The 63,008-nt window shown below is 38.1% G+C and overlaps 3 protein-coding genes and 2 pseudogenes across 3 annotated transcripts; 2 read left to right on the top strand and 3 right to left on the bottom strand.

Annotated features, from left to right (window-relative positions):
• Positions 1–2,858: 2,858 nt before the first annotated feature.
• LOC110259035 (olfactory receptor 7A17-like) lies at positions 2,859–3,791 on the bottom strand. Its single transcript, XM_021082330.1, has one exon. The coding sequence runs from the start codon at positions 3,789–3,791 to the stop codon at positions 2,859–2,861; it is 933 nt and encodes a 310-aa protein (XP_020937989.1).
• Positions 3,792–13,643: 9,852 nt separating this feature from the next.
• LOC110259036 (olfactory receptor 7C2-like) lies at positions 13,644–24,842 on the bottom strand (annotated as a pseudogene).
• A 9,436-nt stretch (positions 24,843–34,278) lies between these two features.
• On the bottom strand, positions 34,279–50,257 carry LOC110259034 (olfactory receptor 7C1-like). The gene is made up of 3 exons (XM_021082329.2): positions 50,201–50,257; positions 38,793–38,953; positions 34,279–35,254 (listed from the first exon to the last, which is right to left on the bottom strand). Exons 1-3 carry the CDS (start codon positions 50,255–50,257, stop codon positions 34,279–34,281), a joined length of 1,194 nt encoding a protein of 397 aa, XP_020937988.2.
• A 660-nt stretch (positions 50,258–50,917) lies between these two features.
• Positions 50,918–51,850, top strand: LOC110259037 (olfactory receptor 7A5-like). The gene has a single exon (XM_021082331.2). It carries the CDS (start codon positions 50,918–50,920, stop codon positions 51,848–51,850), a length of 933 nt encoding a protein of 310 aa, XP_020937990.2.
• An 8,272-nt stretch (positions 51,851–60,122) lies between these two features.
• LOC110259038 (olfactory receptor 7A17-like) lies at positions 60,123–61,091 on the top strand (annotated as a pseudogene).
• The last annotated feature ends 1,917 nt before the right edge of the window (positions 61,092–63,008 follow it).

Here is a 63,008-nt window from a genome sequence, read left to right as displayed (position 1 = left end):
GTAACAAGTGACTCCCTGGAGGTTCCCTTCTAGGTGGGAGAGGTGGATGGACACGCATGTTTGTGCAAAAGAACTGGTGACCCTGCATCACATGCCTGGCAGGATGTCAGGCTCTGTTGGTCAATCATCCTCTGATCACCAAGAATGAAGTGATTCCTGAACATGTAGGAGATGCAACACTGACAAATTGACATTGTTCATTCACCACCACTTTGAATTTATTATATATATTAGGAAAGGGGAGATTTTTTGGAGAGCAGTAGAAAGAGTCATATTAGTAGGGAGCATTAGAAGTTTTCAAGCAGAAACAGGAAGATAACTCAGTAAAATACAAAATAGAGTAAATAGTCTTCACCTCAATGAATAAAACCCCCACTTGTGGGCACTGATCTCCCATACTTTAATAAATATGTGTATAGCATGAAAACTAAATATCTTGCATAGTAACAAAATATGAGATTCTACATTTTGCTTCTTCATATTTGTGGTCTTTTCTGACACTAAGATCATATTAGGTCAACTTATTCCAAATTTGCCTTTCCATGTAGACTTCACTGAGAGACACATGTGTGATAATTAGGTTGTTCCAGTGACTATGGAAGGCATTCTGGACACATAGAGGAATAGTCACATAAAACCAATAAAACGAGAAGAACGGTTCAAAAACACAGTAACATGTTTGCAGTGTAAGTATCTGGCATTAAGCATTTTGATTATAATATTAAGTGCCTGAAATTTGCTTTTGGTTTCTGAAGCATCCATTTTAAACATAACCTTGTCAAATAACCAAATTATCAGTTGTATCACACAGATACTATATAAACACCAAGGTTACTCCCACCCATGAAGTTCTTCTTTCAGAAAGCCTTGAGTACATAGATACATGGCCACATGTATGAACCTACTCTCCCCTTACCATAACCTAGTTCCATGCTAATGTTTTGTTTTTTAATTGTTTGTATTAAAGTATACTTGATATAAAATGTTACTTCAATTTCTGCTGTACAGCAAAGTGACCCATTCATGCATATATATACTTTTTTTCCCTTTTTTTTTCATACTTTCTCCCACAATGTTCTAAGCCAAGAGATGAGATATAGTGTTTTAAATTCATGAATAAAGAGTGAACTAGGTGTTCCTATTGTTGTTCAGTGGTGATGAACCCAAGTAATATCCATGAGGATGTGTGTTCAATCCAAGAATTGCTCAGTGGGTTAAGGATCTGGCGTTGCCATGAGCTGCAGTGTAGGTCACAGACTTGGCTTGGATCTGGCATTGCTGTGGCTATGGCATAGGCTGGAAGCTATAGCTCTGATTCAACCCCTAGCCTTGGAAATTCCATATGCCATGGATGCAGCCCTAAAAAGATAAAAAAGGGGGGGGGAGTAAACTGGAAGTATCCTAGCCACCTCACCTGCCCAACACAATAAAGGCAGGGCCCCTAGCTGGTCCTCTATTTTTCTCTATCCATCTCTCTCTAGGAGAGACATACCTGTATGGCCCTTGGGCATGTGGTGTATCCTCTAGGACTTGTGAATTTATGTTTTTGACATTTACCAATAATTACTGATGAGATGCATCATGCATTCCTAAGAAGAAGCACAGGACCAATTCAGCCAAGCATAGACTTGGTCAAGAAAATATCTGTGAGATCTTGTCAAAAGTAACATTGGCCCAGGTGAGTGTGTCAGACTTTCCTAGCCAACAGCATTAGTATCAACAGGCTGAGAATTAAATGGAGCAATGATACTGTCTTCACTGTGAAGAACAGAGGTAAATGTAATAATGAAAGAAGTGATGGATGAAAGTAACATCTGAATTTTGTATTTCCTCAGCAATGAAACTCCATAGATGGCCTTAGTTTTCAAGTATAGTCCCCTCTCCCCATAGGAGTAAAATAGGTAATGATCATTCAGAAAAATTAGGGTAAAACTCCTTGTGATGATGTTTCTTATTTAGAGTGAACCAGCAGAATCCTAGCCACCAACCTGCACAGCAAAATATAGCCAGAGCTCCTAGTTGCTGCTCTCTTTTTCTCTCCATCTCTTTCTATCAGAGACCTACCTGCATGGCCCTACATTTGGTGTATCCTCTAGGACTTGTGAATTTATTCATTTAATGTTTACCAATAAATATTGCTGAGATGCATAATGCATTCCTAATAAGAACCACAGGGCCAATCCAGCCACAGCAGAGACTTGGTCAAGAAAATGCCTATGAGATCTTGTCACAAATAACACAGGACAGGTGAGTGTGTCAGACATTCCTAAACAACAGCATTAATATCAACAGGCTGAGAATTAAATGGAATAATGTTATGGTCTTCACTGTGAAGAAAAGAAGTTAAGGTAATAATGAAAGAAATGATGGACAAAAGTAAAATCTGAACTTCATATTTCCTCTGCAATGAAATTACATAAGTGTCCTTAGTTGTCAAGTATAGTTTTCCCCTCCATATGAATAAAACACTTAATGATCATCCCTGCAGAAAAATTAGGGTAAAACTCCTTGTCATGGGGTTTGTCATTTGGTAACATATTATTTTTAAGAAATTTCAGTTGTCCAATGTAAATTAGGGACATTTTCAAATATTTCTGAACCAAGTCTGGAAAAACATTGGGAATATATGAATATGGACAAAGGGAAAAACTGTCTCTATATCAGGCAGAGCAAAAGCTTAATAAAGTGAGTTCCTTAAATTGTGTGGAGGAGTTTAATCCAAGAAAATCTGAATTCCAGGAAATAAAGAGAATGAACAAGTTCTATGTCAACAATCTGGTTAAAGTACAGCAAGTTCTAGCCCTAAGGCTTTGAGCCCTAATGTGATGAGTATATTTTTAGCCCAGGACAATGGGCCCTTACATAGCTGCCATCCCAGTGATTCTTCTCAGAGCCCTCTTTATGTCTTTGTTCCTCAGACTGTAGATGAAGGGGTTCAGCATGGGTGTGACCACAGTGCACATCACCGAGGCAGCTGCACTTGAGTGTGAGCTGTGGGTAGCAGAAACACTAAGGTATACACCTAAGACTGTGCAATAAAATAAGGAGACAACTGAGAGGTGAGATGCACAGGTGGAAAATGCTTTATACTTTCCCTGCACTGACGAGATTCTTCTTATGGAGGAAACTATCTTAGAATATGAGTAAAGAATTCCAGTGAGGGAAGCACCAGCATACACCCCAGCTGCAAAATACATCACTATGTCATTAAGAGAGGTGTCAGAACAGGCAAGTTGTACCACCTGATTAATTTCACAGAAAAAGTGGGGGATTTCCAATTCTGTACAAAAGGAGAGCCACGACACCATTATGCTTTGTAATAAGGAATTCAGGGCAGTCATGATCCAGGATGCCAGAACCAGCAGTCCACAGAGCAAGGGTTTCATGATGACTGTGTAGTGTAGGGGGTGGCAGATGGCCACAAAGCGGTCATAGGCCATCACAGTCAGGAGGAGCATGTCCAATGTTGCAAAGAGTATGAAAAAATACATTTGGATGATGCAACCTTCATATGTGATAACTTTGTTCTGTGTCCAGATATTTTGTAGCATCTTTGGGATAGTGGTGGAGGTGAAACAGATGTCCACAAAGGACAAGTTGGAGAGGAAGAAGTACATGGGTGTGTGGAGTTGGGAGTCTTGGCTGACGGCCAGCATGATGAGCAGGTTTCCAAACACAGTGATCAGGTACATGGAGAGGAAAAGCCCAAATATGAGAGGCTGTAATTCTGGTGCCTTTGATAATCCCAGAAGATAAAATTCTGAAATTCGTGTATCATTCTCTGGCTTCATGTGGTAGAGGTAACTACCAGGAAACAGAAAAAATAACATGACCAGTTTCTTAAAAATTGGCATTGCATGGAGTTCCCCTATGGTTCAGTAGCTTAAGGATATGGCATTTTCACTGCAGCAGCCCAGGTCTCTGCTGTGGTGCAGGTTTGGTCCCTTGTCCAGGAACTACAACATGCTGTGGGGTTGGCCAAACAAATAGCATTGCAAAATGGCTGAAAATCTACAATTTTTATTTTGCATTCCAATACTTCAAAAATTTTTTATGGAAATTTCCCTTTCAAGTGATCCCCTGAAACATCTCTGAATAGGAATGTCTATCCCACATTCAGATTTTCCCCTGCATTGTCATGCATTCTACACTTTTAATAAGGAATTTTGTCATGCATTTGGGAATCAAATTGAGGAATGAGCAACTTCTTGACAAAGAGTAGAGAGTGCTAATAGACAATAGTCTATATATTTCAATGATGCAGAAAGAATATCAGCAAGTAAAATAACACACAAATCATTAGATGGCAATGATGCTATGAGAAAAACATGGAATGAAGCACAGAGTTAGCAGATCTAATTTTTTTTTTTCTTTTTAGGGCCACACCCATGGCACATGGAGGTTTGGAGTTTCCCAGGCTAGGGATAGAATCAGAGCTACAGCTGCCAGCCTATGCTACAGCCATAGCAGCACCAGATCTGAGCCATGTCTGTAACCTACACCACAGCCCATGACAATCCCTGATTCTTAACCCACTGAGCAAGGCCAGGGATTGAACCTGCAACCTCATTGTTCCTAGTAGAATTTGTTTCCACTGTGCCATGATGGGAACTCCAGGTCTAGTCTTTTTAAATGCATGATTTGGTAGACTGAAAAACATTTGAATACAGACTGCATGGAAGAGAGAACAGAAGACATGAGTCTATCTGGGGGAAGCACATGCTGGGTAGAAAGAACACCAGGAAAAATATTCTGAAAAGGCACTCATTTCAGAAAATTGAGGCTGGAAAGTAAGCCACTGTGTCCAGGGGAAAGTACAAGAGGGAGAATGATGATAGCTGGTGTCAGAGAATTTGGAGAAATGAGGTGGCCTCTTTGCCAAAGCTGAAACTTCAAGTCACAGAAGTCCCTAGTTCCCATGTCTGATAAAGTTTATCAATTTTGTCTCCAAGAAATGCTGCAACAATGAGATCCTACAGTCTATCCCAGGGAACTATATCCAGGGTCTTAGGATAGACCATGATGGAAGATACTATAAGAAAGGGAGTGTGTGTGTGTGTGTGTGTGTGTGTATAAATGACTGGGTCACTATGCTATACAGAAGAAATTAACACGAGGTGTTCCTGCTGTGGCTCAGTGGTTAATGAATCCGACTAGGAACCATGAGGTTGCAGGTTCTATCCCTGGCCTTGCTCAGTGGGTTAAGGATCTGGCATTGCCATGAGCTGTGGTGTAGGTTGCATATGCAGCTCAGATCCCATGTTGCTGTGTCTCTGGTGTAGGCTGGCGGTTACAGCTCCAATTCCACCCCTAGCCTGGGAACCTCCATATGCCATGGGAGTGGCCCAAGAAATGGAAAACAAAAAGACAAAAAAAAAAAAAAAAAAAAAAGAAGAAGAAATTAACACAAACTGTTAATCAACTATGCTCTAAGAAACAATATTTTTAAAATAAATTTTAAAAAATAAGTCCTGTGAATAGAAATGGGTCCCTTCATTATTTGTTGATTAATATTCTGGCACATGTATTTTAAGGGTCTCATATTGGAGAATATGGGCTCAGTTTCCTCTTCCTTGCCTTGAGAACTTCTCATTTCTCACAATACACAGACACACACACACAGACAGACAGACAAACAGACACAGACACACACAGACACACACAGACACACAGACACAGACACACACACGTTATGGCCTCCTGGAGCAATGCTACTACCAGACTCTTCTCACTCATTCACAATAATTATGAAAACACAGATACAAGACAGCTTTACCATTAGATTATCATTCCCATAAAAAAATGTAGAAACAGTACCTAAACTCCAGCTGTTAAGTCTCCTATGGACATGTAAATGTGTGGCTCTATCTTAATATGACCATTCTGTGTCCAGTATTAAAAGAAAAATTAATATCAATTAAAATCTGAGAGTGAAACCGAGCAGGGCCCTGTGGCACCCCTGTGCACACAAGCCTTTCTGTGTCCCCCATTTCTTGGTTTTAGGCAATAAAACTCAGCCTCCTTGACCTTCCCTAAATTCCAAAGGGCAGGTTCAAACAGTTGCTAATCAGAAAAGGGAGTGGATGCAGAGACAAGGAAGGAGCAGGCAAGAGACAATAGTGCAGCCTAGGGGCAGGGTTCCTGGTCCTTCCCCAAGGAATATAGGAAATAGTATCTTTGGGTTCTTCTGCGGAACTAAAACCCCCAATAATTGGAAGATGTTAAGGAAGCCTTCTTCATTCTGGAGAGATGACCTTCAGATCACTGAATGCCAGCTTTGAAAACAATGGAAGATTGCCTCTAACCTGATCCTTATCTGAGGCCCTATTTTTCACTCCCCAAACTATAAAACCACCTACCAATCCTCCTGAGGGGGGCACAGTCTTTAAGTCATTAGCTTGCTGTGTCCCCCCTTGGCTTGGCAAAGCAATAAAGCTGTTTTCTCCTTCACCCAAAACTGTCTCTGCATTTCAATTCTTCCCCAGTGAGCAGAGGCCGAGTTCTGGCAACAAGAGGAAAAAAGACTATTTGGGAATAAAAAATGAACTCATAAGCTCAGCTGATCCCTAGAATTTGTGATGAGGCTAAATCTTCCTACATTCTGGCAATTTTTCAAACCTAGTTATATCCCCATGTTGCCCAGAGTAGTAAAGCAACAAAAAGCACTATATCCAAAAAGAGACAGGAAGGATACTTACATTATCATATTTACATAATATCAAGCTAACTGAACTTCCCACTAGGAACATGGGCAAGGAAAATAAATCAAAAATCCACAAAAGGGAAATACACAAAATACAATAAAATGGGAGATATACCATTGATTTGATAAAAGATACATTGTTTAGATATCAGATACAAAACTTTGGTAGTCTGAAAGTCTGGTTTTGAATTTGGGACCAGCACATACTTGCTGTTTGAATTGGGAGAACAAATGGGACATTTCAAAATGTTAATATCCTCACCCAAATAGGTGGGGTAGCTCTATTCATCCTCCTAAAGTGGGCAATGTAGTCATTAAATGTAAAAAGCTTAGCATAGTTCCTTCCTGTTAGTAAATAAATAGTTACCACTTGCAATGAGCTTTGACTGATGTTTTTCCTCCTTCCTCTCAAATGTCTCCATTGCTCTCCCATCTCTTGGTCCCCAGTTCCACATCTTTACTTTAGTTTCTTGTCTTCTTTCACATCTATGTTACCTGGCACCACTCTTGCCAATATTCATATCGACCCAGAGAAATATTTATATAGTATAAAGCAGGTCATCCAACTCCCTGACTTAGTGATCTCCCCACTGGTGAATGAGCTCCAAATTCCATAGCTTCAAACCCCAGGCTTGATTTTTAACTGATTGAACCACAAACCTTACCCTTATGCTACCCTTGTCCACAGCAATCACAAAATATTGACCTTGAGTTTTAGCTTCATTTGATACCTCAGCCACAAGACTCAGAGTGTATATACACCTGCTTCACTCTGCTTGCAGAGTCAACCACTGGTCTATTTGGAATTTTTACCCTTCTCTACCTTCAAAACCCCATCTTATTTTTCATACTGCTTATATTATCTCCTTCATGAACCTTCCTCTTGACATTCCCACAGAAAAAGAATATTTTCTTTTACAATAATTCAGATATAGTGCTATCACTGTGTAATTTTAATTTAATTCAATTTCTTTTATTCTCTGCTAGACTGTGAGTGCTTTGAAACATGTATCAATATTATACACACTCTCCAACCCCCTCAGATTTAGTTTAGTTGAAACAGTATCAAAATAAATACATATTGCATGAAGGGATGAAAGAATGTGTTCTCATAGAAATTACTCATGATGAGAGAAAAAAATGAAGCAGGGAAATACTAACATAGGTATGGAAAACAGGCTGGAGGAATTTTTTCCATATTCTGTAATCAAGACCTATTAGAGGATCAGGGGACTTGGTTTGTAAAAATAAAATAGAATAGAATAAATAAAGCACAAATGAAAGTATCAGAGTGCATCATGCATAGTAAGTGCTTTTTGGTTCTATTTGTTTATCTTTGTGTGTGTTTGTGTATGTGCACATGCATATGTGTGTATTTTTTGCTTGCCAGTGCACCCATGTTCTATCACATGTAAAAGACATGTATTGCCTGGGACACAGGCAAAAAAAATTCTTATTCATTGTGGTAAGCTCAAGAATAGTTTTTTAAAATGGGTATTTCCTGCTGATGGAGAAGCAATCTAAACAAAAGAGTCAGGTTAAAGTGACCTTAGCCTCAAGGGACCACAGGCCAACTGCACTTTCATTCCTGCCCTTGCCTCATTACACTCTCCACATCGGACCCCTGACTAAATTTTTATTCCATATTTATTCCTATATATTTGACCATATTTGATTTTAGGTGGTCCACTGGTGGGTGTGGTTGAGGCAGAATAATAATTCAGGTAGTTAGTGTAGGAACATGGGCTTCATTATATTCCCTAATTAATGTCCTTGGTTTCAGATTTGTAAAAACTAATCAAGTCAAATAGGTCTTGCTTGAAGATAAACTACTGAAAATACATTTATTTTACATGAAGGTGGGAATTACCACTGACCTATACATTTGATGGTTAGCAAAAGAATGTAAAGAGTGGTGACTCTAAGTCTAGGGGAAAGAAGATCAAAAGGACCATATAACTTATGGAGCATACCCCAACTATGAAGTTCCTATTGGACAAGGACTGATGTTGGTGCTGGGCAAGACCAAGAGGGAGAAGAATTGATAGCAGGACCCCATGTTTGTACCCCAAACCTTAAGAAATAAAAACCTCTGTTGAACGATAGAGAGGGAGACTCTTCCTCCCTCTCCCAGTGTCTGTGCTGGGAGCTATTTACTTTCCTGTAATAAAGACTTATTGCGTGCTTGATGCCTGTGTGTGTTCACAAAGCTCATTCTTTGGCTCTGTGAACAAGAATCCAGATTCCTGTAACAAGATCGGCCCTTTTATCACTTTTCTTCTGTGGCATTTTTCCTTGTTATTTTTTTGTCTATGGGGTTTTTGTTTTTGTTTGGTTTGGTTGGGTTGGGTTAAATGCATTGGCCACACTATACTTCTGTTTTTGATTCTTGTCCCATAAGCAATGGCCTCCCAGTAGACTCTAAAATCCTACACATGCCACAAAACTTGTATCTTCCTTCATTGAATTTATAACTGTGGATATTTTGTCATATATGCATTTATCTTAATCTTCTTTCTCCATTAAAATGTTAGATTCAAATGGGCAGGGATCTCACCTGTTTGTTTCAGTCTCATGGTTTCATAAAGCTGTGTATTTACATAGAAAAAAATTGAAAATGGGATTTATAAAATAAAAAGAATAGCAGGGGAAGTACAAGCCAGATTAAATGTAGTGAGTTCAAAACAACTTTATTTACATTTTGTGAATAAAAGAGTAAATGAACTTTTAAAAGAAAAAAAATGTAAAATAACAATAATCACATTAGAACCAGTTTTAAATATAAATAAAATGGACAAAAACCTAAAAAAAAATAGGACATGTGATTTTAAAAAATTAGTTCAGGAAGCAATATCTAAAATTATAACTTCTGCCTATGCAAACAAAAACAGATTCAAACATACTTATGAAAAACACATGAGCAATACCAAGTTGAATGAAAAACTATGTGTTCCACAAGATGGCAGCAAATGATTGCCATTTAAAAAACACATGTACTCAGAAAAGGCAAAATGTAACAGGAAGTAAAAATGTGAAATAAGATGACAAATCAGGCAAAAGGCATTTTATTACTACTAAAGATGCAGAATAATTTTCTATGTTTGTGAAGCAATTAGAAGAGGACAAAATATGACCAACTGATGGATTTGACCCCTCAAAATGTGTAAATTCTCATGCAATCCTGTAAATACATACATACTTACACATGCACATTCATACAAGAATTAAATGGTAAATTGCAAACTCATCTTTAAAAATCATAATACTTTGATTGGAAGAATGTAATAAAATAAAATAAGTATAAAGAGAGACTTGACTAGAGAGTCTGGAAGAAGGGAAGTACTTGCAGGTAAGGGCAGTTTGGGGTGAAATTGTCCCACAAAAATGGTGCCTGAAACACACATGTAGATCTCTCTGCACTAGGCCAGCTGTTTGGGTTTTCAGGTGACCTCAGTAAATGTTCTAGGGTTTCATTTTCACTGACTGCTTTCCTGCAGTATCTGTTGGGCTCCTGTACTCACCTAGATGGGAACTCTGAGAGGAAGGTCTCTGTGTGGAAGTCCAAATTCCTCCCTGGGTTCTTGATGATGGAGACGGAAACACTGTCTCCAGATATGAAAACAGTAAATACTGAAGCATGGATCTCTGAACTAGAAGTAATTATTCAAATGTCCCCTCTAGCTGAAGTTTGAGTAAGCTCAGACATCACAGCAGTGGGGATATTTACATCTCCATCTATTTGCTGTAACTGCACAACACATTTTCCATGGTTACTCCCACCCTTGAACACATTACTTCCCCAGGGGATCTTGTCTGGACAGAATGGATTTTTTTTCTGCTGATTTGCTATTCCCAGGAGACCAGGTTAGAAGTTAGGTGTATCCAATTCTTATTGCTACTCCCTAACCTCTCTTGGCTTCCAGGGGTCTAATGCTGAAATTTTTAGAACACACAGTTGACGTTTTCTCCAAATCCAAGCCTGAGGAACCTGACTTGAGTGGTTTCCTTGGGTCTCGAAGGCACGGGCTGGGGATGGGAACACAGCTCCTGATATCACCAGAAAATTGCTGTTTCTTCTGCTATAAGAGAGAGAACTGTCTTCCTCTGCTAGAAAACTCTGGGTAAAATTATCCTTGGCTTCATAATGCCTTTGACATATCAATTAGGAATTTCATGTTTTTAATACAAGTGAAAAGTTGGTGTTTGGTCCTTTATAAAATATTTGGCTATTAAAAAATATATATTTGGATCTTTAATATACCATGAGATGAGATTATAATCTAATAATTATTGACACATTTTTATAATAGTCCATCTTATGTCAACTGTATGATTGTGAGCCACATTCTAAAATTGCAGTATTAGGTGATTGGCCCAAAGTTATAGATTGAGTAAGGCATATGCTTTGATTAGAACACAAAATATTTCTACTCATTGAGCTCCAGCGGTTCTCAAATCAGAATTTTTTTTCCTCCAGAGGACACTTGGTAGTATCTGGTGAAATTTTTGATTGTCATATTTCAGGTAAGCTACTGGCTTGTAGGGAGTTAAGGTTAGGGATGCAGTTCAACAACCTACAAAGCAAAGGTCAGCCTCATTACAGGGAATTATCCAGCACACTGTGAATTGTGGTGAGGTTGAGAAACACTATTCTAAACAAGTACTTCTCCCAACATCAATGTACATGAAGCATTTGGGAATATTGTTTAAATGCAGATTCTGATTTGGCAGGACTAGGGTTACGCAGAGATTCTTCCTTTGTAACAAACTCTCAGATGTTGCTGCTGTTGCAGGTTCTGTTCTATGGACCACACCATGAGTACAAGGACTGTGGTCCAGTGTTAGAGTTTGGTGTATGTATTTTAGGTCTTTCCCATTAAGAACTTTCTTTTCCACCTCAGGTCTAATGTAAGGTGGTTTAATGTTGGACTAAGCCATTCAGTGTCTGCATGCAGACATTTACATGTGCTTCTTGATTATTTACCTCCTGACAGGAAGAAAATTTTGACCTTTGTTTTCTTACCTGTAACTAGGGAAATTCTACCTAAGTAGTTGGTGTGAGAAATAATGTTTTAAATCTCAAAGGAAATTACCTGGCACAGATAGATGCATAGCAATTATTATGACCATATCCGAGTTCTAAACTTACTAAGCTTGTTAGGACTCTAGAGAATCTCTCAAAATAGGAAGCAAGTTCAGGATTATTCTGACCCCAGGAGATTGTGAGTTGTGATTTTAATTTCCTCCCAGGGCCCCCTGAAGGAATCAGATTGCTTGAGAGGCCACCATTCTGTGCCTTATACTATGCAGGGATATAAACTCTGTCCCCTTTTTCTAGCTGCCCATAGCCTCGGAAGAATTTTCAGACTCTTTCAAGTGTTTTACTATGTCTCTATGATCTGCTCAGAATATGTGTAAAGCTGCTTTTTCTTGGTGGGTCATAGTTTCCTCCAGCTCTTTTTATATTCCTTATTGCAAATCTATAGCATAAAATTCAGGAAGATTTGATGTCATTAGAAATATTAAATGCTTGCATGTTTGTTCCTACCTCAGGTAGAATTTCTTTATTTTTCACAATTATTGTTCTTATTTTCATTATCTTAGGAGTGTACATCCTCACACATTGCTTTGAGTCTTGAATGTGCCTCAAGGGGAAGACGTGAAGGTAGGTATCCACCATCCAGTTTTGTACTTGGACCTGTGACAGTCTTGCATTTACAAAATGAGGGAAGACTTGATATGCTCAATACTTAAGGAAAAGCTGTAAGAGGGCATGTGACATTCCACCTTTTCTATAACTGCCCCCTCTATTGTGAGAATGGACACCTCTCACATAGGAGCTGGTCCATGGGCATGGCTTCCAGAAAGGAGATATGCATGTAGCCTGATGCAGTTGGGAAAGAGCCTAGACACCTTGAGACATGTCTACTGTGATAAAAATAAACTTTTGTTATTTTAAGACACTGGGATTTCAGGAGATTATTTTTACCATGAATGTAAATGTAATTCAGACAATTATTCATTTTTTTGATGCACTGAATTTTTCTTTTCTTATATGTTTTGTCAGTTTTATTTAATGTATTACATGTATTATTATTTCTGATATCAAAATGTAAACATAGTAATACAATTTTTAAAAACATTTAAAAAACAATGAAACAAAATAATTTATTCTGACACTACAAAATAGTTATTTCAACATATTTTTTGTTTAAACTGTTTTAAAAATTTAAGCATATTTGATTTACATTATTATGTTAGTTTTATGTATATAACATAGTGACAATATTTTATAGATTACACTCCATTGAAAATTATAATAAGATATTGGTTATGGAATTCCCATGCCCACCTCACTGTGCACTCATCCCCAAGCCCAGTGTATTCTCTGGCCCCACCCACTACATGCCCAACTTACCACTAGTCTGGCATGGCCATGTCAGTGAAAAAGCTGCGTGTGGGCAGCCTCCATGAAGAGTCAAAGGTAGTGGAGAAATTATTCTTTTAATTAACATGACGGGCATCCTTATAAAATGGTTTTGCACACAGACACACACAGCGGTGACACCTAATGCAGATAAATTCAGAGATCAGGATGATGCTTCAATTTGCTAAGGAATGTCAGAGGTGACCAGCAAACTAAAAGAAGCTAGATATGGAACCGATTTTTCTCACAGCCCTTAGAACCAATCCTGATGACCCCTTGATTTCCAAATTCTAGTCTCTAGAACTGTGAGAGAAGAGTTGTCTATTGTTTAAGCCGCACAGTTTGTGGTACTTTGTCATAGCAGCCCTGGAGAAATAATACAGTGTCTTTAAATATGATAAAAATCAAGACACGATAACATATAATTATTCCAGTAGGAAGAGGAAATAAACTGATTTTGGAGCAATCCAGGATCCATGGGAAATGCCTACAAAATGTTTTGAGCATTGGTACTTACAAGAGCTCTGCAAAAACCCTGTCAATGAGAGATGCTACTTTGCCAAAGAGTCTCCCCAGAGTCTTCTTCATGTCCCTGTTCCTCAGACTGTAGACGAAGGGGTTCAGCTTGGGGGTGATCATGGTGTACATCGCCAAGGCCATCAGACAAGTCCTAGAGGATGAAACTGAGGTAGATTCCAAGGCTTGTGCTATACAACAAGGAAAGCACTGAGAGGTGAGACCCACAGATGGAAATGGCTTTGTAATTTACCCTGGATGATGAAATTCTCAGGATGGAGGAGAAAATCTGAGAATAAGAAAAGAGGATCCCAGGGAGAGGGAAAAAAAAAAAAAACCTAGGACAACTACAAAATAAACCATTATGGTAATGATGAGGGTATTCAATCAGGTGAGTTTTAGAACTTCAGGAAGATCACAAAATAAGTGTGGGATATTCATGTTCATGCAGAAGGACAGCCTCAAAACAGTCCAGGTGTCAAGAAGGGAGCCCATGACACTGAGAAACCAGGATCCCAGAGCCAGCATCCCACATATCTTGGGATTCATGATGACTGTGTAGTACAGGGGATGGGAGATGGCTACAAAGTGGTCATAGGCCATCATGATCAGGATTAAATTGTCCAGGCAGCCAAACACAAAGAAAAAAAACTATCTGGCTGAGGCAGCCTGCAGAGTTGATAACTTGGCTCTGTGTCTGTATATTTATCAGCATTTTTGGGATAGTAGTGGAGGTGAAACAGATGTCAGCAAAGGACAGGTTGGAGAGGAACAAGTACATTGGCATGTGGAGGTGAGAGTCTGAGATAATGGCCAACATAATGAGCAAGTTTCTAGTGAATGTGATCAGGTACATGAAGAGAAACAACCCAAAAAGGAGAAGCTGCATATCTGGCTCCTCTGTGAATCTCAGGAGGAGAAAGTATCTTGTTTGGTTTCTTATTTCCACATAGCAGCTGCATTTGTCTAGAATGAGGTAGGAAAAAAAAAAAAAAAACACTCCAGCATTTACTCCAAATAAGAATTCCACAGAATGACAGAAACATCCTTTATCCAAACCCAGGGAATCCATGAAGTCCTTCATTTGGGCTAATGATTTTTATCTCTTGGATAACAAATTTTGGTTAGCATTGATACCTTTAAAATCTTTGTAGGTTCAGTGGTTCTCTCTGAATAAAAAATATTTGGTATAAATAAGGGAAGCAAAGATTATTGATTGGACCATATTTGGAAAATTATAAAAGACAAAAAATTCCATGTAGAAAATGTGGCTATAAAAATCATCTATTTCACTGATAAAATTAATATATTTAATCTATAAAGACCTAATTGTAATTCATAGAAAGATTAATGCATTAACTTAGAAAAAGGTGTAAGATATTAAAACTTTATAAAAGAAAATGTGAAAAGGGTAATAACAGAAAATTTTCTATTACTTATCTTTCCATTACTTATACCCCTTTTACTGCTGCATTTAAGTCACCTTTAAAAAAAAAAAAGAGCTATGCAAAATTCCATCATGTGGAAAGAAAAATAAAACCTCAAAATCTGCTATGAGAAGGTAACTGAACTGCTTTTTGGACTGGAGAAATTAAATCAGCATACCTGTCTTTTATAATTAGACACATACTTGCAAAAGTCCAAGGGAAATATTCTATAACAACATATGCCAAAATGTGGATGGGATCGTCTTTGAGTGTTAACATGAATTCGGATTTTTGGATTCATTTTTTTCTACTATATTTTAGGAAAAGTGTAAATGGGCACACATTCATTCCACCCTCAAGAAACAAACACTTTAAAATATGAAGATGTTGTTAATAAAAACTTCTACAGAACAAAACTAGTTAAAACAGGAAATTGACCTGAATCTGAGTTAATGAATGAAAAGGAAGGACAGAGTTTGGGGTTGGTAGATGCAAAGTATTACGTTTAGAATGGTATAGCAATGAGACCCTACTGTATAGCACTGGGAACTATATGGAATCTCTTGAGATACGTCATGATAGAAAATAGTATAAGAAAAATGTATGTATATGTATGACTGGGTCACTATGCTATACAGCAAAAAGTGACACAACACTATAAATGAACTATACCATAATAAAAATAAATAATAAAAGCATAAAAATATTTATAACTGAGAAATAAATTTCAGAGCCAATTATTTGGCAAAAAAAGTCAAATAGAGAAAATCATATGTTTAATAGAATCAATAAAAAGAAAGAAAAAGATGGAGTTTCTGTTGCGGCTCAGTGGTTAACGAATCTGACTAGGAACCATGAGGTTGTGGGTTCGATGCCTGGCCTTGATTAGTGGGTTAAGGATCCAGCGTTGCTGTGAGCTGTGGTGTAGGTTGCAGACGCGGCTCAGATCCCGCGTTGCTGTGGCTCTGGTGTAGGCCGGTGGCTACAGCTCCGATTAGACCCCTAGCCTGGGAACCTCCATATGCCACAGGAGCTGCCCTAGAAAAGGAAAAAGACAAAAAAAAAAAAAAAAAAAAAAAGACAAAAAAAACAAAAGAGAGAGAGAAAGAAAGAAAAAGAACAGATGCCTAAAATTAGGAAAGAGAAAAATGAATATGTATTATATATATGAAAATACTTTGCAAGAAAATATTTCCAACTCCATTTTAAAAACCTGAAAATCTCTAAGAAATGATTATATTGATTTATTGGTTGATTCAGCATAGAGGGCTACAGAGCAATAATTAAGGAAGAAATTAAGTAAACACAAAAACTTACTTCCAAAAGTGCCATGGTGAAAATATTAGAAATGGCAGGAACACTAGAAGACGTTTTTAAGCATTACAGAAGGAAGGAAAGACTGCCATCACTTAATATTTAGTTATAAGCAGACTGGCAGTTCTAATCAATGTAATAGTAGGAGAGAAAGAAATACATATTCCAAATTCCATTGTTTGAAGATGATAGATTGGTTGCAGATAATGAATTTTCAGCTGAAAATTTCTTGTCACTGAATATGACTTTACAAAAGTAGTTTATATAAAATGAATGTATAAAAAACAGTAGTCTTAAAGTGACATTCAGTGGCATAAATTATGTTCATCATGTTTATTTCTTTTTTCCATTTTTCTTTATTTTATTAGTATTATTAAAGTATAGTTGATTTACAATGTTTTTAAGTTCTATTTTACAAGAAAGTGACCCAATCACACACATTTCCCTGTGCTGTACAGTTTTTACAGCCATTACTTCTACCTAGTTTCAAAACATTTTTATCACTATGGGAATTCCCTGTACTATCTTCATAACTTTTCTGTAAAACTCAAATTATTCAAAAATGAAAATTACTCAAAAAAGTGTGTGCAAAAGAGAAGAATAGTAGCATTCATAAATACAGTTAAATCTCTTAGAAAACAGATCACAATCAATTCAAATACTAGCAAAAACAGAAATCTCCTGGAACAGGGACTGGAAACATGTCAATACACAGTAAATTCTGATAAATTTACTAAATAGCTAAAACATTGTGATTCTCACTTTCAAGCACTGGTGCTATGTTTAATATGTAGGTTATCACTATTTTAAAATTAGGTACAATTGATATATAACATTATATTAGTTTCAGGTGTGTGCCATGATTTGCTCTTTGTATATATTGCAAAGTTATGAAAATAAGTGTAGTCAACATCCACTTGTGTACATAATTACATCAGTTATTCTTCTAAAGAGGACTTTTAAATCTAGTCTTCTAGCAACTTCCATATACATTCTTAGGTATTATTAAATATAGTCAACATGCTGCACATTATATCCCCACAACTCATTCATTTTTATGGATGGAAATTTGTACCTTTTGGCTCCCATGACTCACTTCACCCATCACCACTGGCAGTGACCAAAAATCTTTTTTTTTAATGATTTTTATTTTTTCCATTTTAGTTGGTTACAGTGTTCTGTCAATCTTCTATTGTCTTGCAAAATGACCTAGTCACAAACACACACACACACACACACACACACAAACACATATATGCATTCTTTTTCTCACCTTGTCCTCCATGATGCTTCATGATAAGTGACTAGATACAGTTCTCAGTATTATACAGGAGGATCTCATTGTTTATCCATTCCAAAGGCAATTGATTGAATCTATTAACTCCAAATTCCCAGTGCACCTTATCTCCATCTGTGCCATTAAAATTAATACTCTGAGAGTTCTGCCTGCCTTCATACCTGTTTCCTGAAGCAGTACTGTAATGTTATCACTGAGCCTAATTTAGTTCCCTGGGGGATAGATGTTCAACTCAACTCCAAGGAAGGGCAGGTAGGTGGCACCAGGCATTGGTTTCCTGAAATGACAGAGTTGAAACTCCTTTCTTCCTGGAATAGTGCAGCTGTCGACTAGAGGAGTAAGGGCCATATTCACCATTTCTGCAGTTTCAAAGGTTGAAGTTCTGTAGATGTTCATTAAATTAATTGATCCATTGTTACACTAGTCTCTGTGTTTTCAAAGGTTGAAGTCTAACAAATGCTCATTAAATTAATTATTCCACTGTTTCTCTAGTCTCAGCAATTTGATCCCCATGAGTGAGGGAGCCAAAATAGAAACAAAATCATTTTCTGCTAGTTTTGTACCCACAGGAACATCTTGGATGTAAGATATGTGCATCTCCTGCCCAAGCCTCTTAATCATGATGTTCTTTTCTCCATGGATATCATCTCCACTGTCCTCTTCCATGAGTATTTCATCAACATTGCAGATGGAATTTCTTTAACTATCAAAGATATGATGACCTTGTGAGTGCCAAACACCTGGACTTGGAGTTGTCATCAGAGGGATCTGGGACACATCCAACTCCCAACAAAACCATTTCCAGTGACACCTATTCATACTTATGAAAGTGCAATCTACAGAAATTTCTAGGCATGAAGTGATTAAAAAATGGTGAGAGGTGGATGGCTGGTTGTACAGGCAGGACTCTGCAGGTATCTACAGCTTTGCAGGGTCAAAATAAGTCCATTGGGCAGTCCCCAGCATTCTAGTTCAGAGGAACTTCTCATACTTATTAATGCAGAAGAGAATGATTTTAAAGTATTGATCAACCTTATTAAAGCATTGTTGGTGAACAAGAACAGGCAAGCACTTAGGGTGACTTTTTTTTAGTAGCTACACCTACGGCACATGGAAATTCCCATGGCAGGGACTGAATCTGAGCCCTGATACTGCACCAGGGAACAAACCCACACCTCTGCAGTGGATTCTTAAACTTCTGTCAGGTTCTTAACCCACTGCACCATAGCAGGAACTCCACAGTGACCAATTTGAGTGACTATTTTCAGCCTGAACAGTAAAAGCTACAGGATGAGACCTTTTCCACTAAAAGAGAGGATCTCTGTGGTGTCCAAAATGTTCATATAATTACCTCAAGTGATGCACCACCCATCTAATTAATGCTTTATTCCTGGATTACCTTAGTTCTCCCCTCCATACTGCCTTCCCTGCACATGCTCCATAAGAGGATATCATTATCTACTAAAACATGCTCCAAAAAAACAGCCCCATGAAATTCACATTGAATCCAAAATAAAAATGAAAATTATTGAGGATGATACTAAATACAACATATTGTGACATCTTTTTTATAATTGAAATATGGTTGACATAAAATACTATGTTACTCTCACATGTACTGCACAGTGATTTATTTGAATACATTGCAAAGGGAATAATAATAGTCCCCAAGAAATTATTAAAATGTTATTGACCATATTCCTTATGCAGCATATTAAATCCCCATGGCTTATGTATAGCTAGAGATTATTACCTCTTAAACCTCTCCTTGTATTTTGCTCCTGCACAACTTCCCTCTAGCAACCTCCCATTTTTTTCTGCATCTATGATTCTGTTTTCATTTTCTTTAATTTGCTTGTATGTTTTGATTCTTAGATTCTACATGTGAGAGACAGCATATGGTATTTGCCCTTCTCTGTCTTAGAATGATGCCCCTAGAGTCATCCAAGTTTTGCAAGTGGAAAGATTTCATATTTTATATGGCTTAGTAATATTCCATATACAAATATACCACAACTTCTTTATCCATTTTATTTTATATATATATTTTTTTAATTTTCCCACTGTACAGCAAGGGGATCAAGTTATCCTTACATGTATATGTTACAATCACATTTTTTCCCAACCCTTTGTTCTGTTGCAACATGAGTATCTAGACATAGTTCTCAATGCTATTCAGCAGGATCTCCTTGTAAATCTATTCTAAGTTGTGTCTGATAAGCCTAAGCTCCCGATCCCTCCCACTCCCTCCCTCTCCCATCAGGCAGCCACAAGTCTTTTCTCCAAGCCCATGATTTTCTTTTCTGAGGAGATGTTCATTTGTGCTGGATATTAGATTCCACTTATAAGTGATATTATATGGTATTTGTCTTTGTCTTTCTGGCTCTTTTCACTCAGTATGAGATTCTCTAGTTCCATCCATGTTGCTGCAAATGGCATGATGTCATCCTTTTTTATGGCTGAGTAGTATTCCATCGTGTATATATACACCACATCTTCCGAATCCAATCATCTGTTGATGGACATTTGGGTTGTTTCCATGTCTTGGCTATTGTGAATAGGGCTGCAATGAACATGCGGGTGCACGTGTCTCTTTTAAGTAGAGTTTTGTCCGGATAGAAGCCCAAGAGTGGGATTGAGGGGTCATATGGAAGTTCTATGTATAGATTTCTAAGGTATCTCCAAACTGTTCTCCATAGTGGCTGTACCAGTTTACATTCCCACCAACAGTGCAGGAGGGTTCCCTTTTCTCCACAGCCCCTCCAGCACTTTTTATTTGTGGACTTATTAATGATGGCCATTCTGACTGGTGTGAGGTGGTATCTCATGGTAGTTTTGATTTGCATTTCTCTTATAATCAACGAATATTGAGCATTTTTTCATGTGTTTGTTGGCCATCTGTATATCTTCCTTGGAGAAATGTCTGTTCAGGTCTTTTGCCCATTTTTCCATTGATTGATTGGCTTTTTTGCTGTTGGGTTGTATAAGTTGTTTATATATTCTTGAGATTTAAGCCCTTGTCGGTTGCATCATTTGAAACTATTTTCTCCCATTCTGTAAGTTGTCTTTTTGTTTTCTTTTTGGTTTCCTTTGCTGTGCAAAAGCTTTTCAGTTTGATTAGGTCCCATGAGGTTATTTTTGCTCTAGTTTCTATTGCTTTGGGAGACTGACCTGAGAAAATATTCATGATGTTGATGTCAGAGAGTGTTTTGCCTATGTTCTCTTCTAGGAGTTTGATGGTGACCTGTTGTATATTTAAGTCTTTCAGCCATTTTGAGTTTATTTTTGTGCATGGTGTGAGGGTGTGTTCTAGTTTCATTGCTTTGCATGCAGCTGTCCAGGTTTCCCAGCAATGCTTGCTGAATAGACTTCTTTTTCCCATTTTCTGTTCTTGCCTCCCTTGTCAAAGTTTAATTGACCCTAGGTGTCAGGCTTTATTTCCGGGTTCTCTATTCTGTTCCATTGGTCTGTCTGTTCTTTGTCCATTTTTATAGATAAGGAACATTTATGTTTATGCCATAGCTTAGCTACTTAAATAATGCTCAGTGGACACTGAAGTGCATATATCCTTTCAAAGTAATGTTTTGTTTTCTTCAAGTAAATACCCAGAAGTGAAATTTCTGGATCTTATGGTAATTCTATTTTTAGGTTTTGAGGCATCTCCATAATGTTTTCCATAGTGGAAGTGTTGCAGAAACCGTGGCAGTGGAAATAGATAGATCGCACTCGAAGGTGCAGAATAGCAAGGTTTATTCAGCACCAGTTCAGGCTCAGAGGAGTTGCCTACAGAGCCTGAGCACCATTTCCATATAACTTTTATACAATACAGACATCTGGGTCTCAAGGTTTTCCCATATAAGTAGCCCGAGAACTCCCCCTTCCTGGAGCAGATAGTGTTCCTGCCTAAGAAACTGAGCAAGCAATCTTACAAAAGTGAAACTGATAAACAACAAGGACACAAGGCATGTGGTTGCTACAAGTTTACAAGAAGGGTGGTATGCAGTGAGCAAAGCTGCTGACAGGCATGTAGCTGCCTTTTCAGCTGGGGAGGTCACTTTTCTAGTTAAAACCCTTACTTCATTCCCCCCTCCTGATGTTCGGGGTGCATCTGCAGCTGTCAGAGATCATCATCAGTTATTACCCATTGGTGATTTTTGATGAATCCATCTTTCTTGAATTTCCCCCGAACAGGAGAAATGGGTAGAATAAAGCAAAGTCCATGTAACCCCCTGATCCAATCAAGATATTCAGATGCATTGGCCACATGAGGAAATGGATCTTGGCAGGGCCAACAGGGACCAGACTAATAATAGTAAACAGCAAACATACATGTTGGGCATAAGATAACAGTATATGACATTTGGAGTATATTTTTGTGCATGTCTCTATAGAAAATAAGACAGTCTATTTCACCAGGTACCCTACTCCTCAAGCTTCAACCATGAGTCCACTGACCAGTTTCAGGTGTGGTCAGAGCAGGGCTTTGAGATCATTGTCTTTTTGTATTGTCAGGCATAGATGTTTCTCTGGATCAAGGGCAGCCTCCCATTCCCCACGGTCATCGGTTGGAACAGCTGGTTTAGCTCTGGAATGATGGACCCAGGCGTCTATTCCTGTTACTTTAAGAGCAGTGGGGGTGGTTAAGATTAGAGTATAAGGCCCTTTCCATACTGGTTTTAAAGGCTCCTTTTTCTAGTCCTTTATCAACACCTGGTCCTGTGGCTTGTGGGGGTGAACTGTTATACCCAGGGATACAGATATTCTACCTGTGACCCATTTGTGTATTTGTGAGATAGTGAGCCCCAATCCTTGTAGCTGTTTATGTAAATCTAAGTCTTCCAATTATCTGGTTTTCACTCTCAAACTGATCAATGGAGTCGGCCTTCCATATAAGAGTTCAAATGGTGAGAATCCTATTCCTTCTCAGGGTAAGCTTCTCGCTTTTAGGCAGGCCACCAGCAGCAGACCTACCCAGGGCAAGGCAATCTCCTGATATAACTTTGCGAGAGTCTGCTTAAGGGTTCAGTTCATGCATTCTACTTTCCATGAGCTTTGGGGGCAGTAGCCTCCGCTGGACCTATAAGGCTTTTGCCACCTGCTGCACTGTCTTGGGCACAAATGTTGGGCGTCTGACCTGATGGTTAAAGGCATTATGTACCTGGGAATGATGTCTCTCAGGAGTGCCTTGGCCACTTCCCTTGCCTTTTCAGTTTGGATAGGGAAGGGTTCTACCCATCCTGAAAAGGTGCAGACAAAAACCAGCAAGTATTTGTATCCCCTGTTCAGAGTGACTTCAGTAAAGCCCACCTCCTTATCCTCAAATGGGGACAGTCCACAGTGTTGTGTCCCAGCTGGTCTGCTAGGCCCCTGGTGAGTATTATTTTGCAGACAAGTTATGCACCATTGGGAAACAGAGGAGCAGAGTGCAGGAAGATGTGCAATAAGGTAGAACTGGCCCATTAAAATCTCTAAGGCAGTTTTGCCCATGTGGGTTAGTTCATGTTGCTGGAGGACTAGCTTGTAGGCCAGCTGATTCAGAACATAAACCCGATGGTCCTGTGTAACCCACAATCCCATCTTAGTTTTGGTTTCTCCTTCCTCTTTTATCCATTTTTCTTCTTCTGGAGAGTATCTGGGGACAGTCGGCACTTCTGGGGCCAGGAGAACTTTAGGTTTATCTGACAGTTGCCCCTGGGGTGCTTATCCGATGCTGTGGTTTCCTTTTGCCAACCAGGTTGCTTCCCTTTTGGTGGCCTTTGCAGTGGGTAACTGCCACTTCCCTAGGTTCCCATACTGCTTCTAGGAGCTTTAAGATTTCAGCCTGGTTTTTAATCCTTTTTTCTTCAGCAGTAAGGAGTCCCCTCTCCTTATATAAGGCTCTTTGGGCATCTGAGTTAACAAAAGCATACCATGAACCGGTATAAATATTAACTCGCTGGTCTCAGCTGAGCTCCAGTGCTCTGATGAATGCCCATAATTCTGCTCTCTGCACTGACCAACCTTGAGGAAGCACATCCACTTCCAGCACTTCTGAGTCAGATACCACAGCATATCCTGCCATCCCTTTCCCATTCTCTATGAAGCTACTGCCATCAGTATGTAAAGCCAGGTCCAGATTTTGGAGTGTTTTATCAGTTAAGTCAGGCCTGCTGGAAAACACTTCAACCAGGACCTCTAAGAAGTTACGGTCTGGGGGCCCCACTTCATCTGGTTGAAAGGTGGCTGTGTTCAGAGTTCATACAACTTCCAGCCTTACCCGCAGATTCTCACATAGTAACCCTTGATATTGAGTCATTTGTGCATGCAGGAGCCAATGGTTGGCCTCTATTGTTCATCAGGGTTACAACTGAATGAAGGACTTTAATGTTGAGGTTCTGTTGCAGTGTCAACTTGTCAGCCTCTCTTATTAACAAGGTGGTAGCTGCCAGCACTCAGAGGTGGGGAGGCCATCCAGCCACAACTGAGTCGATTTTTTTTGGACAGATATGCCACTGGCCTCTGTCAAGGCCTAAACACTTGGGTTAGTACTCCCAAAGCCATCCCATTTTTCTCATGAAGAAAGAGGTTAAATTCTCTGGTTACACTGGGAAGCCCTAAGGCCAGAGCCTCCTTGAGTTTGGTTTTAATTGCCTGAAATGCTCCCTCCTGGCTTGGTCCCCATTCAAGGGGAGCCTTTTCTTCCCCTTTTAGGGCCTCATACAGAGGTCTGGCTAAATCTGAAAACTTGGGGATCCATATCCTGCAGAATCCCTCTGCCCTTAGGACCTCACAAACATTCTGGTGGGTGATAGGGGCCAGGATGGCAGAAACTGCATGTTTTCCCTCAGTCCCCAACATTCGTCAGCCCTGCATGATGCTAAAGCCCAGATACTTGACTTGTTTCTTACAGATTTGTGCCTTTTTCTTTGGTACCTGATACCCTGCTTCCATTAGCAGGGAGAGAAGAGCTTTTATTCCCTCTAGGCATTGAGCCTTCATGGTGCTAGCCAGCAAGAGGTCATCAACTTCCTGCAGCAAGACACAGTCTAGTTTTTCTTCAGGAAATTCAGCCAGGTCAGCAGCCAGGTGCCAGTGAAAAGAGTGGGAGAGTTCTTGAATCCTTGTGGGAATCTTGTCCAGGTGAGCTGCTCCTTTGTCCCTGCGTGTGTATTCCCCCATCCAAAGGCAAACAAGTGCTTATTAGCCGGCACCATGCCAAGGCAGAAGAAGGCATCTTTTAAGCCAGGCAAGTGAACCACTTGGCAGTGGAAAGGATCATCCCCAGCAAGGTATACAGGTTAGGCACAGACAGGTGCAATGTAGTTGTTTGCCGGGGCCAGCTCAGAAGGATGGGGCTGAAGAACGGGTGCTGTGGAACTTAAGGAAAAATAGTTAACATAAAACAAGACACAGAGACATTTATCTTAAGTAAAGGTGGAAGCCAGGGACGCAAGGTCTCAGGGACCAAGAGTGCCGGGGAACTCCAGATCTCAGGGACCAAGAGCACCCTGCCTCAAGAAACCACACTGCTTTTATTGTGAGATCAAGTGAGGAGTGGCTATGGGTGGATGATACAGGGTTTGTTTACTATTATATAAGTTCTTTTACTATTTAAAAAGCCACTTAGGTGGTAAAGGGTTAAGCTCTTACTCTGACCTCTAGGCACATAACATAACAGTTCTTAAGCTTAAGTCACTTATGCCTTTAGGTCTTTGCTCTTAAGCTTAAGTCATTTACCAACACTGTGACTGCTTTTCCAAGAAGGAAGATGGGATAAAGTAAAGAAGGGCAAGATGGAGTTTTCAAGGAAACATGTCTTGCAACAATTGTTGCCTCATTTTTGGCCCTCAAGAGCTGAACTGGGAGATAGTCTTGTGTTCCTTGTTTCCTTACAGATAGTAAGGGGTTGTTCAGGGGTGACTGGCACCTTATTAAAAGTCCATGCTGAAGTAGACTGTCCAGGTGATCCTGGATTCCCAGTTGAGCTTCTCTGGGAATCAGGTACTGTTGCAGCTTTACTGGTTGGGCTTCAGGCTTCAGATCAATGAAGATAGGAGTGGCATCTTGCAAGCCCAGGAGGGTTCCGCTCGGCCCAAACCAATGGGTACCCAGTCTCTAGTTCCAGGGGAATAGTCTCCTATTCCAGAGGGGAAGAGTACAAGCACCATTCCTCTTTCCTCCTCACAGCAAGAGCCATGATTAAAGGGGAGGGTGGTTCTGTTCATTTGAGTTGAGCTAATCCATCAGTAATAAAGGAGATTTGAGCCCCCATCTTGGCCAGCAGGTCTCTTCCCATCAAGGGAACTGGGCCATTGGGCAGGTAAAGAAATTCATGTATTACTTCATGGTTTCCTAACTGGCACCATGGGGGACCACAGAAAGGTCTGCAGGTTTGGTTATCTGTGGCCCCGATGATGGTAGTCTCTCTCCCCAAGAGGGGGGCCATGGGTTGTGTGACCACTGAATGTTCAGCACCTATATCTTCCATAAAGTCTACAAGTTGGTTCCCTACTTGAATTCTTACCATGGGCTCTTGGGGGCCCAGTTGGAGGGAGCCCAGTCCCACCTAGTCAGACTCTTCTTTAGTTAAGCTGATCAGATTCAGGTGGGATGGCTCTGGTTTGTTCTAGTTAGGCAGCGGTGCTGCCTTGGTCTTTCTCTCAGAACAGTTGGGGCATTCAATTTTCCAGTGTATCTCTCTTTGCAGTAGGCACACTGTGCCAGAGAGGGCCTGTTTGTCCTGGCCTTGGGCCCCATGGCTTATGGGGTGGTCCCACTGGGTACCACAGGGCTGGCACCAGAAGCAGAGCTTTTTGTTTCATTCTCTTTTCCATATCATGGCAGGTCACCCGGTCACAGTTAACAAAAACCTTGTTGACTATCTCTAGTAACTCTGTGACATATTTTCCTGCAAATCCTTCTAATTTCTATAACTTTTTATGGATGTCTGCTTGGACTTGTCCTATAAAGGCAGCATTTATCATCAGTTGATTTTCAGGGGACTCAGGATCAAAAGGGGAGAAGACTCAAAAAGCCTCATATATCAGAGTTCCCATTGTGGCACAGTGGTTAACGAATCTGACTAGGAACCATGAGGTTGCAGGTTCAATCCCTGGCCTTGCTCAGTGCGTTAAGCATCTGGGTGTTGCTGTGAGCTGTGGTGTAGGTCACAGATGCAGTTCGGATCCCGTGTTGCTGTGGCTCTGGTGTAAGCCAGTGGGAACCTCCATATGCCACGGAAGCGGCCCTAGAAAAGGCAAAAAAAAAAAAAAAAGAGAGAAAGAAAAGACTCATATAGTCTTTTATAAACATCAGCATTGCTTTCATCTGGCTTTTGCAGTACCTCAGTGGTCTTGGCCATATTAGTAGGTGTTTTAGCCCCAGTTTTTACCCCTGTAGGAGGGCCTGTCACTACCTCTCTAAATTATTTCTTCCCACTTCAATATTGGGGTCATACAGGGTGCTTTGTCTGGGAAGATTTTCCTTGCCCAGTTTTCTACATCTAATTGATCCCCTGGGGTATTGGTTTGGAGCCATTTCTAGGCCTCTGTAACAATTTGTTGGTGCTCCTCAGTGTTAAACAGAGTAAGAAGGAGCTGCCAGCAGTCCACCGAGGGGAGGTGGTGTGTATGGAAAATGGATTTTAATAGGGTGATTAGTGTCTGAGGCTTTTCTGATTATGAGGGGGTATGAGGTTTCCAGCTGAGGAGATCAGTCATGGAAAAGGGCTGGTAGTAAAAGACTGTTTCCCCCTCTTGCATGGTCCCTTTGGGGGCAATATGCTGAGGTCCCCTTGTTTCCTGCAAAAGTATTCATATTGCAGGAGTGGCTGCTCTCTTGTTTGACCATGGAATTGCAGGTTAAGACCCACTCAGGCTCCGTAGTCCAAAGATGGTGGAGCACAGGCTCTCGTTCTCTCCAGTCACTCATGCACACACACCAGAATTGACAGGCTACCCAATCCCAAGGGAAAAAATCCTGTCCTGAGTGACCCTCTGGTCCTTGAGAGGTGATCAGTCTCTTCTTCCAATGTATGGCAGGTTCTGATTCTGGCAGATGTCCCCAGAGCACTCACCAGTCTGATGTCTCATCCTGGGACCCATTTCCACTCCCCTTCTGAGTCTGTTAGGGAAGCGGCATGAGCCAGGCAGACAAGGCCTGAGTGAGAGTTAGGATCCAGCAAAACGGCCAGGCATGAGCTATTCACATGTCACCAGACTAGTGACCATGGCCCTCCCTGGTTCCCCAACAATGGTGTGGCACAAGGGGCCAGCTTGGTTGTCAGCTTCCTGGCCAATGCACCAGAAAATGCTGCAGAAACCATGGCAGCAGAAAGAGACAATTGGCACTCGAAGATGCAGAATAGCAAGTTTTATTCAGTACCGGTACGGGCTCAGAGAAGTCACCTCCAGAGTCTGAGCACCAGGTCTTTGTTCTGGATAACTTTTATACAGTACAGACCTCCAGGTCTCAAGGTTTTCCCATGTAAGTAGCCCCGGAACTCCTCTTTCCCTGAGCAGACAGTGTTCCTGCCTAAGAAACTGAGCAAGCAAGATTACAAAAGCAAAACTGAAAAGCATCAAGGACACAAGGCACATAGTTGCTAGAAGTTTACAAGAAGGGTGGTATGCAGTGAGCAAAGCTGCTGACAGGCATGTAGCTGCCTTTTCAGCTGCTGAGGTCATTTTGCTAGTTAAAACTCTTACTTCAGAAGCACCTAGTTAAAATTCCAGTAAAAGCTGTACAAATATTCCCTTTCGCTATATTCTCTCTATCATTTGTAATCTGTTTCCTTTGTGATAATAGCCACTCTGACTTGTGTCAGGTAGTATCTCACTGTGGTTTTGATTTGCATATCCTGGATAATTAGTGGTGTTGAGCATCTTTTCATGTTTCTGTTGGCAAACTGTAATTTTTTTTTGTTTTTTAAAAAATGTCTATTCAGGTTCTCTGCCCATTTTTAAAAACTATTGTTTGGCTTTCTGAATTTAAATAGGTTGAGTATTTTGTATATAAGGAATATTAACCCTTTATCAAATATATTGTTTGCAAATATCTCTATCCATTCAGTAGGCTTCCTTTTTTGTTTTTTCAAGGGTTTCTATTGCTATGTAGAAAATTTTAGTTTGATGTAGTCTCATGTATTTATTTTTGCTTTTTTTTTCCCCTTCACTGAAGAGACAGACCCCCAAAATACATTGCGAATAACAACATTCAAGGGATGAAATGCCTACATTTTCTTCTAGCAGTTTTAGTTCTTCTAGCAGTTTAGGTCCTGCATTTAGAACTTTAATCCGTTTTGAAATTATTTTTGTGTCTAGTGGGAAAGGACTCCAGTTTGATTATTTTATTTTATTTTATTTCATTTTTTTGTCTTTTGTCTTTTAGGGCTGCACCTGTGGCATATGGAATTTCCTAGACTAGGGGTCTAATTGGAGCCATTGCTGCTGGCCTACACCAGAGCCATAGCAACACCAGATCTGAGCTGTGTCTGTGACCTACACCACAACTCACAGCAATGCCAGATCCTTAACTCAATGAGCAAGGCCAGGGATCAAACCAGCAACTTCATTGTTCCTAGTGGGATTCATTTCTGCTGCACCACAATGGGAACTCCAGTTTGATTATTTTAGACGTAGCTGTCTAGTGTTCCCCAAAACATCTATTAAAGAGGCAGTCTCTTCCGCATTTTATTTCTTGCCCCCTTTGCCATAGATTAACTGACCATGTAAGTATGCATCATTTCAGGGCTCTCTATTCTATTCCATTATCTATGTTTCTTTTTCTTTCTTTCTTTCTTTGTCTCTCTCTCTCACCCTATTTCTCTCTCTCTCTCTCTTACTGTAGCTTTGTAATATAATCTGAAATCAAGGATTATGATATCTCCAATTTCAGTCTTTATCAATATCTTGCTGCAATGAGAACCATAGAAGATGAGAGAAGAAGACAGCAAAAGATAGAGAAGGAGCTGTCAGTGAAGTAGGAAGAAACCAAGATAATTAATGTATTCAGAAAGCAGAATCAGATGAGATTGGGTGCATTCACGGAACCCACCTCAGCACAAAAAGGACCATATCATGACAAAGCCACAGCTAACATCATTGTCAAAAGTGAAAAGCTGAAAGCATTTCCACTAAGATCAGGAACAAGACAAGGATGTCCATTCTCACTTTTATTCAACATAGCTTTGGAGGACTTAGCTATGGCAAACAGAGTGGAAAAAGGAATAAAAGGAATCCAAATTGGAAAAGAAGAAATAAAAATGTCACTGTTTGCTGATGGTATGGTGCTATACATAGAAAATTCTAAAGATGCTAACAGAAAACTATTAGATCTCATCCATGAATTTAGCACATATATATATATATATATATATATATATATAGTGAAATATTACTCAGCCATAAAAATGATAAGTGAAGCCTTTTGCAGAAGCATGCATGGAATTAGAGATTATCATACTAAGTGAAGTAAGACAAAGACAAATATCATATGATTCATTTATAGGTGGAGTTTAATAAAAATTACACAGATAAAATAACTTATAAAACAGAAACAGACTCAAAATTTTCAAAGCCAAACAATTTGTTACCACAGGGAAAACTTGTTTGGGGGGATAAATTAGGAGTTTATTTTAACTTATACACACTACTATATACAACAGAGATAAAAGGACAAGGACATACTGTATAGTACAGGAAAATCAACTCAATACTCTTCAACAAATTATGTGGGAAATTAATCTGAAAAAGAATATATATGTTCACTTTGCTATACACCTGAAAGTAATACAGCATTGTAAGTCAACTATTCACTAATAAAAATTAAATAAAAAAAGAATGATCAGTTGTATAAAATAGAGATGAAAAAACAAATAAAAGTAGTACTGAGAAGTGCTCATTTGATTGGGCAGTCTAGGGTCTCTGGCAACCTAAATGAGGATTGTTTAGGTGATGTTTTGGGTGTGAAGTCCTTATTAGAAAGAGTTTACACCTACACTCTTAGTGGGAATATAAACTTGTACAGCCACTATGGAGAACAGTTTGGAGATACCTTAGAAATCTATACATAGAACTTCCATATGACCCCACCATCCCACTCTTGGGCATCTATCCAGACAAAACTCCACTTAAAAGAGACACATACACCCGCATGTTTATTGAAGCACTATTCACAATAGCCAGGACATGGAAACAATCCAAATGTCCATCAACAGATGATTGGATTCGGAAGATGTGGTGTATATATACACAATAAAAAGAATGACATAATGCCATTTGTAGCAACATGGATGGAAGTAGAGACTCTCCTACTGAGTGAAATGAGCCAGAAAGACAAAGACAAATACCATATGATATCACTTATACCTGGAATCTAATATCCAGCACAAATGAACATCTCCTCAGAAAAGAAAATCATGGGCTTGGAGAAAAGACTTGTGGCTGCCTGATGGGAGAGGGAGGGAGTGGGAGGGATTGGGAGCTTGGGCTTATTAGACACAACTTAGAATAGATTTACAAGGAGATCCTTCTGAGTAGCATTGAGAACTATGTCTAGACACTCATGTTGCAACAGAACAAAGGGTGGGGGGAAAAATGTATACATGTAAGAATAACTTGACCCCTATGCTGTACAGCAGGAAAAAATAAAATAAATAAATAAATAATAAATAAATAAATAAAGAGTTTGAAATATAATAGAAGAGAAAAAGGGGTGATAGTGCACTTGGAATGCTCTTGTCAGAAGTTTTAATGAAAAGGAGAGCAGAAATACAAGGGCAGCATCTGGAAGTGAATGTAGCATCAAGAAAATAGAATTTATTAACCTATAAATCATATATTATAAAATTGGCCCAGGAAATATTTTAAATGGAAAAAAATGGGAACATGTTTTTATAATTCCAGGTGTAATCTACCAGTGGCAATTAACTGATGTTGTAGAAGTCTATCCTTGTGTAGGCAAGGAGAATGGGTTATGCGCCCATGTGGAGATTTTGACTTTCACAGGAGAACAGTGTCTGTAGTAACCTTTATAGAAACAGTCATATAAAAGTGAAAAGGAGAGGAAGGTTGTGGGAAGGAGAGGAATGGAAGGAAGGAAATTAGGGAAAGGGGAAGGAAGTAATAGAAAGAAAGGAAGGAAGGAAGGAAGGAAGGAAAGAAGAAAAAGAAAGAAAGAAAGAAAGAAAGAAAGAAAGAAAGAAAGAAAGAAAGAAAGAAAGAAAGAAAGAAAGAAAGAAAGAAAGAAAGAAAGAAAGGAAGGAAGGAAGGAAGGAAGGAAGGAAGGAAGGAAGGAAGGAGGAAGAAAAAAGAAAGATTGAAAGAAAGATTGAACGATTGAAAGAAAATAAAGAACAAGAGAGCATGCAGCTATGGAAATGAAAATGTTCATTAGAATCCTAGTGTTGTCAAACATTTTGCAAGAATGTCACATGGATCTTAGCAACTTCTTGAATCCTAACTTCCAAAATCCTACTCTTTTATCAAGACTTCCATCTCTTCTGTTTTCTTTACTGCTGACTTTGCTGCTTGCCAAAATTCAGAGCTCTCAAACTTTCTTTTCTTTTTTTTTCTCATTCCATTAGTCACCTCCTAGTTTTATTTCTTTCTTATCCAGCCCATGAAATTTGGCCAGGCATCCATCCCATTCCACATCCCTTGTCTTGTCAATTTACCTCCCAACACTCTCAACTTTTCTTCTTCTACACTTTCACTAATTAATAGTTAATATTCATTGTGTAGTTTGTAAACACACGAAAGGGCACCTACACATGCGCACACACCACATTTGCATGCACAAAGCTACTTTGGAGTACAGATTATCCAGGGTATATGAGGAATCTTCTCTGATTATCGGTACACATCTAAATTATATTTTCATGTACCACAATTCAGAAGCAATAACAATTGATCTACGTGGGTGAATAGGAGGACATTGTTGGAACAGAAATTATTGAGGAAGAAAATCATACCATCTCTTAGTGAAAATAAAAGGCTTGTGGGGTGAGGAGGGAAATAGAGTTTTTGTCTAAGAAGTGATAAATAGACAGGAGAGGGTTGAAAACCTGTTTATTCCTTCAAAAAAATAAAGCCATTATAGGCATTGTAGAAAAGGTAATTTTGATTTAGAATAAGGGAATGTCTTTAATGTTGAGAATGGCCTAACAGTGGACTGGATTCCATCATCACTTTTCTTTTCCAGATAGAGACAGAAGGATCATTGGCATTGATTTATTTGGTTACATTAAAAATTGACCATTTATTCAGTCTGTCCCAACAAGCAAGTCACCTTGGTGCTGATAACACTGCCTTTGCCTTTACATGTGTATGATGGCAAGTTCATAGTCTTGCAACAGAGCCTTCACATCATAACAATACTCATAATCACTGTGAAGTTTTACTACACAATACCTAAGAGTTTTACTAGCTTCAGAGCTTTATCAGTATTTTCATAAACTAGTTTAGATGTATTCATTCAAGAAGAACTCATTACACTTTCCTTCTAGGTCAGTATTTTTTTCCCTAGGCAAAGGGGATAAAAAGATTAAGAAAAGACAAATTCCTGGACATTATGAAAAAATTACTTTTTAGATTGCTAAGAAATACTTCACTTTCGGTTTGATTTAGTGTTTTATAGAAAAAACATTCTAACTACATACATTAATATTAATAAATGGAGAATTTCATGTTATCATTGGGGCATTTTGATGGTGGCCTAAGATGCTTAAACATCTAGCTATGAAACTGGAGTGAAAGCAACAGTTTAATTAGGAACCAGCAAATTTTACAGCAAAGGGTCTGGGAGTAAGTATTTTTTGACTTTCCACACAACTACTCAAATCTTCTGTTGTGGCATGAAAGTAACTTTAGAAAATACGTACACAAATGAGTATAGCTGTATTCAAATAAAACTTGATTTAAAAAAAAAAAACAGAAAAAGTGACAGAATGTGTGTCAGCCATACTTATTTAAAGCTAATCTTGATGTAGTTGTTCTTTTTTTAAAAAAAATTTTAATGGGTTGACTTGTGCTTCCCAGAAATTCATATGTTGAAGTCCCAATCTCCAGATCTTTAGAATTTGGTCTTATCTGGAAATAGATTTGTTATGGATATAATTAATTAAGACAAGGTTTATAGTAGAATAGATTATTCCTTTAGTTATTATGATTAGTGTCCTTATAAAAAGGGGAATTTGGGATATTTTCACACATAGACATACACACACAGGGGACAATAGTTTTTGAATATAAATGCAGAGATTAGGGTCATACTTCTACTTGCTAAGGAATGCCAGGGATGACCAGCAAACCCAAAAGAGGCTAGATATGGAACATAATTTTCCTCACAGCTGTAAGAAGGAAGCAATCCTGTTCACACATTCATTTCCAAATTCTAATCTCTAGAATGGTGAGACAAGAAATGTCTATTATTTAAGCCATGTGGTTTGTGGTGCCTTGTCATGGCAGCCCTAGAAAAATAATACAATGTCTTCAAATATGATCAAAATCAAGACACAGTAAGAGATAGTGATTCCAGGAGTAAGAGAGAATAAACTGTTGTTTGGAGACTTTGAAGATCCATGAGGAATGCCTACCAAAGCTTTGAGAATTTCTACTTATGAGACCTCTGCAACAGCTCCATCACTGAGAGATACTACTCTGCTGAAGAGGCTCATCAAGGCTCCCTTCATGTCCCTGTTTCTCAGACTGTAGACGAAGGGGTTCAGCATGGGGGTGATCATGGTGTACATTGCAGAGGCCAGCAGGCTTGCCCTAGAGGATGAAATCATTGCAGAACTAAGATAGACCCCAAGGCCTGTGCCATAGAATAAGCAGACTATTGAGAGATGAGATCCACAGGTGGAAAAGGCTCTGTACTTGCCCCCAACTGAGGAAATTCTCAGTATAGAGGAAATAATTTTATAGTAAGAAAAAAGAATTCCATTGAAAGGAATCATGGCCAGAAGGTCAGTTGCAAAATAAACCACTAGGTTATTGATGAAAATGTCAGAACACGCAAGTTTTAGGAGTTCAGGAAGATCACAAAAATAGTGTGGGATTTCCATGTTTGTGCAAAAGGATAGCCTCAAAATGGGCAAGGTTTCAATTAAGGAACCCATGATGCTCAGACACCAGGACCCCAGAGCCAGCAATCCACAGAGCCAGTAGTTCATGATGACAGTGTAGGACAAGGGGTGACAGATGGCTACAAACCGGTCATAAGCCATCACAGTCAGGAGTAAATTGTCCAGGCATCCAAATACAATGAAAAAAAATATCTGGCTGAGGCATCCTTTATATGTTATGACTTTGTTTTGTGTTTGAATGTTCAGTAACATCTTTGGGATGGTGGTGGAAGTAAAACAGATGTCAGCAAAAGATAGGTTGGAGAGAAAAAAGTACATGGGTGTGTGGAGATGGGAGTCTAAACTGACGGCCAGAATAATGAGTAGGTTCCCTGTGAATATGACCACATAGATGGACAGGAACAGCCCAAATAGAATCAACTGAGTCTCTGAACTTGATGAAAATCCTAAGAGGAGAAATTCCAAAGCATGCGTTTGATTTCCTGATTCCAGGTAGATGAAGTAACTGCCAGGATACAGGAGAAAAAAAAAAAAGCAACACTCAATTATAATCATAGAAGTACAGAACTATGGTTGCTTTTCAGGTGACAGAATTAATGAAATACTGTCTTTTTCTAGCTGAATTTAATTGAGGGATTTCTTTTTTTTTTCTTTTTGTCTTTTTGTCTTTTCTAGGGCCACACCCATGGCATATGGGGGTACCCTGGCTAGGCTCTAATCGGAGCTGTAACCAACAGCCTATGCCAGAGGCACAGCAACACCAGATCCAAGCTGTGTCTACAATCTACACCACAGCTCACAGCAACACCAGATCCTTAACCCACTGAGCAAGGCCAGGGGTCGAACCCACAACCTCAGTGTTCCTAGTCAGATTCGTTAACCACTGAGCCATGACGGGAACTCCTAGTTGGGAAATTTCAAGTGCTTCCATCATTTTCTTTGCTGTCACTACCATGTGGAAATGCAATCTTAATTTCAAAGGTCATATTCAGGCACCAGTAGGTTACATTACTAAATATCTTCTTTGAATGTAGAATCCAAGGCCCCCCTTAGACCTGCTGACTCACAATCTACATTTTAAGAAGATCACCTGGAGTTTCACATGTACATTAATGTTTGAGTAGTGTTCCTCTAGAGCATCTATTTCTTCTAGTCTTTCAACTTTTATTTCCTCACTTTTATTTTCATCTACAGCTTTCCTTTACCTTCACTATTTAACATGTGGACAAATATAGAAGTTCAGTAATTGTGTTATTTATTCCATATTTGTGGAGTTAATAAGTCATACTTTGGTAACATATTTATGAACCCATTGTTTACTTTTTCAACACAAATATCTATGATAGTTATGATTTACATTTCTTACACAATCCTATATTACAACATTGTATGGTTTTATTTTGTGACACTCTATTCTGTGTCCCTGGGAAGCCGTTATGTCAGCCATTATGCCTGTCTTTCTTATCTTTCAGTGGAATTTTTAAGACATAGTTTTCAAAATTAATATACGCACCACCTATTAGGCTAACATTATATGAGTGCATCATTTAATGTCAGAGTCAGGGTTTTTGTAGATGAGCATATCTTGCCACACATACTTTTAAAAGCATGGATCAAAATGCAACTTTTTATGCTCAGTGAAGGAAACTAAACACAGAAGACCATGTATGGAATGAAAATACCATAGAGACATGCACAAAAGAGTGTTGGAGTAGTCTTTGAGCAGTGTAGCTTATGGGGAGCAAGTAGACCTAAAGAGATAAGAACTTTTGTTAGTTATTGAAGTCTCCTACTTACAATGGTAAATCCACAATCTTGGTGGTTCTTTGTCTTTTAGGTATGACTTCTGGTGTTTTGACCTCCACTCTAAAGAATGCTCTAAGAAGCTATATGAGTCCCTGAGCTTGAATTTCTCCACACTCAAAGGGATAGAGACACATATTGCCTCAAGAATCATTGAGATTCATTCAAAGACATGGTAATACCTCCTAAAAACACTTCAATCTCATATAGAACAATTCTAAGAAAAAAACCCATATCTTTCATGTTGGTCCACTGAGGGAGGTCCCAGAAAATTGGGAAAGAATTTCAAGAGGGTAAGACAAAGACGAACACCAAGGTCAATGGTCTGAATTCACTGGGGAATCTCTTAGAGCCTCCTGCATGAGGTGTCTCACCCCCCTGGACTCTAGTAATAATTTGCTCATGTCACCAACTTGCAGAGTGGGGAGTGGCATATAATTTTATTATAAATTTGTGAAACATTTGTATCTAAAAATAAAAAACTCCAGGAAATGTGCAGAGACATGTCATTCAAAAATTTCAATTTGAATATTAAATTAGTATCAGATAGAGATGTGTTAACTGGAGCTACCAAATTAATGTTAATGCAGGAACATATCCTCTCTCTAAGGTGGTTTAATAAATCTTTACAACTTGGGAGTCTGAAATCTCTTGTCGCTCAGATGGGATCTGCACTTTTAATTCTGGTCAAAGTTTACTGCTGATTACTTCAACCTACCTTAATATCTGTGCCATGGTATATGCTCTCCTTCTCTCCTCTCCCACAGTGTGGAATGGCTCTAGCCTACCCTAAGAAATAATTCAAGAACTTAAAATCTTTTTAGATTCCTTGAAAGGAATCAACTGGGGACATTGCTCTTTCCACCTCACAGTTTGACCATTTTGTGAGAGTCAAAGAGATCAATGTCTCTTTTGCCTTAATGTCAAGAAGGACCATGCTCCTATCAAGCAATTGTTTTAATGTTATGGATACTGATATTGTTGTGATTGATCACTGCAGATTTGCTATACAAATTTTCCATTCCCTATTAACCTAAACTGATTATATTTGGAATTGGTCATTTATATTTGGGATTGGTCATATGACCAGATAATATGCCATATTTTCCACATTTTATTTAATCATGGACAGTCATGGATAGTCAGTTAAAGTATTGGGTGGGGATATTAAATTGCTCTGTAGAAGCCTTTCCCTTTTCTATATCTTTTTTTTCTAGATTTTGCATATGAAAATGAGACTCCTGTAGCTGACATATCTTAGGCACCCACACATAATAAATGGGGAAGCAGAGAGAGAGAGAGAGAAAGAACTGTAAACCATTTGTTAGCCTGGGTACATCATGTTGGCCTTTATTTTTTTTTAAATAAGGGAGATGAGTTAACCCTTAATTAGATATACACACTCTTTCTTTTACTATTTCCATTTATGTAGCCAAATTTGATCCTAAAAGTACAGTTTTTTGTCTTCAATGGAATTCTTAGTCATATCAGGGACGTGATTCTGGCACCTATTAACCATTTCATAGTAGAGATTATATTTGCTCATGCAGTTATTCACCTAGTTTTATTTCTCCTTTCTTACTTTTGACACAATATTTCTCTTGTCATATACATTCAAGGTATTTTGTTTTGGTGCATGATTGTATAGCTTCCTTAAAATTCTTTTGGAGCATGTTATGCGAAGGAATGAATGAATAAATAAATGAAGTTTTTTTCAAATGACAGTAGGTCCTGGACTCTTGGTCCAACATATCCATAGTTCCACAAGAATTCCTTCAGACCTCCTTATACTTACTCTTGTGCTGATGAGAGATCTGAGGAATATAAGACATATTTCCAAACCCCATCATGTACCAGATAGAAAAGGCTGATTTAGAACTCACATCTCCCTGACTCCAAGTCAGGTCCTTTCTCACTCTGAAGGGCTCCCTCAATCCATCAATGCTTCACAGATAGAGGAAACAAGGTTGAAAGAGCAGAATTTTGAGAGTTAAGCTGATATAAGGAAGGTTCACTTCCTGATAGGGGAGGAGGGAGGACTTAAATTGTGTTCCAAAATGGGAAGTGAAAAGAAAGATTCGCACAAGGCATGTGCTGCAAAAATACCCTTCAGAGCCAGGGGTATGAACTGTGAAGGATTTTGAATCTGTTTCACAATCTCATCATCCTAACTGTTCTCCCAGAAGACATAGTTAATAAAAGTTTTCCTTCCATCCACCCCACTTTCCCACAGTACTTACTGAACTACTTTGGCATCCCTTGATGTCAACCCCTGATGGATTTGGCCCTTCCCTATCTGGACAATGGATGTGGAAATTGTCGGTTCTCTGGCATGGTTGCACATCTCAGAGAGGCGTGAAGAGAATGCTCTTAGCTGGTACTGATACGGTGCAGGAGAGCTCTGCAGAGGGGAATCCAGAGGCTGAATTCTCAGAGCTCATCATTAAATAGATTGTTTTATTGTTGCTCAATTCTCTAAGCAATTCATCTCCCTTGAAGAGACCATAAAAAGGAGATATTTTTCTGCCTGTTTCATCTTCATGGGTTTACCTTGGGGACCATATACTTATTCCCTTTCTACCTATTTGTCCGTCTCCCCTGGAGTGAACATCTCTCCAGCAAAAATAAATTTTTATGTAAGGTACATTGAAAAGACCACCCATGAGCTTCAGCAATGCCTGTGAGTCTCCTCAATATTGCGGTTTCCTGATCATATCCACCCCAGAAAAAACCCTCTCTGGAGCTTCATCCTGATATCTATTTTGAAAACTGGAGTTAATTTAAGTATATATAGTTTACTTGATGGAAGGGTTTTTTTGGTTAGTTGCTTGGTTGGTTGGTTTGGGCTGTAAATGCAGAAGTTCTGTTTCTTTACACAGTTTCCCTGGGTTTAGTTATTCAGTTTTTTCATCTCAGGTAAAGGCATTCATATCTTTAAATTCACATGGGTAATTTTTTTTCTATGTATTCTGGTAGGCTATTCAAAGCATTCTTTTCCAGTGAGAAGGAGTGTGTGATATCACCTATACGTGGAATCTAAAATATGGCACAAATGAAACTATCTACAAAACAGAAACTGACTCACACACATAGAGAACAGACTTGTGGTTGCCAATGGGGAGGGGGAGGGAGTGGGAAGGACTGGGAGTTTCTGGTTAGTAGATGCAAACTACTACATTTAGAATGGATAAGCAATGAGGTCCTACTGTGTAGCACAGGAAACTGTCAAATCTCTTGGGATGTGTGTGCCTGTGTGTGTGAGAAAGAGAGGGAGAGGGAGAGTAGGTCACTTTGCTGTACAGCAGAAAGTAGCACAACATTGTAAATCATTTATACTTTAATAAAAAACATTAATTAATTAAATAAGTAAATAAATAAATAAATAAATAATTTGTTTAGAAAAAAAGAGTATGTTGAAATAACATTAGGGCCAGATAGTGACTTAGAATAAGCATTGGAACAATGGGTAGATAATAAATATTTTAGGTGTTGTGGGGCATCAGTTTCAATGGAGTTGTCCATTGCAGGGAAGTCTCCTGCATTGCAGTGTGGAAGCAGCTGTAGGCAATATCTACACAAATGGGCTTGGCTGAAGGTATTTAATTTCTGTGAATACTGTAACAACTAACCACTAACTTGATTGCTTGAAACAATATGAATTTATTCCATCACAGTTCTAGAGGCTGGAAGTCTAAAATCAAGATTCCAGAATTGGGAGTTCCACTCTAGCTCAGTGGGTTATGAAATAGTTAGTATCCAAGAGGGTGTGAGTTTGCTCCCTGGCCTGCATCATTGAGTTAAGGACCTAGCATTTCTTTGAACTATGCCGTAGGTCATTGTCATGTATCAGATCCTGAATTTCTGTGACTGTGGTGTAGGCCTGCAGCTGCAGCTCTGATTGTACCACTGGTCTTGGATCTTCCATATGCCACAAGTACAGCCCTAAAGAGCAAAAATCAACAACAACAAAAATAATTCCAGAAGGGCTGTACTCCCTTAGAGGGTTCTACTGCCACCCTTGCCTCTTCCTCTTTCAGTGGCTCCAAGCATTTCTGGATTTTGTGACTGCATCACTCCAATATCTGCATCTATGGATACATGGTCTTCTCTTTTCTATGTGTCTCTTGGCTCTGTGTCTCTTTTAAGGGCAACTGTCTTTGGATTTAGGGTCTGCTTAGAAAATCTAGGTTGAAAATCTTAGAAAATCTCACTTCAAGATACTTAGTTATATCTGAAAAAAAAAAAAAAACACCTTTTTTTCCAAATAAGCTTACACTCATTGGTACTGTGGGTTAGGATGTACACATATCTTTGGAGAGTCCACCATTCAACCCACTACGTTATGTTCCAATAAAGCCTTTTGACAAAAATAGGTGGTGAGTGGGATTTTTCCTGTGGCCAACAGTTTTATGACATCTGATTTGGAATATAGATTCAGACAAAGGAAGTAAGTAAATCAAAGACAATATCATAAATTAGAAAGAACATTAAATGTGACTTAATTTCTGCTGGAGAGTTTCACATACTAGAAAAGAAACTGAGCAAGACCCTGAAGAGCTACCTGGGGTTCAATCTCCTCTCTGCTCCTTGCTTCTTATTTGTAGAAAAAAGCTATCATCTCCTAGGCTTCCCTTAAGTAACAAAGAGGAGACTCAGTTAATGATTAGAGAAGTTTAAGATGGTGAGTACAAGGAAGTAGAAGCCAGAGTGGCTGAAACCAGAAGACTGATGATTGAGATTCCTTGAAACATTACCCTGTTACCTCACCACCAATGAACTAATCAGAAGAATGTCCATGAACCTATCACATACTCTGTGACCCTCATTTCTAACACTTAATTTAAAATATTTGCCTTCCAGGAGTTTTATGGTATATGGCCTTACTTATAAGTCTTTAATACATTTTGAGTTTATTTTTTGTATGGTTCTAATTTCATTGTTTACATGTAGCTGTCCAGTTTTCCCAGAATCACATATGGAACAGCCTGTCTTTTATCCATTGAATTGTCATAGATTGGTGGATCTTAGGTACATGGGTTTATATCTGGACTTTCCATCCCATTCTACTGATTTATATTTCAGTTTTTCTCTCAGTACCATACTGTTTTCATTATTGTAGTTTGTAGTGTGGTCTGACGCTTGGTAGCCTCATCATTCCTGCAGTTGAGTTTTTCTTTTTCAAGATTGCTTTTGCTATTCAAAGCCTTTTTTGTTTCTACAGAAATTTAATTTTTTTTTGCTCTAGTTCTGTCAAAATTTCCATTGGTAGTTTGCTAGAGATTTCACTGAATCTGTAGATTGGCTTGTGTAATATACTCATTTTGATGATATTTATTATTCTAATCCAGGAACATGATATATCTTTCCATATGTTGGTGTCATCTTTGATTTGTTTCATAAGTGTCTTGTAATTTTCATAGTAAATGTCCTTTTCTTATTTAGGTGGGTTGATTCCCAGGTATTTTACTCTATTGATGTGATTGTAAAGGGGATTGTTTTCTTAATGTTTTGTTGTCATTTTGTTGTTGGGGTATAGAAATTCAATAGATTTCTGTGTATAAATTTTGTATCCTGCAACCTTACTGAATTGATTAATGAGATCTAATAGTATTCTGGTAGCATCTTTAGGATTTTCTATGTGTAGTATCAGATCTTCTACAAACAGTGACAATTTTCCTTCTTTTCCAATTTGGATTACTTGTATTTATTTTTCTTCTTTGATTGCCATGGCTAGGACTTCTAAAACAATATTGAATAATAGTAGTGAGAGTGGACATCCTTATATTGTTTATGATCTTAGTTGAAATTATTTCATGTTTTCACCATTGAGAATGATGTTACCTGTGGGTTTGTCATATATGAACTTTATTATGTGGAGGTAGGTTCCTTCTATGCCCACTTTCTGGAGAGATTTTTATCAAAAGTAGGTGTTGACTTTTGCCAAAAGCTTTTTCTGCATCTACTGAGATTATCATATTGTTTTATTTTTTAGTTCATTAATGCCATGTATCACACCAATTGATTTGTGAATATTGAAAAAATACTTGCATCCCTAGGATTAAATCCCATTTGATCTTGGTGCATGATCCTTTTAACATATTGTTAGGTTTGGTTTGCTCATATTTTGTGGAGCACTTTTGTGCCTATCTTCATCAGTGATAATTGGCTTGTAATTTCCTTTTTTTGTGGTATCATTTTCTGGTTTTGTTATCTTTGTCTGGTATTTGTCTGGTGATGGTGGCATCATAGAATGAGCTTGGGAGTGTTCCTTTTCTGAAATTTTTTGGAAAATTTCAAAAGGATAGGAGTTAACTCTTTTCTAACTGTCTGTGAAGTCATTTGGTCCTGACATTTTTTTTTTTAATGGCTGCACATGTGGCAAATGCAAGTTTCCTCATTATGGGCTGAATTGGAGCTGTAGCTGAAGGCCTACACTACAGTCATGGCAATGTATGATCCAAGTTGCATCTGAAAATGGTGCCACAGCTTCTGGCAATGCTGGATCCTTAATCCACTGAGTGAGGCCAGGGATTGAACTCGCATCCTCAGAGGGATAATACTGGGTCCTTAACTGGCTGAGCCACAGTGAGAACTCTGTTTTTTGAAAGTTTTTAAATCACAGCTTCAATTTTAGTACTTGTGATTGGTTTCTTTATATCTTCTATTTCTTCCTTGTTCTTTCTTGGAAGATTTTACGTTTCTAAAAATTTTTCCATCTCTTATAGGTTGTCTATTTCATCAGCATACAGTTATTTATAGTAGTCTCTTAATTATCACTTCATTTCTGTGGTGTAAGTTGTAAATTCTTTTTCATTTCTAATTTTATTAATTTTACACTTTTCTCTTATATTCTTGATGAGTATGGATGAAGGTATATTAACTTTGCTGAATTTTCAAAGAACAATCTTTTAATTTTGTTGTTCTCTTTTGTTTCCTTTGTCTCTATTTCACATTTCTTCTCTGAACTTATATGATTTATTTGCTTCTGAAGACTGTGGGTTTTGTTTGTTCTTCTTTTCTAGTTGGTTTAGGTGTAAGTTTAGGTTACATTTTTTAGGTTTTCTTGTTTCCTGAGGAAACACTGGATTGTTATAAACTCCTAGAAGAAAACATAGGCAGAACATTTTCTGATATAAATCACAGAAACATCTTTTTAGATCTGCCTTTTAAAATAATTAAAATGATTTTTAAAAATAAACAAATGGGACCTAATTAAAATTAATTAAATTTAATTTAAATTTTAATTAAAATTAAAAAGATCCTGAACTGTAAAAGAAACAATTAAAAAATGAAAAGACAACCCACAGAATGGGAGAAAGTCTTTGCAAATGGAGTAACCAACAAGGCACTAATCTCAAAAATATAAAACTTGTCATGCTGCTTTATATCAAAACAAACAAACAGCCCAATTGAAAAATTGGCAGAAGCTCTAACTAGACATTTCTCCAAAGAAGGCAGACAGATGGCCAAAAGCCACATGAGGAGGTGTTAAATCATTAATTATTAGAGAATGCAAATCGAAACTGCAATGAGGTATCACACAGACCTATCAGAATAGCCAGTGTCAAAGGCAATCTCTGTCAAGTGTCTAATGACATTCTTCAAAGAACTAGAACATAATATTTTAATATTTGTATGAAAATACAAAATACCCCAAATAGCCAAAGAAAACTTGAAAAAAAAAAAAAAAAAGTGGAACTGGAGTAATCAGTATCCCTGTCCTTAGACTATATTGCAAAGCTACAGTCTTCAAAGCAATATGGTAGTGGCACATAAAAGGAAATATAGTTCTGTGGAATAGGATAGAAAGTGCAGGATAAAACCAAGAACCTATGGTCAACTAATCTATAATAAAGGAAGCAAGAAAATACAGTGGAAGAACAATAGTTACTTCAATATATGGTGCTGAGAAAACTGCACAGCTACATATAAGACAATAAAATTAGAACATTCTCTAACACAATATAAAAAATAAAATCAAAGCAGAATAAAGACCTAAAAATAGGGCCAGGTACTATAAAACTCCTAGAAGAAAACATAGACAGAATGCTCTTTGACATAAATCATAGCAACCTCTTATTTGACCCACCTCCTAGAATAATGACAATAAAAACAAAAACAAACCCATGGGACCTATTAAACTCAAAAGCACACAGGGAAATGATGTGCTTAGAGATGAGAGTAACAATGGAAATAATGCCTAATAAACAGACGTGGGGGAATTGTAAATATCTACTTTACTGATGTTCCTCAGGTTGTGCTTGAACTGGATGACACATTGTTGTTGTGTTTGGAGTTCTACACCTGGCTAGGGGACAAATACTTCACTCCTTCCTTCTGACCTTCATGGGATCAGAGGTTCAGACTTCACTATCAACCATCCAAAAAGAAACTCATACATCCACACAGAGACTTTTCTCTCACAGACTCCACCCAGATGAGTCTAAGAGTTCAATAGGTACTGCAAGAAAGGTTCATAGAGAATAGAATTGGCAAACTTTTATCTGAAATCAATTGTTAACCTAATCAGTTCACCTCAGAGCTGAGATATTAGCCATGTTTATTTGCTAAGTTGACTAACTAACTTATAATTCATTTATATTCAAAGAGAAGTGTCTGTTCTACTCAGCAACTCAAAGGTCATTGTTGACAAGTGATAGCAATGGAAGCCCAGTTGGGTGAGAATTAGGAAAGAATTGGGAGCATAATGTGGTTCCAGTAAAATTAAATCACATTAGAGTAATTCTGTGAATGAGGGCAGTAAGAAAATCAGGTTTTGATGCATGTGCAGTGAAATAAAATCATTTTTTTCAACTTTTAAAGATGGGCTAAATATTGATTTTTGTATCCTGCCACTTTACTGAATTCATTGTTGCACTCTAGTATTTTTATGGTAGCACATTTAGGATTTTCTGTGTATAGTATCGTGTCTTCCACAAATAGTGACAATTTTACTGCTCTTTCAACTTTTATTTATAACATTTATTTATCTTTCTTCTCTGATTTCCATGATTGGAACTTCCAGAACCACATTGAATAAAAGTGGTGAGAGTGGACAGCCTTATCTTGTTCCTGATCCTGGCAGAAATACATTCAGACTTTCATTGTTGAGAATGATGTCAGTTGTGGGTGTGTCATATATGGCCTTTATAAGATTATAAAGATAAACTGAATTAAGGAAACAATCTCATTTACCATCACATCAAAAGGAATAAAATACTTAGGAATAAACCTACCTAAAGAGGAAGAAGAGCTCTACTATGAAAACTACAAGATGCTTATGAAGGAAATCAAAGATGACAGACTCAGAGGGAAAGATATACCATATTCTTGGCTGGGAAAAATATATTGTCAAAATGACTATATTAATCAAGACAGACTATAGATTCAATGCAATCTCTATCAAATTGCCAATGGCATTTTCCACAGAACTAGAACAATTTTTCCTAAAATGTGTATGGAAGCAAACCAAAAAAAAAAAAAAAAACTCTGGATAGCCAAGGCAATCTTGAGAAAGAAAAATGGAGCTGGAGGAATCAGCTGTGATGCATTTAGACTAAACTACAAAGCTACATCAGCAAAACAGTTTCGTACTGGCACAGAAAGAAAACTATAGACCACTGGAGCGGCATAGAAGGACCAGAAATAAGTCCATGCACATATGGTCAATTAATGCATGACAAAGGAGGCAAGAACATACAATGGAGGAAAGACAGGCTCTTCAATAAGTGGTCCTGGGAAAACTGGACAGCTACATGTAAAAGCATGAAGTTAGAACACTCTCTAACACCATATACAAAATAAAGTGGATTAAAGACCTAAATGTTAGACAAAAAACTATAAAATGCCTAGAGGAAAGCATAGACAGAATCCTTTTTGATATAACTCATACTCATATATTTTTGGATTCACCTCTTAGAGTAATAAAAATAAAAAATAAGAATAAACAACAGGGACCTAATTAACCTTAATAGATTTTGCACAGCAAAAGAAACTATTAACAAAATGAAAATAGAACACACAAAATGGGACAAAATCTTTGCAAATGAAGCAACTGACAATAGATTTACCTCTAAAATATACAAACATCTCATGCAGATTTACATAAAAAACAACCTAATTAAAAAATAGTCAGAAGATCTAAAAGACACATCTCTGAGGAAGACAGACAGATAACCAAAAAGCATATAAAAAGATGCTCAACATTGCTAACAATTAAAGAAATGTAAATCACAACTGCAATGTGGTATTACCTCACTCCAGTCAGAATGGCCATTGTCAAAAAAGCTATAAACAATAAATGCTGGGGTGGGTGTGTAGAAAAGGGAACCCTCCTACACTCTTGGTGAGGATTAAATCATTATGGCAAATGGCATGAAGTTTCCTCAAGAAAACTAAATATAGAACTACCATATGATCCAGCAATCCCACTCCTGGGCATCTATCTGGAGAACACCATTATTTGAAAAAATACATGCCTCTCAATGTTCATTGCAGTGCTGTTTACAATAGCCAATACATAGACGCAACCAAAATTTCCATCGACAGATTTTTGGATAAAGAAGATGTGGTACATATATGTGGTGGAATATTACTCAGCCATAAAGACCATGAAATAACGGCAGTTGCAGCATTATGGATGGACTTATAAATTATCATACTTAGTGAAGTAAGTCATCTGGAGAAAGACCAATATGATATGAGATCACTAATAAATTAAATCTAATATAAATGATACAATAAAACTTACAAAACAGAAACACACTTATTGATTTCAAAATGAAACTTATGTTTACCAAATGGGAAATGTGGGGGAGAGGATAAATTGTGGTGTTGGGATTGATATATACCCACTGCTTCCTACGGTATAAATGGGTAATGGGGACCTACTGTATTGCACAGGGAAATTTACTCAGGACTGTTTGGTAGCTTCCATGGGAAAAGAACCTGAAAATGCCTGGATATATGTATATATAAAACTATTAACATTGCTTTATACCTGAGATTAGCACAACTTTGTGAGACAAGGCCACTCCAATATAACATTTAAATATGGCTTTAACATGTATTATAAAGAAATGTCATGACTAAAAAACATGTTGAAATAGAACTGACATTTGAACTAGGTGATTTGTATGCATAATGAAGTTGGAGAGGTGCTGGTCTAGAATAGGCTTTTCTTCTCAATGTTGACATTTAGGGCCAATAATTATTTCTGTTGGGTGCAGTCCTGTGGTTTAGATGAAATTAGTAGCATCTCTTCAGACATGGCCAAATATTCCCACGGAAAATCAGCTCCAGTTAGAGAATCATTGCTCCAGATTCAAGCATTGGGAGCATTCTGACAGATTCCAACCAAGATCCCATCCCTTACTGGGTTAATACCTTACAACATTAAATACCTCTAAGTCTCATTTATACAATAGAGAATAGAGTTCATAAAAGTACGGTCTCTCTAAAAGAATTCTAAAGGAATGCATTCTTTTAAAAATTAAATTTGTCAATCCCTATCATATGATATGTTAGTTTATGGTATATAAAATACCTCAGTATATCTCTTATAATTACAAACATTTTATAATTAGAGACTAAATGATAATCAACTTCTGCTCTAAGTATGAAATACCAAATTGGTTTGGAAAAAAATATCATGAATCCAAGCAGTATAGAACACATGGTTTTATATTAATGTAAGAACAACTAATGAGAGCAAAGTTACCCTCCTTTCTGAAAAAGGGAATAGATTTTTTTTTTTAAAAGAGATTCGAGATATTGTGTTCCCCACAAGCCAAAGTTTGAAGACCCAAGGGACATATTCAAGACAAATTCTCAATATACTTTTGAGAAATTTGAACTCAGGGATGTGATGATATGGTGGTAGGCTTAGCTTTAGCTTTGGAACCAAGAAAGCTCATGTAGACAGGACAATAAAAAACTGAATTTACCTAGCTTATAGTGCAGTCTCCTAGGAATCTAGAAATAGCAGAAAAAAATTCCATTCTATCCAGACCAGTGTCTCTGAGGGAAATCATAGAGTTAGTGGTTAGAGTAATAACAGGAAAACCAGCCTAATGAGCAGACATAGGAAGCTGTAAATATCACCACTTCTGCAGTCTGTCAGCCTCTGCAACTTTTGCTTAGGCAGGACATGGCCCTTGCTGTTGCAGTCAAAGTCTGAATAGATCTACACTTGATCTCCTCCTGTTGTCTTGTTTTGAGAGAAAACTTTGGTCTGCATCACCAGACCAAATTCCTTCAATTTACAGAGAAATTTTGACTTCTAAAGGGAAGGCTTCCCTAAAAGTCTGAACATAGGTGAGTCCAAGAGTTGAACAGACAGTGTAGGACAGGATCAGAGAGAATGAAAGCCAAGGACATGTACCCAAAGTCCCCTGAGCACCAACTAGCACAGTTCAGATGCTGGAGATCACTTTAGTTGTTTTATGGCTTTCCTAATAATGCATTTATTGTGATGCTGAAAAAGTGAGCATTGAACTCGCAATGCAAGCGTCAGCATTGACAATTAAATTGTATTCATGGAAGCTCAGTTTGAAAAAGGAAAACCTGATTCCAGTAAAAGTGGAACCTAAATCCAAGGATCTTATTAATCACAGGAATAGACAAATAGGGAAAAGACTCAGGAAAAAGTTTTCTACCACATCATAGAAAATATACCCAATGTTGTGTTTTGTATATTTCTAATTTGAACTGTTAATTTATGCCCTTGATTATTTTTCTCTTGAGGTCTTCAGTCTGTACAGATTCTAGAAAATTTTTTCTTCATTATTTTTTTCTGAGCATCAAGAAGATATCATTGGAGCTGTAATGTTGTCAAACTAAATAAGCTTTTCTTCATCACACTGCATCAGGAGATATATGAGCATATTACCTTTATTTAGATTATTATCTTTTCCCCCTAAAGTCCATATTTCCATTTCATCTTTTTCCCTCTCTTTCTCCCTGTATCTCTCTCATACTTAAAAAAAAATCCTTTTTTTATTATTTAAATTTTTTTCTATTTTTTTATTTCCCCAATAGATTATTTTTTTCTACTATGCAGCATGGTGACCCAGCCACACATACATGTATACATTCTTTTTTCTCACATTATCATGCTCCAACATAAGTGACTAGACATAGTTCCCAGTGCTACACAGCAGGATCTCATTGCTAATCCATTCCAAAGGCAATAGTCTGCATCTAGTAACCCCAGGCTCCCAATCCATCCCACTCCCTCCCCCTTCCCCTTGTCAACCACAAAAATTTCTTTCTATATTGAGTAGGGAAGGGCCCTACCAAAAAGTAACTTCAAGTTTATTGTTACATGGGAAACTTATGAAATGGAACTTTTATATACCATTTGTATATTCTTTAGGAGAAAGACAATCTGATCTGACCAGCTTTAGCTGTAACCACTCACGGAGTAAGAAGGGTGTTTCTGGATGAGAAATGCTTGGTAGTAACTCAGTCCAGCATGCCATGGTGTGTGTGCATGTGTCTTGTAAAGCAGAGGAATCTGGTCTCATATTTTAGGTGACAAATACAGAGGCCAGAATTCAATAAACAGATGGTACTAAATGATTCAAATCCCATCCCAGAATTAATAAAGCACAGGGAACAGTATGTGAACAAGGAATTCTCCAGGTACGGAAGTTGTAGCTGTAGCAGGGCGGCCACGTTGTCTCCCAGCATCCTTGGACTCCATCTCTCATCACTCGTCCTCTTGCTCATTCCTCTGCTCCACTGATTTCCTTGCTTGGATTTGAGCATATGAAATAATAATCTTTCTCATCTCCTTTTCAATGATCATTCCCTCTGCCAGGCACACACTTATCCTGATATCTTACTAGCTCTTTCTCTCTCTTTCTTGGAGTCTTTGTTTGTTGGTCTTACTCAGACATTCAGTACAAATAACACCTCTTATCACTATCTCCTTACACCTGGTTTTGATTTTTTTCATAGCACTTGCCACATTCTGTCATATTGCATAGTATTTTTATTTGCATATCATTTTTCACCATCCTTGGATTGTGAGAGATTTGTTTTTCAGTAGTTTCTATTTATTACCTATATGTGCATGGAACATAGTTTGTACTCAATATATATTTCTCAAATCTGTGGAAGAATTTCTCATTAAAACTATAAACACATCAACTTTTGGGGCATATAATGATAATGGGAAAAAATTCCTAGTCAGAGATGAAATGAGGCATAATTCAAGGAGAACTTATCTATACCCAAAATATTAAAAACAAATTCTTGATGGCAATGGGGAAATTGCCCTACTTAGGCTATGTGAGCTATGCCCATTTGTACAAAAATTAGTCATATTATTTTCTTTTCTCCTAGTATTCAACTCCATCCTATGGAACCAGGGAACAACAATACACACATTCCAAAATTTCTTCTTCTGGGATTTTCAGAGGAACCAAAACTTCAGCCCCTCATATTTGGGCTTTTCTTCTCCATGTACCTGATCACTGTGTTTGGAAACCTGCTCATCATCCTGGCTGTCAGCTCTGACTCCCACCTCCACACACCCATGTACTTCTTCCTCTCCAACTTGTCCTTTACAGACATCTGTTTCACTTCCACCACCATCCCAAAGATGCTGTGGAATATTCAGAACAAGAGCAAACTCATAACCTTTGATGGCTGCATCACCCAGACGTATTTTTACATACTCTTTGCAAGCTTGGATGATGCTCTCCTGAGTGTGATGGCCTATGACAGGTTTGTAGCTATTTGCCACCCCCTGCACTACTCAGTTATCATGAATCTCCGACTCTGTGGATTACTGGTTCTGATATCCTGGACATTGTGTGCCATGTATTCCTTGTTACACAGCTTAATGTTATTGCGATTGTCCTTCTGTCCAGATTTGGAAATCCCCCACTTTTTCTGTGAACTCAATCAGGTGGTACAACTTGCTAGTTCTGACACATTTCTCAATAACATGGTGATGTATTTTTCAACTGTCCTGCTGTGTGGTGGTCCTTTTGCCGGAATCCTTTATTCTTACTCTAAAATAGTTTCCTGCATATGTAGAATCTCATCAGCTCAGGGGAAGTTCACAGCCTTTTCTACATGTGTATCTCACCTCTTGGTTGTCTCCTTATTTTATTGTACAAGCCTAGGAGTGTACCTCAGCTCTTCTCCTACCCAGAGCTCACACTCAAGTGTGATTGCTTCGGTGATGTACACTGTGGTCATGCCCTTGCTGAACCCCTTCATCTATAGTTTGAGGAATAAAGACATAAAGAGGGCTTTGAAGAGATTCTCCTTGGTGCCAGATTAAAGGCCCAGTTATCCAAGGGGTGATGTAATGCTCTTATTGCATGGCTTAAAGCCATGGAATGAGCAATTGTGATTCTTTGATCATTGCGGAATAAAATTTGCTCCTTTTATTTATTTCCTGGGATATTATTTTTTACTCTTCAACTTCTCCATACAATTTCATTTCCTTTTTCTTTTTTTTTTTTTTTTTTGTCTTTTGTCTTTTTAGAGCCACCCCTGTGGCATGCGGAGGTTGCCAGGCTAAGGGTCTAATAGGAGCTGTTGCTGCCAGCCTAGGCCAGAGCTACAGCAATGAGGGATCCAAGCAGCATCTGCAACCTATGCCACAGGTCATGGCAACACTGGATCCTTAATCCACTGAGCGAGCAAGGCCAGGTGTCAAACCCACAACTTCATGGTTCCTAGTCAGATTTGTTTCCACTGCGCCATAACAGGAACTCCTCATTTCCCTTATTAATTTTTTTTCTGTTTGATATACTAGGCAGTTTATATTTTTCCTACCTCAAAAGTTTCCTAACTTTGGTTTAGAAGTGTTCATAAATCCCATTTCTTTGTTAGGGCATCCTAGATTTATGCAGAGTAATTATTTCTGAAAGGAAATATATTCATCCCAAATAATTTTCTCTTTTCTTTCTGAAAGAACAATCATGAGTTGTACTACTCATGAAAAACTTACAAATGACAACCAAGGAAATTCACATTATTGTTAATAAGCTTGCTTGTATCAGTGGATATGGAGAAATGATTGTAAAGTTAATGTGAGGATTTTTTCTGTGTGTCTTTTCGCCTTTCCTAGGCCTGCACCCGTGGCATATGGAGGTTCCCAGTCTAGGGGTCTAATCAGAGCTGTAGCCACTGGCCTACACCACAGCCACAGCATATAGCTGCATCTGCAAACTACACCACAGCTCACGGCAATGCCAGATCCTTAACCCACTGAGCAAGGCCAGGGATCAAACCTGCAACCTCATGGTTCCTAGTCGGATTCGTTAACCACTGAGCCATGACAGGAACTCCCTATTGTGAGGATTCTTAATTGTGCACTAGGTTGATGTCTCAATCCTTTGTGTTGCTTAAGGGTCAAGTTTATGTGTACATATAATTGCATGTGTCATCATGATCCAAGGATGGCTCACTGGAGAGCTTGAATGACTCTCCAGTCATGTGGTTTAGGGCCATAGTTTATGCTAACAAACAGATTTTCCAATTTCCTGCAGACCTGGAAGGGAAACTCAGTTTAGAATCATGTTTTAATGCAATTATCTGAAATGAAATTTAAAAACAGAGTAATTATGAATGCTATTTTTAAATATGAACTTAAATGCCTAGCAATTCTTATAATTGCTCTCAGTTCTGTTGACTTTTATTTTGTAATATTTAGCTATTGCTGGCTTAGAACTCATCCTAATAATAAATATTTTACTATAATGTCTCTACTGTCAAGTAAGACTGCTCTGAGAGGAGTTGTTCTGATCTCTGTTGAGTTGGATGCCTCATTAATCTATATGCACCTGTAATCCTCTATGGTGTAATTCTAAAATTCATCTCTGATGTTGTATACAGCTCTATTGTATTTCTTTCTTCACCATTATATGATAGTTGACTCCACATATATAGGTTGGTTAACCTAGAGTTTATGGGAAAAAAGTGTTTTATCTCTCATGATGTCAGCATCATGGTGGATTAAAAAATCCCTTTGTCTCACCCCTTTAATATACTAAACATTCATAATTAAAGAAAAGCTTCTCTGCCCAACATCTAAGGACACCTGAGATTGATACAGTTATACATCTGAAGATGGGTGGATTGTAAACCATAGAGGAAGTGGAATCAGGGGAAGAGTAGAAACAGTACCCCAATCCCATTTCCACCACTGAGGAAGTTGAGCCAATAGCACCAGAGAACCTGGCAGCACCAATAGAAGTGGTACACATGACTCTGGCCTCCTGGATGCAGCAATATTTACCACCATCTTGGAGTCCCCTCCCCACCCATAGCAGAGATGCCAGGCCCAGCACGGACCCTGACAGTGAGACAGGCTGAGACGTGGGACCTGGGACCCTTTGCTGCAGTGCTTACACCTGGACAAAATTTCCTCCAGCAACAAAATACAAATAAACTGTAAGAGAATAAAAATAACTGAGTGCAGGCACAGTTGGGATAAACTTTGAACAATGTACAAAACTCACTGCCACTTCAGAAAAGCAGAGAGGTAAAGGAGGGCACTGTTCATGAACTTTGCATCCAGCACCACCAAGGGGATTGAAAGACCACCTAAGCCACTTAAATGTCCCAATCCCCAGATCTGTCCCTACTCTCACCGTATGTAAAGAAACAGATCATGCCCCAACCCCCACAGACAGTGAGGAAGGGAACTTAAAAAAACATACAAAAGAAGGGAATAATAGTATTTGTAGCATTATGGAGGGACCTAGAAATTATCATGCTAAGTGAAGTTAGACAGTGAGACACAAATACCATATGCTATCACTTATATGTGGAATCTAACAAAAAGGATACAACGAACTTATTTGCAGAACAGAAAGAGACTCACAAACTTTGGAAAACTTATTGTTAACAAAGAAGACAGTTTGGCAGTGGGATTGACTGGGAGTTTGGGTTGGAAATGTAAAATTGGGTTGTGGTGATGGTCATACAACTATAAATATAATAAAAGTAAATGAGTTGAAAGAAAACTGCACTCTCTATCAGAATAGATTGTTAAACAATTATAGTGTAGTATTTGGGGGAAAGCATTAAGAATAGCTATAGCTACTTCATTCACCAACCAAATCACTGTAGGAATAGGAATATTTCCTCAACTGGCCAACTGCACAGAAAAAATTGAATCTCAGCTGGTCCATTAAAAGTCATGACCTTTGCTATGAAGGAGCTATCAACTAGATATACATTTACCCACACTTTGCAGACATGGACAATTTTTTCCTGATGGAAATGGCCTATGGTTGTTTCACAGCCATTTGTCATACCCTGCCTACTTTATCACCATGAACTGCCAGCTTTTTGGGTGGCTGGTTTTGGTGTTTTAATACATGAATACCCAACATTCCATGTTCCAAAGATTAATGGTGTTGCAGTTGTACTTCTGTACAGACTTGGAAATACACCTACATTTTCCTGTGAAATCAATCAGGTTGTTCAACTTGCCTATTGTGACCCATTTCTCATTTGAAGCCAAAGTACTCCTTGGTGGTAATCTCTTCCTCTTAACTCTAAGATAGTGCCATCCACCTGTGGAATTACATCAGCTCAGGGAATTGGGAGCATTTTCCACCTATGGATCTTAACTCTGTTTCTTTCTTTTACTGCACAATCATAGGAGTGTACCTTGGCTCTGCAGCAAGCCATGGCTCACACTGAAATGCAAAAGCCTCAGTGATGCACACTGTAGTCACATTCATGCTAAATCCATTGACAGCCTAAGGTAAAAGGACATGAAGAGGGCTTTGAAAAGCTGCTGAAAGAGTAGATCATAAAAGTTAAGAAAAACATTTTTCTTTAGCTTTTATATCTATAAAATTGATGGCTATTAATTAAACTTATGATAATCATTTCACCAAATATGTAAGTCAAGTCATTACATTGTATACCTTAAACTTATGCAGTACTGAATGTCAATTATAGCTTGATAAAACTGAAAGAAGAAAATGGGGTCTTAAAAAATTCTTCAGGGTGGCAGCTAAAAAGGAGGAGTTGTTTCCTTGTCATAGGGCTGAAGATATGCCCATCTTGCAAGGCACAAAGCATTGGAGCTAATAATTGATAGTCTGGTCAAAGTGTGAAAGTAGAACTTGCTTCCTCTCTTTGCTATCTGAAATTTTCATTTCTTTGATTCAACTTCCACCTACCATTGATAAAACTCACACTGCAAAGTTTTTTATCTTCCTCTGATTTATAGACATTTTTTGATTTGTCCATTTCCTACTTTCTCAGAGTTTTCCCTAAACTTGATTTAAAATATTTAAAATTCTCATTTTTCATGGGGTAACATAGATTCCTTAAGAATAATGTCTTCTCAAATGACATACCTCACCCCAATTATTTTTTCTCTTGTTCCTTGAAAAAATTGATATGAGGTGGGAAAAAAACATTTTGTTGGTAAGATAACTTATGCACTTTTTTTTAGTGCCTCACCCAGGGCATACAGAAGTTCCCAGGCTAGGTGTCATATTGGAGCTACATCTGCTGGCCTACACCATAACCATAGCAACACCAGGTCTGAGCTGCACCTGTGACATTCACCACATCTCACAGCAATGGCAGATCCCCAAACCACTAAGCGAGGCCAGGGATCAAACCTGTGTCCTCATTGATACCAGTTGGATTTGTTTCTGCTGCAGTGGGAACTCTGTTAATTTATGTAATTTTGTAGTAGTGGAAACTGAGACTACTGGCTTTTTTTTTTCCTTTTTGATTAAATTCATTTGTAAATCACTACATTAACTACTCTTCTTGAAAAATGGAAGTTTAACTTATAGTTTGTTTTATAGCTGGTTATTCAATTCTTCTCATTAGAATTATATTTTCTTACTCGATTTCATCCATAGCACCTACAATAGTCACTCACAAATGATAAACAATTGCAGGTTTCCAGTGGAGTCTACACAGAAACACCAGTTTGAATCCATTCACTTTATATGGTATTTGATTCTGGGGAGATATTACCAAGAATGAAAATTTAAACCAAATTTTTTATTACTAAGCACAATATTTCATTTTCTTGCACTCTATCTATTCATTGAAATATAGATTATTGTGTCCATGTGAAAGGATTCTATTTTTGTGAGAGTGAAAGATTGGTTTCTGTGTTATGATGATAAATTATGTGTAATCACATATAAAGTGAGTGAAAAAGTTTTCTTTTAAAATTCCATCATACATGTTTCTTGGTGTAGAACCCTCAAACTCTGTACATCTGACTTTAACAGAAGACCACAGCCATGATGCCCAAACGATGATGCCCAAACCAGGACCTGCAGCATCAAATGCATCTGGGTGCTTGTTAGAAATTCAGTCCCTGGGCCCAATAGAGACTTGATGAATCAGATTTTTCATTTAAAGGCCAAACCTTAATCATTTGTATGCATGAGGAATTTATGGAAGTTCTGGCCCAGAATAGGTTTTCTCACCATCTTACTCTTGACGTTGGGATAGGATAAATGTGTGTATTAGGTGCTCTATTGTGGTTTATAGGAGATTAGTAGCATCCTTTCAGATATTGTCAAATATCCCCAGGTGAAAAATCATCTCAGGTTGAAAATCACTGCCCTGAGTTCAAGTACTGAGAACATCCTGGCTGATTCCAAACAAGACTACATCACTTAACTTTGTTTTTACACTTCAGCAGAACATTAATTCCCTATGAATCCCATTTCTCCAATGGAGAATGGAGTTCATAAAAGTATTACCTCATAGAATTCACTGCTGTATAAATGAAATTTTATAGGCTCTGTTGTATGCTAGCTAGTGGTGGATAACAATATCTATGTCAGCTATGTCTTTTAAAGTTACAAAATTGTATACTGAGGGATGAAGTGACAGCTCTCAATTTTTGATTTAAGTGGGAAATTCCTGTTTGGCTTGGAAACTGTATCATGAATCTAAGTATAATACTAAATATTTTATATTAAAGTAGAAAATTATTCCACTTTTTGAAGAGGTAAATAATAATTTTTTAGAGATTTCAGTGGTTGTGTCCCCAAACAATCCAAATCAAATTCTTGATGAACCATAGCCCAATTCCACATAATTCCTCAATATTATACTTTTGAGAAAACATGAATTCAAGGATGCCATGAGGTACTGGAAGGCTTAGAGATTTGGTAGCAGGAGAGTTAAGGGAGAAGGAGCAATAAAAACTGGTTTGGGATGGAAACACTATAAAAGTTGGTTGTGATAATCATTGTACAACTATAAATGTAATAAACCCATGAAGTAACTTAATTTTTAAAAAAAAGTTAAAAATGATTTCACCTAACTTATAATGCAGTGTCCTTGGAATAAAGAATCAGCAGAAAAAAACTCCATTCTGACCAGACTAGTGTCTCTAAGGGGAGTTATACGTTTAGCAGTTGGAGTAATAAGAGGAAAACAGGACTAGTAAGCAGACACGAGATGATTTAAATATCTCCTCTGCTGCAGTGCCTCAGCCTCTGCAACTGTTTCTTGGACAGGGCATGGTCATTGCTGTTGCAGTCCTAAATCCGCATGCGAGACAATTTTTGTTCTCCTATTGCATTGTTTTGAGCCAAATCTTTGGTCTGCATCATCAGTCATTTAGGGAAGTATTTTGACATCTGCAAGGAAGATTTGCTCTCAGAGTCTGCAGGTAGGTGAGTCCAAGAGCTGATCAGGCACTGCAGTAGAGGAAAAGAAATTGTGGAGGCCAAGAACATGTACCTGAGGTCACCTGAGAACCAGTTTAGTGCATCCCATTGCCAGAACTCACTGTGCTTGTTGGCTGTCTTTTCTAATAACATATTTATTTATGGGGCTGAAAAGTGAACATTGCTCTGGGCAATGCAAGTGTCTGTGTTGACAATTAGATGGTATTCATGGAAGCTCAATTTGAAAAAGGAGTGGGAGGCATAAGCTGTTTCCTGTAAAAGTAGGACAAAAACCCAAGGATCTTACTCATTGACAAAAATAAACAAATATGGAAAAGTCTCAGGAAAAAGAAGTCTTTTACCTCTTCTTAGAAAATATGCACAACTTAGTTGTCTGATATATATTTCCATTATGGATTGTTAGTTTATTGCCTTTCTTGATTTTTTTCCTTTAGGATATTTAATATGTCATTTCTTTCACATCGTAAAGATACTATGGTTTCTATCCTTGAAACATAATTTATTTTATTATTTTTCCTGGCATCAAGAAGACATTGCTGGAGTTAGAATGTTGTCAAACTATGGGGGCTCTTCTTCATCGCACTGTGTTGGGGCCAAATGAGATTATTAGATCTTTCCCCCTAATATTCATAAGTTCATTTAATTTCTCTATCTCAGTCTCTCTGTCTCTGTCCCTGTCTCTCTCTTACTATTTTTATTTCTTTAAAGACTCAACAGAAAGTGGCCTTACCAAAATGGAACCCAGAGTTTATTTGTCTGTAGTAAGCTTATAAAATGGAATTCCAGGTGACATTTTTAACATTCTTTATGGGAATGATGATCTGATCTGACTTTTTTGAGTTGTAAGGGGGTGTTTCTGGGTGAGAAATGCTTGGTAGTAACTCCCCCAAGGATGCTATGGTGTGTGTATGCTTGTGCCTTGTGGAGTGAAAGCAGTTCCCCAAACAGAGATGCCTGGACTCTTATATTAGGGTGACAAAATGTACAGAGGCCAGAATTCAATCAACAGATGGTACTAAGTAGGGGATTGTCTTTAATTCAAAGGACACCTTTGTAATGAAATAAGTAAAATGTTAGGAACAGGACATGAACAGGAGGGATTCTCTGTACACTCAAGTTGTAGCTATAGGAGGGGGGCCACCTTGTCCCTCAAATCCTCTGACACTGTCTCTCATCACTCCTTCTCTTACTCATTCCTCTTCCCCACAAGCTTCCTTGCTTGAGTCTTCACATATCAAACAAGCATCTTCCTCATGTCCTTTGTAGTGGCCCATCCCTCTGCCAGGCACATACTTCTGATACTATACTAGTTCTTTCTCTCTCTTTCTTAAAGTCTGTGTTCAAATACAACTTTGTTTGCAGACATTGTTTGAACATTCTGCACAAAAATAGCACTTCTTACCACTCTCCCCTTTTACCTTGTTTTCTTTTCAAAATTCATGCTTCAGAACATCTTTCATCTTCTGGGATAATATGTAATGTTGTTGTTTGAATAGCATCTTTCAAATGGTTATGGGAATCTATCATCCTATAATCATTCTCAAAGAGAAGAGGAAGTGTATTTTTTTTAGCACTATATATTCCCTTTATTTGCTTGGAACATGGTTGGTATTCAATATATATTTCTTTTTCTCCTGAATAAATGAACAATGAAGAAATTTATTGGTGGAAGCAATGATTTCTTCCACTCAAGATATAGTTCTCAAATGCATGCTAAGAATGGACAAAAATTCATAGTCCGAGATGAAGCAGAATATCTTCAAGAAGACATTATCTATACATAAAATATTAATATAATTTTCCTGACAGCAAAATAGAAAGTGAAGTATTTCAGCTATGTGAGTTATGTCAGCTTAGGTGAAAATTATGTTATCTTCCTTTTTTCCCAATAGGGGCTTCTATCCCATGGAAACGAGGAACAATACACACATTTCAAAATTTCTTCTTCTGGGACTTTCAGAGGAACTAGAACTACAGCCTTTTATATTTGGGCTTTTCCTCTCCATGTACCTGATCACTGTGTTTGGGAACCTGCTCATCATCCTGGCTGTCAGCTCTGACTCCCACCTCCATTCACCCATGTACTTTTTTCTCTCCAACCTGACCCTTATAGACATCTGTTTCACCTCTACCACCATCCCAAAGATGCTATGGAACATTCACAACAAGAGCAAAGTTATAACCTTTGATGGCTGCATCACCCAGATGTATTTTCACATACTGTTTGCAGGCTTAGATGATGCTCTCCTGAGTGTGATGGCCTATGACAGGTTTGTGGCCATCTGCCACCCCCTGCACTACATGAGCATAATGAACCCTGGACTCTGTGGACTGTTGGTTCTGATCTCCTGGATAATGATGGCCATGTATTCCTTGTTACACACCTTAATGGTATCATGATTGTCCTTCTGTCCAGATTTGGAAATCCCCCACTTTTTCTGTGAACTCAATCAGATGGTACAACTTGCCAGTTCTGATACATTTCTTAATAACCTGGTGATGTATTTTGCAGCTCTCCTTATGAGCATTGGTCCTTTTGCTGGTATCCTTTACTCTTACTTGAAAATATTTGCTTGCATTCATAGAATCTCATCAGCTCAGGGGAAGTATAAAACATTTTCTACCTGTGTGTCTCACCTTTCCATTGTCATTTTGTTTTATTGTACAGGCCTAAGTGTATACCTTAGATCTGCTGCTACCCACAGCTCACACTCAAGTGCAACTGCCTCAGTGATGTACACTGTGATCACACCCATGCTGAACCCCTTCATCTACAGTCTGAGAAATAAAGACATAAAGAATGCACTGAAGAGATTCTATCTGATGCAAGGTATAAAATGGACAATTATCCTGGGTGTGATGAAATGCCCTTGAAGGCATGACTCAAGTTCTCAGAACCAGAAATAGGGATTCTTTCATCATTGAATAATGAAGTTTTCTCCTTCCATTTATTATCTGGGATTTCCATTTTGGGGGATCAGCTTTTTTTTTTATAATTGCCAGGAACCCTTTATTAAGTTTTTCTTCCTTTCGATATATAGGCAGTCTGTCCTTTTTCCCACTTCAAAATTTTCTGCCTTTGGATCAGAAATGTTTGGAAATTCCATTTCCTAGTTGGGGCATTGTAGAATTATTAAGAACAATTACTTTTCAAATGATATACATCATCCCAAGTAATTTTTCTCTTACCCCCTAAAAGAATTGTCATGGTTGCTTTATAGCATGGAAAATACAGTTGGCAACTAAGGTAATTTATAATATTTGTAATAAGGTTTGTTGAATTTTTATATATGGAGAAAGGACTCTAATATTATATGAGTATTTTTGACTAAACAAAGTGTTGGTGCCCACAATCTTTGTGTTGTTGAAGGGTAATTTGTATATACATATCTAAATATGTATATGTGTCCTCATCATTGAAGGGTGGCTGATGAATGAGCCTGAATGCCTGTGAATTCATGTGATTCTTTTGTTTATGCATCTATACAAGATGATGGGTGTTAACTAAACTTATTGTGATAATCATTTCACAAAATACATCAAGTCAATATGCTGTCTGCATACCTTAAACTTATACAGTGTTGTATGTCAAACACATCTTTAAAAAAAAAAAAAAAAAACTAAATAAAGCCTATGCTCTGTTTGCTGCCTTTTACATCCCTTTTTCTAGGCAACATTAACTCCATCAGAAAAGTCCCACTAACTCTATATTTACAATATATCCGTAGTTTGTCAATTATGTCTTGATAAAAGTGGAAAAAAAGAGGGCTCTGAAAAGATTCTTTGTTACAGCAGCTATAAAGGGACAATCTTTGGCAAGATAGGACTGGATTTTTCAGAATCCAAAGCAGTGTAGCCAGAATTTTATAGTATTTGAGCAGATTGTGAAGGCAGAACTTGCTCCTTGCCTTTATTTCCTGAAATTTTCATTTATGTGATTCAACTGCTCCTTAGCTTTGAAGCAAGTCACATTTATATTTCCTTTTCAGTCTGATTTATGGTCAATTTTTCCCTATGTCCATTTCCTATTTTCTCAGTGTTTTCTCAAAACCTCATTTGAAATATTTAAATTCACACTTATTTCATGGGACCATAAGGATTTCTTCTGCAATGACATACATCATCTCAAATAAAGTTTATCTTGTTCAACTGAAAGAATTGTCATGAGCTCTTGTACTACTTGAGAAAAAAACTACCTTTTATTGGTAAGGCAATTTATGTAATTTTATAATAATGGCAACAAAGACTACAGTTTTTCAGTTGTGTGTATACCATTCCTTTGTATATCACTGTCTTAACTGCTCTTTTTGAAAATGGAAATTTCCAAAAACAAAACAAAACAAAAAAAAACAATGAGTTCCTGTTGTGGTGCAGTGGAAATTACTCCTGACTAGGAACCACGAGGTTGGAGGTTTGATCCCTGGTCTTGCTCAGTGGGTTAAAGATTCAGCGTAGCCATGAGCTGCGGTGTAGGTCACAGACACAGCTTGGATCTGGCATTGCTGTGGCTCTGGCATAGGCCAGAGCTGCAGCTCTGATTTGACCCCTACCCTGGGAACCTCCATATGCTGTGGGTTCAGCCCTAAAAAGACAAAATAAAAAGAAAATGGTAACTTCCAACTTACAGCTCATTTTACTGATACATACTAGGTTCGGTTCTTCTCACTGGAATCACATTCTTTTACTCAGCTCCATCCACAGTACCTACCATAGCCACTGACCAATGATAATTAACTCCAAGTTTCCAAATGGAATCTACACAGAAACTCAAATTTGAATCTATTCACTTTA

This window comes from Sus scrofa, chromosome 2, assembly GCF_054392235.1.
Source record: "Sus scrofa isolate SSC_HxYL_T2T_F1_AM1 chromosome 2, Sscrofa_HxYL_maternal_Yorkshire_Landrace_v2.0, whole genome shotgun sequence".
NCBI lineage: Eukaryota > Metazoa > Chordata > Mammalia > Artiodactyla > Suidae > Sus > Sus scrofa.
This window is presented reverse-complemented; position numbering and strand designations above follow the sequence as displayed.

What these genes read in the sequence shown, in the direction of transcription:
- LOC110259034 (XM_021082329.2), bottom strand. Translation starts at nt 50,257, where the DNA reads ATGGAGTCCAAGGATGCTGGGAGACAACGTGGCCGCCCTGCTACAGCT. An exon ending in CTGCTACAGCTACAACTTCC is followed by an intron (nt 38,954 to 50,200) that starts GTACCTGGAGAA and finishes TCCCCTCTGCAG; the next exon opens with AGCTCTCCTGCACCGTATCA. An exon ending in AGGGATGCCAAAGTAGTTCA is followed by an intron (nt 35,255 to 38,792) that starts GTAAGTACTGTG and finishes GTATCCTGGCAG; the next exon opens with TTACTTCATCTACCTGGAAT.
- LOC110259037 (XM_021082331.2), top strand. Translation starts at nt 50,918, where the DNA reads ATGGAACCAGGGAACAACAATACACACATTCCAAAATTTCTTCTTCTG.
- LOC110259035 (XM_021082330.1), bottom strand. Translation starts at nt 3,791, where the DNA reads ATGAAGCCAGAGAATGATACACGAATTTCAGAATTTTATCTTCTGGGA.